A 72089-nucleotide genomic window follows, 5' to 3' on the forward strand; every position below is an offset into this window, starting at 1 on the left:
GGAAGATGTCGCGGTCGCTTTTGAGTGCCACTACAGGGCTCTTTATGGAGCCCACATTCATGCGGAGGACTCCCAGATATGCCATTACCTTCAGAATATTGACATGCCTGCCCTTACACCCGACGAACGAGATAGCCTAGAAGGTGACCTGACACTGGCGGAGGTTATTGAGGCCATAGGTCATCAGAAAGCAGGCAAGACTCCGGGTCCTAGCGGCCTGCTGAGGGAATTCTTTAAATTGAACACCACGCAGCTGGCACCCCATTTCCTAAAGCTGTTCGTGGAATCAAAAGAACAAGGATTTCTCCCCCTAGACCTTCATCTAGCCACAGTGGTGGTCATACATAAAGCTGGGAAACCACCAGAGGACTGCGGGTCCTATCGCCCCATATCACTCCTTAATATTGAATCTAAAATCTTGGCCACGATTCTTGCAAGTCACCTGCTAAACGTGATTCTTTTATTGGTGCACCAAGACCAATCTGGCTTTATGCCCAAACGTGCCACCTGTGTCAATTTGAGCCGTCTAGCTAATTGGATGGATACAGTAAGGGGTTGTGACACTCCCCATTTTCTTCTCTCGCTTGATGCAGAGAAAGCGTTTGACACGATCCACTGGCCCTTCATGTGGCTTACTCTGGAAGCAATGGGCTTCGGCCCGGGTTTTCTAGGGTGGCTGGCGTTATTGTATAATGCATCTAAGGCACGAGTACGGGTCAATGGCACTCTCTCTGCCAGTTGGCCAATACAACACAGCACCAGACAAAGCTGCCCCTCTCTCCTTTCTTATTTGCCCTCATACTGGAATCCCTAGCATGTGTGGTTCATTCCCGACCTGACCTAGGGGGCTTCCTTGGTGCTCCCGGTTCGCTGGAGAAGGAACGCATATGGTTATATGCAGACGATATTCTGCTCTATGTCACGCAGCCTGCTGACACACTGCCCCGTCTTCTCCACATCTTTGGGAAATATGGCAGCTACGCTGGCTACAAGATTAACTGGACTAAGTCCACCCTCTAGCCAGAAAGCGGAGGTCCCGCATCTTACACTTATCCCAGCTGCCTACGGCTGGCCGAGGAGGTTTTTCTTTATTTGGGCCTATATATTACCACGGATACCGTCCTTCGCGTGGAACGCAATATACGACGGGTGTTGCTGACTTTTCAAGCAGATGGGAAACGATGGAGGAAATTACCTCTCACTGTCATGGGCAGAGCCGCCGTGTATAAAATGGTGACTCTCCCTCAGCTCCTTTATTTTCTTCAGAACACTTATCACAAACTACCTGATACGATTTTTGCTTCTCTTGATAGTGAGTTGCGCCTCCTCCTCTGGGATGGAGCTCACCCACAAATAGCTCTGCGGACCCTGCAACGGAAGCCGTGCCAGATCTCAGAGCCTACGATTATAGCGGCTCACCTTATCATTATTAATGAGTGGGTTCATGCACCAAGAGATCATCCGGCATATCGACTGGAACGGCTTCAATTCCATGAACGCTCCCACCTACACTACCTATATGGGTGTGCGGGCACGGCGCGACTCCGTCCCGCTACCCATCGGGTGATAGAGGCCTGGAAACTTGCTGGGAAGTTGATAAGATGGGAAGGGAAACCTATACGGGAGACCTCATTATGGGAGGGAGCTCATCTGCGTGAGATCTGAAAGCCGAAGGGTTTCAAACAATGGGACCTCATTGGCATTTCCAAAATAGGAGACCTCCTGGAGCGAGGCTCCCTGGCCTCCTTCTCTTTCCTTCAATCCAAATACCAAATGCATAATTCCCAAGCCTATGCGTACCTTAGGCTTCGTAATGCGCGGCGAGTGGAGGGGTTGGACAATGGGGCGCTGCCGGAATACGCTCCCCTTGAGGGCAGACTCCTTCAGGAGGAGATCCAGATGGAGGCGATTTCGCTGACATGCAAAACACAGCTCAAGAAAATGCCAGATAATCTCGGCCCAATTCGTGCGAAGTGGGAACTCACCACAGGACCCCTTGAGGATATAGACTGGGAGGTGGCCCTCATACATCCATGTGAGGTGGCGATCAGATTAAGATTGAGGCTCATCTAATATAAGATCCTTCATAGGGTCTATTATGATAGGGAACAATTGCACAGGATGGGAAGGGTGGAGGACCCTGCATGCCTCAGATGCCACAAGGAACATGGTACATACATTCACACCCATTGGGAATGCGCCCACATCCAGCCCTACTGGCATGAAATAGTGGGTGAACAAAATAAAATACTTGGGGCAACAATTGAGATGGATGTGAAATTCCTGCTATTGGGTATTCCCACTGAAGTCTATATTCCACAATATGGGCTCTTACTCGTTAATCTGGGGTTGGTGGTGGCGAAACAGGACATAGCCAGGTACTGGGGTGCACAACACCTTCCTACACTTACAGAATGGAAATCCAATATGGATTTATACATGACTGCTGAAAAAGTGGTTTATAAGGCGAGGAGCTGCCCACATAAATTTAGGAAAATTTGTTCCCCATGGCTAAAGTACTACAAGATCGATTTAGATAGGAACAGCGAGCCCTTACACTATCTCATGCGAAGGCTGGTTCTGGCTCATAAGAATTGCTTTCCCGCCCTGTGTTTGCAAACAGACCTTTTGGCAGAATGGTCCGATGTATTGGTCGGTTTGTCACTGCTGATATTCATGAACGATTTCTTTTGATCAACCCTGCTGCGGGATTCGCCAATCAATGCAGTACCTCCATGCCTAAGGTTGATCATACACCTTGTATTGATGACTTCTTATCCCACCTGTCAGTAGTATTGTTATTAAATTGTATAAAAATAATAATAAAGTTATTAAAAAAAAAAATGCTTTCTCACAGAGAGATAGGCTCCTATGAATGTGTATACCTGTAAAGCACAGCTAGTTTGTTTTCTAACTCTAGAGGAGTTCTATTAGTGAAAATCAATATCTTGCAGAATCTGAGCCACACATGATACATATTCTGAAGAGTAACGTGCTGGATATTAAGGGGCAGATTTTCAAGCCCCTTGTGACACTTTTGTGCCGCTGTTGCATCACTTGTGTGACGCAGCAATGGCATAAAAAATGCGGCCAATTTAGGGAGATTCATCACATTGTAAAGCCCTGCATCACATTATACCTGCCTCAGGTATAATGTATGCAGGGTGGGCTTTCCCATGCAAAACGCCATGTAGAACTGACTCAGTGAAATCTACAAGATTTCACTGCATCGCTCACAACCTTCACTGCTTCAAAAACCCAACACCTGCTCAGATCAGGCATAAGGAATGACGCACAGCTTTTTGAATGGGACTCACCCATGTGTTGTGGCACATTGCTGGAGTTGCTTCACTTTCATGAGGAACTCCAGCATTGCATCACTTTTGTGCCAACAGATGTGTCAGAATTTCTGACACATCTGTTACTCCTTGTGCCATGGAGCACTGTATAGTAAATACAGCACATTCATGGTAGCGCAAGGACATTTGGCACTGGCGCAAGGAAACTAACGCATATATGCAGATACGTAAGAGTTGGGTTTCCGAATAGAAATCTGTGTTTCCTTACAAGTTATTTGTATAGTTGTTGTAGATGTAGCAGGTAGAAGAGATACTTCATTTTTTGATATTCCCAACTGGGAAGTAAAAACTTCAATGGGACTTCCTGTATGTAGTGAGTAGAGACAGGTAACTACTCAGGATCCCACATGGCCTACTTTGTAAAGCCGGCATATGATGTGGTTTTATGATATCTATTGACACAAATCTCTTGTTTTTGCAATCAGCAAGAGGTGGAAGAAGAAGAGTTCTGGTACCTTTAACAGCCTGAATAGGCACAGAAACAAATTATTTCTTGTCCGTAATTTTCTCCCTGACCAGTTCACAAATCTTGGGGGTCCGGCCAGAGGATGCTGGTGTTTCCTTCACTTATCCAGTAGTGATGCATTTTATTTGGATGTTGCTTTAAAGATTCAGTTTCTGTGAAGCAGTCAAGCATACATTGAAATTAAATAGTGCTTTTTCCACCACTGTGCTGAGACTGTTGCGGTCCGGTTCCTACATTTTAACCCCAAAGACGATCTCTTTGAGAGTCTTTCTACCTTGGGATTATCTAGGCAGATTGTTTAGTACTCCTTGGACCCCTTATAGGTGATGGACCCAACTGAGACCTGAGCCTAATACTCTTGCTGTTAAAAACTTCTTTAGGTCTCAATATTCCCTTTCCACTACCATGGTATTTCCTAATATTAACTGATGATGTTTGACATCTTTCCTTTGGATGGGATTGGGCTTGAGTAGCGTGCATAATGACTCAGCTGCTATTTTGTATGCAGGAGTGGGACAATTCTGTCACACGCTAACCTCATGCGAGTGAGAGACCAAATCTGTGCAACAATCTTTCTCCATGATGTACTTTTGTACCATGTTAGTTTTATGGCTATTTAGGGTAGTTTGCACTCAGGCCCCCATAATGTTTAGTTTACATAAGGTATTCATGCCAAATTTACACCCTTGTTTTCCAACATCCTGAGAATTCTGAAGGTACCCAGTGTTCACATATTCTCCAGGAGAGGACCGGGAAATTAGCTGAAATACAGCTACATTTTGTTTTTATGGCAAAATTGGGAAAAAAATGCTGCAGAAGAGTCTGTTGTTTTGTCCTGCAAATGGTATCAGCAAAGGGTGCTGGTGCTAAAGTAAACATCTTCCAAGCTTTCAGGAACAGGCAGACTTTTATCACAAAACCAACATTTTCTACACAGTTTTGACATTTAACTGGGACATATTCTATTTTCTGTGCTTGCAACCTTCTTCCAGTTAGTGGTAGATATGAGTGTGAAACCAATAATTGATACTGGAAAGCTATACAAATCTAAAAGGTAGACACAATTCTGAACTCAGCAAGGTGTCACTTGTGTAGATCCTTTAAGGTTTTCCTATAGAAAAAAAAAGTTGAAATAAATTAAATATTGAAATTGAGTTGAAAAAAAGAGCCATTTGTGCCTACATTTTCACCTTTGAAAGCAATATTATGGTATGTCTGCGGGACCCCTCTGGTTGCGGGGATATGTGAGGCTTATAGGTCCACCAAGAACCCGAGGAACGTAGAGACAATAACTTAGCTGCATCTTGCCATGTTATATTCTTGTGCATCAGGTGTACAGCAATTATTTTGAGTAAATTATAAAGAGTGAAAAATAGGTATCAAGGAAACCTATGTATTTCCAAAATGGAAACAAGATACAGAGTTTGCACATCTCTGGATTTGTGGGTATCCATAGTAGCATGTTAATTAGAGGACATTTTTCTAAATTACTTTTTTTTAAACACTGTCTTATATTTGAAAAGCAGAAATGCATAGAATGACAATTGGTAACAACACTTTTTCAACTATTCGGTATTCAATTTAAACTCCACAAAAAAGGTACCTCACTTGTGTGGGTAGGCCTGGTGCCCACAAAAGTAAATGGGCCAAAATGCAATGTAGACACATCATATTTTTCTACCGAAAACTGACCCTTTTTTTCAAATGTGCCTAGCTGAGGATTTGGGGCAGTAGCTCAGCCAGCATTAAGGGAAACCTAGAAAATATGTACATTTTGAAAACTAGACACCAAGGAAATCCAGGATGGGGTGACTTGTGTGGCTCTCGCCAAGTTATGTTACCCAGAATCACTTGGAAACCTTAAAAGTTGTCAAAAACACATTTTCCTCACATTTCTGTGATGGAACGTTATGTAATCTGTGTGGATCTGCAAACTTTCACCCACCCAGCGTTCCCCCAAGTTTCCTGATAAAAATAGTACCTTACTTCAGTAGGTTTCCCCAGTGCCTGCCACAGTAAGCGTCTCAAATCACAACATGGACACATCACATTTTTCCACTGAATAATGCACCTTTCTTTTTACAGTTTGCCATGCTGTTTATTTTGGGCCCTAAGCTTAGCTGGCATAAAGTTAAACCTAGTAAATCTGAACATGTTTGAAAACTAGACACCCAGGGAAATCCACGATAGGGTGACTTGTGTGGCTTTCACTGGTTTTGTTACCCAAAATTCCCTTACAATCCTGGAATTTCGTAAAAAAAACAACAACATTTTTTTCTTCATTTCTGTGATATAAAGTTCTTGAAACTGCAGGTAGCCAGAAACTTCCATGCTCCCTGCATTTCCCGAAGTCACCCGATAAGCAGAGTACCTTGCTTGTGTGGGTAGGCCTAGTGTGCATGACAGTGAACGGCCAAAAACATATTGCGGAGACATCAAAATTAGCTATCAGAAAGGCCCTTTTTTGCAAGAAGGTCACCAGCATTATTGGACCCAGGCTTGGTGGGAATATGTGGAAATCAACCAAACCCAGATATTTCTGAAACCTAGACACCTGGGGGAGTCCAGGGAGGTGTGGCTAGTGTGGATCCCCCAAAGTTTACTTTCACAGAATCTCCTGCAAACCTCAAATTTAGGTAAATAAAATGAAGTTGTGCCCACATGTCTCCCGATAAAAATTCGGCCTCACTTGTGTGGGTGAGCCAAGTGCCCGCACCAGGGAAGGGACCAAAACGTATTGTGGAGGCATCAAAAAGATAAATCACAAAACGACCTGTGTTTTTGGTCCCGGACTCGGTAACCATCTAAAGAAACATACCAAATCCAGACATTTCTGAAAACTATACACCCCTCAGAGTCAAGGGATGTGTTGCTAGCATGAATCCCCCAATGTTGTTCTACCCAGAATCCCCTGCAAACCTCAAATGTAGTTAATAAAATAAAATTTTCCTCACATTTCTGTGTGGGATCACTGCCCCAGTACAAATCTCCTAACACCCACCATTACCCTCAATCTCCTTAGTAAAATATTACCTCATTTCCCATTGTGGGAGCTTGTATATGGGAGGCCCACAGGGGGATCTCCAGCACTTCCCCCCTGGGCTGGGACAGGTCCTAATGAGTATGTCCTCAGCATGTGAGCGCCATGGCTGAGGATGTAACTGTTATGCCCTTTGGACCCAAGCAATTAAGAACTTTGATACGCTGACACAATTTATAACCAGTCTTCTTTACAGTGTTGTGTTAATTTAATCACTAATAAGGATTGACTTAGGGCTACTTGCACAAACCATTTGTGGAGTTGCAAATGGCCCAATTCACACAATCGGTCTATTTCCAGTCACCAAAATGCTTAGCAAGGGGCATTTTGACTACAAAGTGGAATGCTACATACAAATGTCTTGTGACTGAAATACTCTGACAAAACATTTGCTATTTACAGCTAATTGAAAGCTGGTAGGAATCCATTTGCAAATGTGAAGGTGTTACTAAGAAACCCCTTTTCCCTTTGATAATGGTTGAAAGGGATCACTTCCACTACCTAGATTTTCGCTCCGATCAAAAGAGAGTCAGTGGGACATCGTGTCAAAAGCATGCAGCATTGTGGAGCCTTGCTCAGCCTTGCCTTGCTGGAGGATAGCAGCTTCCAAATAGGGACTAAGTCCAATGGTAAAACCTTGAACCAGGGAAGGGGATACATCTTTCTGCCTGGTGAAGCACTCTCCAGTGGTGCATAATCCAGGTTGGTCCCACTGAGAGCAGATTGCTGACAAAATCAGTTTATCCAGCACATCTTGATGATGTTACATAAAGTTTGAGGGACCCTAATGGACCTTGTTAAGAAGGAAACAAGTTTACCTAGATGGTTTTCCTAGTTTTGTGCTGCTTCAGCATAGCTCTCATTTATTTGAAGTCTGTCGGCTACTTGTGCTATAGCCACCAAGGGTTTAGTGGAGATTCTCTCAGAATGTTGTTTTGATATAACTAAAGTGTTTTTTGTGTTTTGGTATGAGTACCGCTCAAATAGTAACCCCATTTTTAAAAGACATGTTCACAAAGTGGTGATTCCCTACATTGGAACATTGATCAGATTTCGAGTGAATCTAATAGCACTCATATGGTTCTGCTTCAAGTTTTGAGTATTTTTGTGATACTCATAATTTCATTGACAAAAAACTAAAAAGAAAAAGCCCAAAACCAAGAGTGTTCAAAGAATGAATATCAAGAGCATGTTTTTGAAGGACTTTTATAAAAATTCTATTTATTGTATTGGCAGAAATTTCATTGCTGTATCTGTTTCAGTTAAGATGATGGGACATGTGGCAGACCTGACCACATTATGCTTTGCAAACAGTATGCTAAATATGTATAATCTTGACTCAGCTGACAGCGAAGTGGTTTGGAGCAAACGCAAATCAAACCATTCTCTGTTCCTCGATAATTTGCAATTTAGATTACTTTATTATAAAAATAGGTGCACACACAGAAGGGGTAGATCTTGAAACTTCACATTATTGAAAATGGCATCATTTTCTGAGCTGAAAAAGCTCCATGATCGACACTTGGATGCGACTGCGTTGGTGACTGAATATTTTGCAAAGGATTCTGCCTTTGTCGATGATGTGTTAACACGGATATTTCCTTCTTTCAACAAAATCTTCACCTCAGGTCTGTTTTTAATATCTCCTGTCATCCCAGCTGAAGGTGGGGAGAAATATTGCGTTTGACAAATATGTAATCTATGTTTATGCATTGAATTCTTGCTTTTGGTGCCTCAGTTATTTAATCGGTTCTGGTTATTCAAAGACAAAAATGATCAATATATGTAGATGCAAATTGATGTAGCTACTGAAGTCAAAAGGATTAATAGACAAATGACAGAAAGATCAAATAACATTTTTGTGCTTGGGGCAAAAAAGACATTGATAATGAAAAGTACATTGTAATTTATATACGTATTTACCATTCAGCCATAGATTTTTGTTCATTGTGCATTGAAAAGCAAGATGAATGTCAAGAATGTCATTTATTTTGACTCATGTTGCACAAATAATGTAAATTTTGAGACTGGAGAATCAAAATAAAATACAGGAGGCTGTTTCTACAACCCAATATGAAAAATTCACTAGATGGGATCTTAAAATGTTAATGATACTAACATTCTGATGCCTCACGAATGAAATAAGCAAATATATTTCCCTGGTTAATTTAATGAATCTTATGCATCTCCGTATTTCATGATAATGCAATTATGAGCATATGTGCACAGTTTCATATATTCTAGCCTAGATTACATAAACTAGGCTTAAATTCACACCAGGCATAAAATGGAGCCCCTCTTTACCTTTAGTTTGCCCTGAGCATGAATAGTGCACGTTCAAGGGCTGCATTCAAAGGTACTTCTGTCTCCCACATTTATGTAGTCAGCAGTGCTTTCCTATTGCCGCATATTTACATTTCGCATTATATTGGGTTACTCCGGCGTTATTCACAAAGGTAAATCTACTACTAGTAGAATGCACAATGGGTTTTTACTTCTGCGGGTATTAACACAATAGGAGTGTAAAGTCACTCAGGCATTTAGGGCCTAATCACGATTCTGGAAGTCCTTGGACTGCCAGACTTGTGGTAGGACAGTTTTATGACTGCCACATTACAACCCTAGTAGTCCTGCGTCCCTAGGAGCACCGTCTCTGCTAGGGAACCACCGTTCCAGGTCTGTTGGCTCAATGGACTAATGCGTCCTCTGCAGTGGCATGTGTTTGACCTTATGGTCACATGTTCAAATACCAGAAGGCCCACTCAGCCTTTCATCCATCTGAGGTTGATAAAATTAGTACCATTGAGTTGGGTAACAATGAACATCTGTTATTCAGCGCAAAGATACCCCCGCATGAAAGTACGCTTTACAAATACACATTCCCTGGCTGTGGCGCAGAGGGCAGCCGTGGTCCAGGCAAGCATTTTACAAGTTTCTTCTCTATTAGGATTATCATGGTGGTTTCTATTCCTTGAAAACCCTGGTAGAAAGGAAACAAAGGGGGTCCTACAGGGCAACCCTGTGCCTCATACCCTGTAGATGCAGACAGTGGCAAAACATGTGCCCCCCTCAGTGCTGGAACTTTTTTTGATGTTCTGATTGTGGTGCCTATTTTATAGGCAACGCAGTGGGATACCAAAGGAATCACCCGCCAATGACAAAAAAAAGTCATTATGTGTTGGGCGGATCTCACAAAGGTTTGCTGGTGCAGCTGCGAGAAGGTCCCACCAAAGCACCATCAAACTAAATCAGTCACATAGAATTAATTTTCTACACCCCCGGAAAGAGGGGGTAGAGACAAATATATAAGTGGAAAGTTACTACTGCCAAAAACGAACTGTAGTAAGTCCAGCACCATACATGGTCCACCACTGAGACAGAGCACTTTCATGGAAAATGAGGGAGACTGGAGCCTATTCACAGAACTAACTTAAGACAAAATCCTAAACTTACTAACATTTTGGCATTCACAGAAGGCACTTATTCATTTCGGTATTCACAGAAGTAAGGAGTCCTAACTTTAGGACTCCTAAATGCCTTCTGTGAATACCGAAAGTCTTAAAGTTAGGATTTTTCTCAGTTTAGGTGTAGTAAAGTTAGGACTCCTAAATAGAATATAATTGAATTACTTTAAATTAATTCTATACGTAACTTGTCATAAGTAATAATAAAATATACAAAAAACAGAGGCAGATTTACAAGCCCTTTGCAACACTTTTGCACGGCCTTTCATTCACTTATGTGATTCAGCGGCGGTGTAAAAAAGCGGCCAATTTCCAACGTGACTCATCTAGGGAGATGTGTCATGTTGTAAAGCCCTGCGTCACATTATACCTGCGTCAGGAATAATGTATGTAGGGTGAGTGTTCCCACACAGGAAAGCCTTGTGAAAGTCATGCAGTGAAATCTACAAGATTTCATTGTTCCACTTCAAGGACACCACAGCGTCAAAACCTTATTTCTGCTTCAAGCAGAGTGACGCAGTACAATAAGTATAGACCTCAACATGCATTACTGGAGTTGCATCGTGCTTGCGACATGACTCAAGCAATGCGTGACTTTTGGGCCAGCAGATGTGTCAGAATTTCTGATGCATCTGTCAATCCTTGTGCCATGGTGCACCGTATTATAAATATGGTGGTGCAAGGGTGTCACAGGCTGGTGCGGAAACATTGACACATCACTACAGATGTGTCAGTTCCTTGTAAATCTGCCCCACAATATTTTAACTTTATGTAGGATTTTTTTGTCTTCTATACTTCAGAAAAATAATAGTAATTTAATATATTTGACTAGAAGGAGTACCTTTCCAACAAACTGTGTGTCTCTCTACCGATTTTAGTATTTAGTATAGGGAGTGCCACCAGCTTTCTGTCGAAGCTCTCTATTGATGGAGAGCTACCTGTCAAGGCCCGATGGAATAGCAGCTGTCTTAGTAAGCACCTTACACAGCCCACCCTATTAAGAGCATACTGTCTGAGGCCTTTTTTTCTGTTTCCCACTGCCAGGTAAAACCAGGTGGTGGGGCTAGAAAAACAAATATTGACTTCGTACCCAGTGGAAACACTCCCTGGATACACGGTTAAGTATTTGTTTGATTGTTTTTGTTGTGCTCCTGTGACTCACTGTGTGTGATGCTCTGCATGTTCTGGCATGCATGGGACCTGTGGACATTGAGCAATGGTTGAAGGCACCATAAAGACAGCAGACGCACAAAGACACAAAGAATGATGAGAGGACTTCCTGCAGTTTGTCTAACCACCAGCAATCCCTCGGGGTACTATTCTGACCCATTGTTCTTTTGGCCATCATCAGTCCAGTCCTAGCAATATGCAAATTAGTCTTGGTACTGCTTCAATATGAAAAGTCCATCCCAAATTGTCAAGACACGCCCTCTCTGAAATGGAACATGAGAAATGGAAGAAAGGTTTGAGCCTGATTGGGCCTCATCAGTTGGGTACAGGTTGGTTCCAGGTGCATAGTGAGCAAGGGTCACTTCGCCGCTTAGGGTTACATTTGTTAAAACAAAAAATGCATGCAGCTCTGCATAATAGGGAAAGGGTAGCAATGTGCCATATTTAAAGGAATTTCGGCTTCTGTCCTTGTGCTGCACAAAGCAATCCTGTGCGGCAAATTACTCGGAATGCAGCACACATTGAAACAATAAATAAAACTATTTCTCCTCATTATGCCTCCCCTGAGAAGCATTGCCCTCTTACTATAACGTCACTATAACCTTTGTTTTTTAGTGAATTTCCAAGTTTTTTTAAAAGCTATTTATTCAAACCCAGGGCCCAGCAACACATTTAAGGGGAACATGTATCCCCCCTCCCTTGGCCGATGTAAAACCCGGGTACTCTATCTACATGGGTCCAGCTTCATATGTGAAAGGAAGGGGCACTTAGGGTATTCCAATGCAACTGCCGTGGTTTTTGACACATTCAATGATTTACCAACATCTCTGTGTGACTCTGCAGATGAGGTCCTTGGGTTCTGATGTGAACGTGCGACCCTGACTTGTAATGATCGTCTGGAGAGGAAGTAAGCTATCCTTTTGAGTGCTGGGCCTAATATTCCAGCAGTGTGTAGCCTGGTGATGAGTGTGTAGTGGGAGACAGTGTAGAAAGCAGCAGAGCAGCAGAGAGGGCAAGGAGGAAGAGGTCAGAAGTCTGCCCATGGTCCAGGATGGTGCGTATGTCATCTGTGGCAACGATGAGCACTGTTTCGGTGCTGTGGTTGTTTCAGAATCATAATTGTGAGTCATCCAGGAGGTTTTAGGTCCTAATTGGCTAGACAAGGGAACAGAGAGAATGGTCAGTAGTTGCTGAGTACTGCAAGGTTGGCTATAGGTGTTTTTGAAGAGGGCAATGATTTCGTCAAGTTTACAGCTAGGTGTTGATGATGGAAGTGAGTGCAGCATTTATCGTGGCTCTTCCCAGGTTGTAGATATGGTGGAAGCCCCTGAGTGGGCTGTCTTCATATTGCTGCAGTGTAATTGATAGATGGAGGGTTATCATGCTATCAGTTGGCAATCGTTGGTTGATGAGCTTAGCAGGCTGGAACGATTCACAGAGGTGACTCGGGTTTAAAGTTGCTGCAGATCTTGGTGGTATTTTCATGGAAGAAGTTGGAGAGGTCGTTATACATGTTATGTTATGTTATGTTATTTCCACTTGTAACGCGCTCGGCTACTCGAACCAAAGGGGAAGTGAGGAGACAATCAAACAAAGAGATGTGTTTTTAGCTTTCTTTTAAAGACTGTGAACTCCTGTGTGAGACGAAGATTGAGGGGGAGAGCATTCCAGGCCCGGCTGGCTTTGACCACCAGAGAACTGCCCCCCGCCCTCTGGAGTTTATAGCGTGGGACCGAGGCCAGACGCAAAAACGACGAGCGTAGGGCACGCGTGGGAACATAGAAAGAGAAGCGCCTCTGAAGATAGAGGGGGCCCAGACCGTGAAGAGCACGATGGGCCATGACCAAGGATTTAAACTTGATCCTGGCCACCACAGGTAGCCAATGAAGAGAGTGCAGGTTAGAAGTAACACTCTTCCTGGATGAAATACCCAGAAGCAGTCTGGCCGCCGTATTCTGGACCACCTGCAATTTCTTAATCAAATACCCAGGAGACCCCACCAAGAGAGAGTTGGCATAGTCTAGCCGAGAGAGAATCAACGCACAGGTGACTGTAACTCTGGCTGCCTGCGGAAGTAAAGGAAAAAAATTCCTAAGAGTTTTGATAAGACCAAAGCAGCAGCCAGCAGTCTTCCTGATATGAGTAGAAAAAGAGAGATTCTCCTCGAACCAGATGCCCAAGTTCTTGACGGGCTGACCCTCAGAGATGGGAAGAGGAAGCTCCTGTGGCCACAACTGTTCGCGGAAATCGGTAGGGAAGGTGCCAAACAGCAAGATCTCTGATTTCTGCTCATTACACTTGAGCTGGGCATCCGCCAGCCAAGTGAAGATGGAGCGAAGGCACTGTTGGGCCGCCAGGACCGAACTGGACGCCTTATCCCAAGTGAAGAGCAACTGGGTGTCGTCAGCATAGGCCAAAACCTTAGCCCCAAGCGCTTCAGCCAGATGGATCAGAGGCGTAACATAAATGTTAAAAAGCAGAGGGCTAAGGGAAGAGCCCTGCGGGACACCCGTGGTGACCGGGTGGAAAGAGGAATAAAAGGGAGGAAGCCAGATCTGCTCAACTCTTTCCTCAAGAAAGGATCTAAGCCAGCCCCAAACGGCCCCTGACACACCAATCTCCGCAAGGCGGGATAACAGAAGGACGTGCTGGACCGTATCGAAGGCTGCCGAGAGGTCGAGCAAAATCAGGACAGCCCTACCCCCGGCATCCAGGCACATCCGAATGGCCTCCACAACCTCAACCAAGACCGTCTCGGTGCAGTGATCCGCCCGAAACCCTGATTGAGCTGAGTGTAAGAGAGCCTCAGTCTCCACAAAATCTGACAATTGCTTGTGCACCACCTTCTCACAAACCTTGGCGATAGCTGGCAGGAGAGAGATGGGGCCATAATTGCCAGGATTGAGTGGGTCCAAGGATGGCTTTTTCAGCAAGGGGAGAATCTTAGCCTGCTTCCAGTCCTGGGGTACCACCATTGACTGTAAGGAGAGATTAATAATCAAGTTAACTTCAAGATGGATGCTCTCCGCTACATCGGTCAGAAGCCTGGCCGGGCAGGCATCTGCCGGAGACCCCGATTTAAGCCCTCTAAGAATTTTAAGAGTTTCCATCGGGTGAACTGGACTGAAAGTAGACAACAAAGCAAGGGGGGTCACTGCGAGACAAGTCAGCCTCCATACCAGGGCACCCTTGTCTGAGGAGAAAGAGGCCTGAATGGCCGTGATTTTATCTCTGAAAAACCCAGACAAGGTAATGCACCAGTCAAACGAAGAAGGAGTCACAATTGCTTGGGCCAGCGGAGAAGTAAAGCTCGGGACAATAGAAAACATTTCTTTAGAATTATTCCTGGCCGCGTCAATACGGGCCGCGTAGAAAGGACCCTTAGCTGAAGCAATGGCGGCATAATAGGTTCTCTGCCTTGCTCTAAGTCTGGATTTAGCCACGAGACAGTAGTCGCTCCTACGCCACGCCCGCTCCAAAATTTTACAATCGTGCTTGATTACTTTGAGAGCGGGTGTGAACCAGGGTTTGGAGGGAGTAGCTCTGGCCGGTCTGATGGGGTGACGGGAGGTGATCGAGCTCACTGCTCTAGACACCCACCCCGTGAACCCCAGCAAACACTCCTCCAAACCCCCAGACAAGACAGGTCTGGCTAGGTCCAGAGCATGCGCAAGTTCCAGGTGATCCACTTTCCCCAGAGCAGGCTTCCGGAAGCTAATCGCCCGAGTCATCACCCTAGAGACGGACCAAGAGAAGTAGGATATGTAGTGATCTGACCATGTCACTGGGAGAGGATCCTTAACAAAAATAGGAAAATTGGAACAAATCGGGTCCAATATATGTCCGGCCCAATGAGTGGGAAGGCCAACGTGCTGGGTAAGTTGAGCCATATGAAGAGTATCCAGCAAGTCATTCACGTCCCTGTCCTCAGGAACATCCATATGAAGGTTCAGATCGCCCAACACCAAATAGTGGGAGAACCTGACAGCCCTAGATGTGATGGCATCACCCCAAGCCTGAAGAAAAGAACCAGCCGGTCCAGGTGGCCGATAAATCAGGGAGACCCCCAGAGTAAAATGGGCTGACAATCTGGCGCTAAAATCGAGCACCTCACAGCCTGCCCAAATCCCGGAGTCACCCAAACAAAGATCCCATAGATCTTTATAAATGACCGCAATACCACCACCCCTTGACCCCTGGCGATCAACTCTCATGATCCTGTAGCCTACCGGGATAGTCAAAGCCACTATAGGGGCAGAGGAGGAGTCAAGCCAGGTCTCTGTAAGAAACAGCATATCTAATGAACCGTCCTCCAACAGCCCATGGACGTCCACATGATGTTTTTTTAGAGAGCGGACATTAATTAACGCTGCTAAGAGCTGCACGGGTATAGACTGCTCATTAGAGCTAGGGGTCATGATCAGAGGAGCAACACTACCTTCCCCTAGCTGAAAATCGTAAAAACTGCAGATCGCTAAGGGCCGCACTGCCACATCCAAAGAGTGCGGATGCCGGCAGGCTGTCACATCCAGACCCCTAAGGGCAGCACTGGAATAGCTGACAAATACAGTGGGATTTTGGGATTCTTGAGGCGGCAGACAAGCTTCTCTGGCGCTGGACGCTTTCGGGACGCGGACGGGCGCAGACGGGCTTGCCTTAGGCGCGCCTTTGGCGCGCCAGCGGCACACCCGCCGCGCGCGTCCGCTGCGTGTCCGTTCTGCGTGTATTAAATGCGCCCTGGAGCCGAAAAAGCTGGAGCGCTAACCTGCGCTGACCGGCAAGATGGCGTCGCGCTTGGCGGAACTACCCTCCAGCCCCCGCCGGACTTGCTACAACAGTGAGGTAGAGAATGAAGAAATGAGAATGTGCAAATCAGCAAAGATGCTCTAATTCTTAATATTTTTAGAGTGCGGGTATGAGGGTGGGATCGGCGAAAGAAGCAGCAAGCAAACAGTACAATAAATCAGGTTAAAAGCCATGGATGTATGCGTGTAAATGGGCATAGACCACCTATTGAATGTATACCTCCCTGACAACTTATGTAACAGAGATCAATCATCTGCCATGCTTAACATGTTGTTATAAAGCCATCCAAGGCCACACAAATCAGGCCTTGTGTGTATTACTAGTAGTAGTAGTAGTAACTGATTTATTTCCATAAAACATACATTCCATACAATATTTTATTCTATGAAATAATCCAACACTCAATACAGCATTAAAATCAAGTTCAATTGAATAAGTGCATCATGCATGTAAAATAATAGTTTCCTTGTCCAATCAGCCCGCCTCTTTTAAGTCGTAATAGTTTTTGTAAAGTCAATAATACGAGGAAATAAAACACAAAAACAATTTCTACCTTTTGATGCTTTGTTACGTTCACTGAGGCTACTATTCAGCTAACCTATTCCTACAGACTAGTTGTAGACACTTGCTAAGATTAAAATTCAATTTAGTTTCAGTAAAAAATGTAAAAAAGGATAATGACCTTGAAACTTACCCGTACACTAGTCATACTAGGGGACACAAGTACTAGTGATGGTCAGTGTGCTGTTCAACTATGCTCCTCTGCCACCCCTAGAACTTCTGCTATTTCCCTCACCGTATCAGCCCTACGGCAAAGAGATATTTACCTACAGTGGCCAATGTGAACACAGAGAACCTTAAAGCCTCTGTATGTCTCATAATGCTTAAGTAATTACACAGCGGGTGAATCCATTTGCCTCTAGGCTTGTTATATTTGGCGCAAAAAGCAAGACATGGCTTAAGCTTTCATGGGCTGACATTGGGCACATTGTACAGAGATCACCATGACCATCACTTCTGGCAGCATTCCACATAGATGTAAACGTCCTTATTTCAAGTGTATCATAGCAAAACTTTGGGTACAAGGTTTTTGGCACTGGCTGCTGTCTAAAAAGTCTTTTTGCCAGTCTATCAGAAGGAGGAATTGATTTGTCAGTCTACCTAGAGGTGTGAAGAAGACTAGCCTGGATATACTTCCAATAACAAGTTTTTAACTGATTCTTTGAGGGAAATGTCAAGGTGGTACAGTCTGTCCGAAATATGTGAAGCATGTGGGCTGGCATGAGCACAGTCTCAAGGGCAATGGGCAGTATCTAAGTTGCTTTTTACTATGTATCAATGAAGCCTTTGTGTACTATTTGCGTGGCCTTGCATGGTGCAAGCTAAATGCAAATGGATACTAAACTGGTGGCCGTAGAGTTTGCATAATGCATGGGCATTAAAAGCAAGATCAGTTCATATCAGACTATCACAATCATATTCAAATTCAATGCCTCTGAGTGGTTGAATACACTCAGTTACTCTACACTGCACACATCAAAGCATAGCCTCACACAGCAGACATTGTGCAACAAATGGCTGAAGTATGGATTTTCCCATGCAAACACCCATAATAGATTCCCATGTATTAAGGTGTTGTGACAAATTCATAGCTGTCATTCTTGGCCCTCACATACACAGTTGTCAAGAGCAGGAACATATATATGGCAGATACCTTACCCTATTTTCCAAGTGTCCACCTTTTTATTTAATTTTTTTGAGTTTTATATAGGTCTGGCTAGACCCGGAGGTATCAGAGTGCTTTACATGAGGATCAGAGTTACAGGTTACAAGTTACATTTGTTCCAAGAGTAAAAATCAAACATGGGAAAAAAGAAAGCAAAGTTACGGAAATTCGTCAGGGGAGGGGGAGGGATGGGAGAAAAACCGGGAGACGGGGAGAAACTGTGCCCAATGTCTGGCTGGGTAGGTTACTGCCATTGGGATGAACCAGGGCCGATCTCCTCTATAGCTGAATCGAGCAGCTCCACCAGGAATCGTACAAAGTGCTCGGACTCCGCTGTCAGGATAATGATCAGGTGCAATCAGAGAATGCATTAATAAAGCTGGGGACTTGGAGAGATGAGATACCGCAGTCCGAACAAAATCCAGATGCCATCTTGAGGTTAGGAATATTTTGGCTGAGAATAAAGTGTGTAGAGGCACCCCAGGCACCTCCATAGTGATGCCGCTCCACCACTTCCCCGGAGGTGTTCCTACTTCTTCAAAAGAAACAATCCTGTGCCTCTCCCCAACACTGGGGACCAAGTTCAGCACCTGTAAAATCCAAAGCCAGCACCCATTTCCACCATTGGGGGTGTAGAACTCAAAGCTCCCACTTGCCGCTGGTCAACAACTCCGAGCAGACCTGTATGAAGATTCCCAGTGTGGCAGTCAGTCTTAATCCTGCATTCTGCCTCCCTATGTGGCGGGCACCATGTTAAGGTCAGGCAAGTCCTGTCTGAGTGTCATATTGAAGTCAGTCAAGTCCCTCCCAGGCTCGTCCGGTACAGTTCTCAGTCCCCCAGGCCACCACACTTCACCTAGGAATGTTCTGCCCCCAAGGCTGACCTCCTCACTGCAAGGAGGTCGCTCATGCTGGCAGAGTAAGACTCCAGATGGCCGTGGCCATGAGGCCCCAAGTGGGCACCCGCAGTCGTGCTGTCACCACACCTCCTGCTCTCACTGCATGATTGATTCCTCCCGCTGCTCCCCTCTGCCACTCCTGCTCATCAGTGGTGGAGCGCTCTCCCCGTTACCTCTTCTCAGCGCTTGGTTCTTCACCCTTGGGCAGGTCTTGCCAGCAGGTGCAGGACGTGCCGCTCCTCAGCATCTTCCGCCTTACCATCCTGCACCATTGCCATCTTTGGAGCAATGTGTATCCTGCGTCTGCTCCTCGCTCCCGCACCTCCAGATGGCAGCCCTCAACTCTGCGAGTGCTGGACCATGCTTCATTCAGGCAGTCGACACCAGTGTGCACAGCTGGATTCATTGAAGGGGCTCACTCCGACATCAGCTACGCGTCTCAGGGAGCAACACCAGGTATCAGCCGCAGCGCGGCCCAATGCAGACTCTGTCGCAACACCACAATCAGCTGGGCCTGTCCCAGCACTCAGCTGCTGCAGCATATATCAGCTATTTTCCCTGGAGAGCGGGACTACTACCCGATCGTCTAGGGGGCTTCTCCAGTGGTCAGTCTAGTCCGTCAGGGCAGCTTGACTTCCAGTCCAGTCATAGGCGATTTCACGGTATTCAGGTGCCATTTTGTGTGCCGTGCCTCGGGGATCCCGGCAACCAATAATAGACTTTCAAAGGCCATTAGAGCCTCTCTTTTCAACCCTGCTGTTGGTCCGAGTAGTCCGATCACGGAATCATATCTTTTTGTAAGGGTTGGATGCGACCAAGTGACGCTCTGTGGTATTCGTCTGGGTTTTTCCTGCTCATGCGTTTTTTCTGCTGGTTACGTGTCACCACATCCATGATATGTCAATCAGTTGCCTCAGGCCTAGGCCTAGGTCACTGAGTCTGCCTGATCACGTATTTCTGACTCGGTGTTGATGAAGAGGTTGTATTGTGTGTTCTGATTTCATTTTTGTTCACACATGTATCATTGTATTAATTTCCACGTCTTGACGCTCCATTCACTTGGGTGAAGCAGACGGACGCAGACGGACGCTGGCAGTACTGGTACCAATCTGAATGCCCGTATTGGCTCCTTTCCCTATTCTCCAACTGTGGTCGTCTCTCTACTTGGGAATCTAATATTTTAGCTTATACATGCTGCTCAAATGGGACGACAGGGATAGATAACCTTTGGCACTCATGAATTTGAAACATTGAGGAAGTACACTGCTGTGGGTTTTCTCTAGGACCGATATTGTGATACTTCCATTTGGCAAATCTCTCTCATTTACAATCATATTTTCCCTGAAGAAGTCCATTTACATGGATGAAATGTGTTGCCTGTCTTCACTGCATACATAGTATGCTCTGTAAAAACAATAAAATAAAAAAAAAACAACAATCATATCCATGCTTTGTGCTATTGTTGTGGTGCATCTCTACATCTCATACTATTATTTGTAACCTATTCAGTGTATGCACCTTTGCAACAGGTGCCTGTAGTGTGTGTGCACAAATTGCATACATATGTATAAAACTGTACTTTCAGACAATGGGCTAGGAGCAGACTTTATGGTCTGCTGCTCTTTGCTCGACTGAAATATGTGTCATTGCATACATTGACATCATTATTAAAAGCCATGTGTACCTTTAATTTTGACTTGTGAAATATAGTTGTTTTGTCTAAGAATGGGATTGCACATGTAGAGACCCACAACAGATATGATTATGAGTCCAGTACATTTTTTGGCCTGACTTCAAGTGATACATATACAACATCCACATTGTGCTGTGCTGATACAGAAAGAGTGTGTCACCTTCATCCGGTAGATTGACGATGACACATCAAGCTTTTGCTTCCCGCATCTCAACTCCGTTGATGACACGACTAAGGTATTTTGCAGCTGGCCAAGCCTGGTCCCAGTATCTGGCCAAGGCTCCATCATGGTTGCCCTGAACTTTTGTATTTGTCCCGTTCAATCGTGACCAAATAGCCCTGTTGTGCAGTTTATGTTTCTGACCAATACGTTTCAGTTTATTCTTTAATAATGAATAACCCAAGGTCAACTTATTGGATTATTGACATTGTGGTAGTGTTTTGTTCATTTAATTAAGCTCTAGTTGTCACACCAGGTATGTTACACGTTGCCTCTAAAGTTAAGCCTTACTGCTCTGTGCCGAGCTACCCAGGGGTGTGCAGAGGTTGATTTAGTTTAATTACTTCAAAAACATAATCAATAATCCATTTCTGTATATTTTTCTCACCAGGTGCTGTCAAAGGGGAGCTCCTGATTGAGCTGTCCTTTGCTCCTTTCTTCCAATGGACCTTTCCAGCCTGTGACTACTTTACAGACATCATTCTTGGTGGCTCAAATGATCAATGTGTTGCAGTGATTGAGAAGTGGCGGAGAAATGAGCCCGGAGCTTTGGACTGGAGTCATGTAGCAAAGGCACTTTGTGAGCTTCAGGGCAAAAGGTATGTATTCTGCACCTGATGATGTATTTCAAATGCCTACCTATGCTTACCTTGCCAGCAGTCCCAGCACCAAGGGCTACAGGATTACTTTCTTGAAATTAGCTTCAACTTTCCAGAGCTGAGCAGCAGGTTCATGCCATTTTTCTATTGTTGATACTAGAAATTTGTAGGGCACTCATAAAACAGTTTTCCAACTTTGAACCTGTAAGTGAGCAAGCATGAACTGTCTCTCACGTTTGCTTGAAATGCATCACATCAAATGGTGTGCAAAGTGGTTTGCAATTCGGTAAATATGTATTAGATAGGACAGATGTTTACCAACTCATTCTGAATCACAAATGGGAGAAGTCGTGATTGGCATCCCCTCTTTTTCTTATGATTATCAATGAGATGTATCACTGGTTTGTGACTGCAATTGTGGTAATATAAGTTTAAAAAGTTACCCATTTAGGAATTGTATAGGTGTGCCTGCTCCTGTAAATGATATTCCCAAATGGGATTGTGTTTACAACAGTAGCAGAGCTTTGAAAAACAAACCTCATTTTGGAATTCAACTAAAGGGATGGTGGTATTTTGTTCCCCATAAACGGTCATCCTTGTGTTCGGAGCCAGTCACTGGGAGTCACAAAATGTGCCCTACCTATTTACTAAACTTTAGGCAGCTTTTTACCGACCCGATGTAACTAACAATTCTGCAATGTAACTATATTAGTACAAAGGTTTTATTGCAGCTAGTTCAAGAGAACTTGGTGTACAACCCCGACCGCTATTTATGACCTATCAGTTTGTACAACATTCTCTCAGCTTATCAGCAAATATAAAAGATGAAATCTCAACATTTTGACAAATATAAACTTGCGATTGAGGATAGAAAAGTTGAGATGAGAAGCATGTGAAGATCTGGAGAGTTGACATATTTGTTTTTTACTGAAGAAGTGAGGCAGATAGACTTTTTTTGTCACATGATTGGGTATCTCACTTTTCTGGTATCTTTAATCCATTCGGTAAAAAGGTAGAAAATTCTCCAATGGATTGGCCTTAAGATCTCTCTGTAGCCACCCAAGTTAGTCTATTTATCACTGTATCCAAGGTGGAGGAGGCGATGGCACAGGGAATTTGCTTGAATGCGCCAGGCCCAGATGGTGTGCCCTTTGAGCTTTTTGCAAGCAACCCTAAAATGTGGGCACCACTGTTGATTAATGTTTTTAAGTCAGATTTGAAGGCAAGGAAGGGTTCAATCCACTTGTCCTTCATGGATTTGTCCAGTGTCTTCGACACAGTTATCCGGGATACATTGTGGGCCATGATGAGAGGTATGGGTGTAGAGGATGCACTAGTATCCCTTCTCCAGAGGTTTCACCTTAACACTACGGTCGCCATAAAATATGGCACCCGAGGAGAAAAAACTGTGTCAATCGCAAAGGTTGACTGGATCTCAGACCGACAAGCCTACACACCGGTGCCTGACTTCCGGTTGTTGGGGTTGCTGCGGCTGCAAGGAGAGGCAGGGAAGTGGCAGGAAAGCAGCATTGAATGGCCCCATAGGGGGGCCATAGGGGAGCCCACAAGAGCCCGCAAGAGACTGTGCCACTGCCGTTTGTGAGGCCGTTGAGAGGCAATTGTGGGGCCGTTGCGGAGGCTGCGGCATCTCTGCGGCTTGGACAATGGATTGGCAGCGAGATTGGCCATGAGACAGGGGTGAGTCCAGGCTACACTTAGGCTCATGCAACACTGCTCGCTAGAGCTTGGACAGAGCTTGTGCCCCCTTGGGAGTGCCCGGCCCAATTTTAGACGCCTCCCGTTGAGGCAAAAAGCACCAAACAAGCACTAAATAAACCTGAGCATCAGTCTCAGCATCAGCACAACCCAGCAATGTGAGCTGAGCATAATCTCAATTAACATAGAGCAGCACCAGCAGGGGGTGGCATCAGTTTTTGTCAGAGACTCTCGCTCTGCCAGCGCCGCCTCTGCCTGGACTGTCCTTACCGCTGCCCAGGCATCGGCTGCTACGTTTTAGCTTTGTCAGCTTGGTTAGCTGGTGTACCCCCTCTCTCACAGCAACACCTTTCCCCCACCACGCTGCTACCCGGTACCTGGGCTCTTGATACTCCTGACACCTGTCGGCATCCCCAGACCCTGCTGAGGCTACAATAACAGACAAGGCAAGGCGGGGAAGAGAAGAGGGGATCATGGGGGGAGGGGTGCCCAAGCGGCAATGGTAGTAGCTACCAGTTGCCGAGTGCGATCCCAGTTCATAGCAGAAGCGGTCCAGCTAGGCCTTGGTGCGTCTTGCAGGGCATCTGGTGTGTTCCCGCTTGGGACCTGGACTCACCCACAATCCCCAGCCCAGCTCAGAACCAGGAACCAGGAAATGGGAGCTGCTACAAAAGCTGCTAGAGCTACAAAAGCAAGTCAAGCCTGCGATAAGATGAGCCAGTGACTGTTATCTTCTGGGGGGGGGGTCAAAGTTGGGGGTTCACTGCAGGGACTTTCTGGCTTCTGCAAAATACCCCTGGAGGATAGGGGAGCAAAGATGCAGAGTGACGCACAGAGGGCAGAGGGCTGGTGGTATCATTTTGACAGGCGGTGATGCATTTGCTATTGAAGCCTGCCTGCCTGCTGACTCCTGCTGCCTCCTGCTGTTGACTGCTATTCGCGGCCTGCAGTCTTGCGCATTGGCTGTTAGCTGATGGACACGGGGGTCTGGTGTCACCATTTGGAGGATTACTTAAAGAACTTAAAGGACTTAAACTTTTTTATGAATAAATATACAATTTATACAAATTTACAAATATAAAAAAGGGGTGCGAGCGAACTGCAAAGCCACGAAGCCAAAAAACCCACCAAAAATTAAAAGACAGTCACAGCACTGCAAAACTTGAGGTCAGGACGTGTGCGTGGAGGGACTACAGATAACATCACTGAGCGCAAAAGGAAGCTGAAATCATCTGCTGGCACAGTGGACAAACCGCAGGCAAAAATTAGACCTGCTATACAGAAACCTGACACTATAATTGAATTAATTTCAGATATTAAAAGGACAAGCAATATAAACAACATAACTCCAGAAAACAAAATCTTAAAACATTGCCTTTACCAGCCAAAAATAGAGCTCCCCCAGTGCCTTTTAAACGTGCAGATAAACCTGCACACCGACACTTGGGTTCAGATTAAACTGGGCGATGGATCATTCCTGTCGAGACGCATATTAACAGACAAAGGGCTTAAACAAGAATGCGTTTTAGCACCTACACTCTTTAACTTGTTTATAATTGATAATTGATCATGTACCGATATTAAATGCCGCTAACTCACATGCTCCAAAATTGGGAGACATCTTATTGCCATGTCTCCTATATGCAGACGATATAGTACTGATTAGCTAAAAGAAAGTAGGCCTTCAACATCTTATAAATGCTACACAGGACTATTACAAAGCAAATGGCCTAACAATAAATCTGGAAAAAACAAGAACCATGTCCATCTCTAAAAAAAGGGAAATATTTGCAGTGTGGTTCAGAGGGGAGACCCGAATTAAGGACACTTCGAAAAATAAATATCTTGGCATGAAGATAGACAAAGGCTTGGCACTGGCAATGCCTTTAAAAGCTTTGAACTCTAAACTAAACGGCCCATCGATTCTACCTATAGTGCACGTGGTTTGTGCAAAGCTACTACCAACAATCCCTTATGGCAGTGAGGCGCAGAAAGGAAGAGATGCCAAAATACTTGACTCCACAGTATGAACTACATATAGGATCATATTTGGGGGGCCTAAATATACTTTACCCCTGCAAATCAGACTCGAGTTTGGCATACAGAAGCAATCTATCGCAACACAAGGGGCATACATCATTACCTGGGATAAAGTACGTAAAGCCCCTCCAGGAACTTTAAATGAACAGCTATGGAAGGAGGTAGAGCACCATCCCACTTCACTTGCAGCGAGTTGTCTTAAAAATGGCTTACTAAAATTGGGATTGAACCAACTCTGGGAAACACCTACAAATACCAGCGTACTCAAGCAACTGGTTTGGAAAACAGTCAAATATCTTTCATGGATGCAGGATAAAGCCTCACTCTCAAAAAGGGCTCACGGATGGATGACTCTGAATACGTACCAGGAGCCAGTCGCTCAAAAGTACTTACATTTGATCTATGCCAAGTTTATAAAAATTAGCTTTATGAAGTATAGACTTGGTCTGCTACCCTGCATACAGCATCTCCCACCCTGGTTAAAGGAGAAGGCGGGCCCTATGTGCCGCTTATGCGGTTCTGCACCAGAAGATCTGCTGCATCTATGTTCCTGTAAAGAACTTTTACAAGAATGGAAACAACTACTGAAAGGTAAACGAGTGGTCCGAACCAGGAGGCAGGCAGTTCTGGCACCTAGGGACCTACAACTGAACTGTTCCTTGAGGATTTGGGAAAAGAAAATGCTGGAAACATAGTTATTGAAAAATTAAACCGCATACTCAACTCAGCCTATTGATGGCTCTGAATAGTGCTTCCAACCGCCAATGTCATCAGGAACCGGGTCTAGAGTTTGTAGAGGATCACATATATAGTGCTCCCTTGTTTCTATGGGCACAAATATGGCTCTCAGAAGCGTTAACGTTCTCTTTTGAAGTAACAAAAAACAAAAGAATGGGTGTCAAGGGAAAGAACGCGCAACCAGCAAAATTTCACACCAATAATAATGTTAATCCACAATTATCTTAATGCGGTGCTTTCAACTTGAGGATAGGCACCCTAATCCTCAAAACAACAATCCAAAAATTGATTCATGTATTTTCTCGTGTCGAAGCACTCGCAAATTAACCAACAACGTTTCCTGCTACTGTCACAAAACTAAATACACATTGTAGTGGGCTTCTCTTCTTCCTTTATTTTCATTTGAATCTCCAAACTTCTTATTATTCATAACATTCTTCCACTCCCAACGCGTTTCGTCGATAGGGATTAACCCATGCGACTTCCTCAGGGCTGGAAGCAATAAATAATATACATTGGAGTATAGAAACTCACTTGTTTCATATCCCATAGCCCACATTACTACATGTGCAAAGGAAAAACATGCTGTGTGACAACACACTAATATTAGAATCACAAAATATATATAAAATTAATTCATTAAGGAATTAAACCTATCAATTGAATATTCACTCTAAAAGATCATCCACCATTGTAACAGTGAAACAATAAACACATTCGTGATGGCACCATTCTCCCAACAGTAAACCACACCACATATTCATGCCTCCAAATAAAGCCAATAGGTACCTTAATCTTGTGTGACTGTCTCCTAAATTCCAAAAACGTACAAAAAAGTACAAAAAACACCTAGTCAAACACACTGCGGAATACATGAGGCAAGGATGGCGAGGATAAACACCAAATATTCTTATTATTATCACATACCTTAAAGCACTTTGAATTCAAATATATCCGTATCTCCTTCCTAATGGTCGTTTTAGTTATCCACCAACACCTAAAATACAAATTTAACTCTAATTGACCCTGCACTAAAAATTATTATGTCAGCCAGGCCACATGTCTTAATTAGACTCAAATATAGTCTCACCTGATTTCAGTGCACACTGTATGTGACCATTAGCGCATTTGTTTGGGCAGTATTTCTCCAATATGTAAACCAAGTCTCTGAAGTACGGAGACCTATGAATAACGATAAACACCAGAATTTAATAAGAAGCCTAACCTTACTACATGGCATCCCCCCATAATCATTTATAAATCTCTCATCTTACTTACTTATTGCAATAACACCGTCCCCGGATAAGGAACCGTCTTCGTGTCTAATCGCGTCGCGTTACCTAACCCTGTTTATCCCTACAAGCAACATAAATGAGGTGACTACTTCGTAATTTAATGAGCGCCATTTTGGATAGGTTTCATTATTACCAAGGGACACCAGACATGCTTTACTCGGGCGCCATTTAGGAAATGTTTATCCCTAAGAGCAACATAAACGAGGTGACTAATCCGTAATTTACTGAGCGCCATTATGGATAGGTTTCAATATTATCAAGGGAGACCAGAACGCATTACTCGGGCGCCATTTAGGAAATGTATCGAACATATAATTGAAACAAATTCAGAACTCTTTTGTAATTCGGATAAATATTATTTTAAGTTATACCCCGCCATACCTATAATTTAAGTTTCTAAATTCCCCATAAACGCATACCATAATATGGTCTGAAAAATAAGGCCTGTCTTAACTAAGCAATCTTAAAACATTACCGCAGTAGATAGTTTCTGTTGTTATAGCAACAGATAAATAAAGTGGTGTCTCCAAATACTAAATGAAATCAATCCATTTTTCCAGACTATCATACATTAAGTGCCAACTCCACCGTCATCACAGATTAAATATAACAAGAGCATCTTACTTTTTTTAAAATTCTTATTTTCCAAATTCCTAATACAGTATAACATCGAATATGTGCCTATGCAGAAAACACTAGGAACTGCATGACACATACAGCTAGAAAATAGCTACCAACCTCTTTTGAAGTAAGTACAGATTGCAAAAATGTGGCTCATGCCGAAAAAATACCATGGCTTCTCTTTGTGAAGGATACTTATCATGAGATAGGACTGGGGCATTTAATGATAACCCAGGGAGCATTCCATTAAATGCTAAAGCCATTATTTTTCTAGGGCAAATTCGTGCAATCTTGTACATGGGCCGACTACAGTTGCCCCTTACCCGGCTGCCATACTATTTAACTTTTACTACCAATTTACAAACCAGACTTTATTTAATTAGATTTTGTTTATGCACTGTGCACTTTTTATTGGCATTTCCATGCCAAAGTGGGTGGGCTGATAAGTTTGTACCTTGTCCGGGTGACAACTTAACGGGCCAAAGCACTATGCACTTCATCTTTTTTTGCACTTCGTCTGAAATGCAGAGGAGAACAGTTTTATTTCCATTATGAAGGAAAAATCGCCTGTGCGCTTTTGCACATATGTTGATGGTTTTAATTTTTTGCACTCACTGGCTGCACCTGACATTTGTATTATGGTAGCCAATTGAACAAAGTTTCTTTGGCTAGCAGAAAATGCTGCATAATGATTGGTTCTTATAGTACGCTGCCTGAAATTGACTATTATAGATCAAGAACTTTTATGAACTTGTATGATCCATATACTACTATGTTGTTTTAATGTAATTATTGTATGTAAAGATTTTTTTTGTGGTATTTTATGAATTATTCTTTTAATTTATTGGTTGCACTAGTTGCACTAGTTAAGTCCATTGTCCAAATCCTATTTTAAACTTGTATGGTTCAGATGAACCGAATAAAGCTGTTCTTGACTGACTGACTTTCAAAGAGAACATTAAAAAATGGAACCGGTAAGTATATGTTTCACCTGTCATTGTACAGTAGCAGCCATATCGAATCAAGGGTAGAATTTTAAGCTACCAAACCAAATTAAATATTCAGGGGCCTATTCACAAAATGCATTAGTAAGATGTTTAGTTCTACTACAATAGTACTACTATCATAATACAAACTGCTGTTCACACACCTATGTGTAGTGGTTCCACCTTTGCCTCCCATATCTTTCTTTGTGCAGAGATCTTCACCCCTGCTATAGATAAGTATACATTTTACTTGCAAATATGAGAGGCACAGGGAGGCACAGGGAGGAATTGCTGCAATGGGGAATACTAACTGCGGAAGGGGAGTGGTTAAGGAAGAAGTATAGAGGAGTTAAGGAAGGGTTAGATAGGGGTTTAGATAGGGATATTTACCCATCCACAAAAGAGAAACACCATTACTTTACACAAACTGCTACCTCTTAGGCATTTAGATTGGGAAAGACAACAATAGTGAGCCTGCAATACGCGGACGATATTGTGCTGTTCTCCCAAACTCCACTGGGATTGCAGTGACTTATTGCACAACTAGCGCTATATATTTCAAAAGAACAACTGATAATTAATCTAAAAAAATCTAATGTCTTATGCTTCTCTAGCACCCATAAAAAATGCCAGATTTTCATCTGTGGGTTAAATTCCAGAATCCTCTTGCAGGTGGATACATATAAATATTTGGGGGTCCTTATAGACTGTCAACTAAGCTAGAAACAACATCAAGACCATTGTCAAACTACAATAAAACCATTATTATTTGCCTTTAAAACTCTGCAGAAAAACCTAAGCAGCAGCACAACAAACCATCTACTAAAGTTTGTAGCAGCCAAATCTTTGCCATCTATTATGTACATCTGTGAATTGTTAAACACTAAGGACTCCTCAACCCTAAATTTAGCCCAGTCGAGACTATCCAAGAAACTGTTCATTATCCCACGTCATATCTCTCAGGCACAGATATGTCTGGAATACGGATTAAAAAATCAGATACCAGCCACACAAGGAGCCATGGTCAAGTACTACTGGAGAATGAGGGCAGCCAAATCCAACATGCTGGCCCACCACTGCTGGGAGGAGGTTGAAAAACAATAAAGGCAGCACCTGTCCATAGTTCTAATTTTAAAACAAGCTCTTTTAACATTGAACCTTGAGGAAGCTGGCACATGCTAATGCCATACTCCGCATTCCAAAAAATGACCAATAAAGAGATCAAACAAACATCATTGCAAACAGATAAAGCTCTATTGGCCGGCAAAAGACACGCATGGATGGAGATGCCAACCTAGAAACAGTTGAAACCGCCACCATATCTACAAGAAGGCTCCTGAGATCACTACAAGCGGAAACTAACTTTCCTAAGACTGGGGTCCCTCACGATAAAAGATCTCACTCCAAAATGGCCACGGATCTGGTCAACTTCGGATTGCCACCTCTGTGGTAAGGGAGCAGAGTCTCTATCACACATACTATGCATCTGCCCGGCTTTACACAATGAAAGGAAGATCCTCTTATGACCAGCCTTAACGGAAACTTAAATAGCAACTCATAAAATGCTTGAGTGGCTCCTCTGTCCAACTGTCTTGTAAGACTATTACATTCTTGAATTGAGCAGCGCAAGAAATCCAAAACAAGGATTCAAGGTCAAAAGAATTTGGAAAGAAGAATAAATGACTGGTATTTGATCATGAAGATGGGCAGAGTCCTTTCCAGAACTTCTATATTGCACTTTCCTTCACTCCCCTCCCACTCTTAAGCACAAGCACTTTACTTGAAGCTGGAAGCATAGATATGTCCATTCTTGAAACTAGCAGCTTGGAAACAAGGACTCTATGATCAAAGAACTCAGAAAGAGGGACAGATGACCGGCACTCCATCAACTAGTCGGGCTGAGTCCCTTCTAGAATTTTATCTTGCACTTTCTCTCTTTCCTTTTTCCCTGTTAGCACAAGCACGTTACTCGAAATAAGAGGGACAATCATGTTTACAACTAATTATATAAATCTTGTGGTCGAAATAAATCTCAACATATTCTTGGCCTTGGGAATGAATTAGACTATGTGTGGGGCATAAATACAAAATTGTTTTATTGAAGTTTTTGATCCAGTACACTCATGTCACATTGTACATCTTATGGTGGTATGTTCCATCTTTTTATGAATTTAGGAAATCAAATAAATGTATATTATCTCTTTATGACACCTTATCGGTGTTTTGGGTTAGGCCCTCAAATATCAGTAGGAGTACGTTATTTTGTTGTTCCCTACCTATATTCACTTTATTAATGTGGTAATAGGCAGGGAAATGTATTTTTTTCTGCAATTTTTTTAAAACTGTGTTTTCGGAGAACAGCTCAAGTACGTATGTGGTTTTTTAAACTAACTTTTTTTATAGTTGTAAGTAGTGCAGAAATGTCTTGGTATTTCAGCAGAACTCTGTTCAATATATTTTTGAAAGGATTGAATATTTAGAAAATTGTAGTACACTTTATTAGTGTATTACATTGTTTTTTATTTGTTCTACATATTACATTTTTTGGTACTTCATACGTAGTTCTCTGTGAATTTTTCAGAAATAATTAGAAGATATATAGAAACTTTATATAATTTTCCTTATCTATTGCCACTTTAATAAAAGTATAGGTAGGGAGAAAATATAAAACCTAATACTTACCTATATCTAAGCCCCTAACTCAGAACACACCCCAAAAATTACCATTGCCACAGATATCTCTAAGTTAAAATGACTTATGAGCAATTTTCCCTCTAATTGTTTTCCTCTGTGTGAGGCAGTGTGCGGTCTGTGTGCACTATACCCACAGCACTGTGTGCCAAGAACCTGAACGCGTGTGTGGGTGAAGTGACAGGGGTTCTGCCTCGGGTTTCCTGCTTGATTGTGCAGATAACTGACCTAGGTACTGGAACGGAAGAAGCCTGCTAAATTGGGCAGGCAGGGCCGGACTGGGAACCCAAAGAAGCGCTGGCAATTTTGATACACCGGCTCCCACGTGAGGGAGGGGGAGTGTCAAGCAGGACTGCTTAAAACCGGTCCCCAGCACTGGCGCTTTTGTTACTGAGAGCCGATATTGCAGCATTGCTGCAAAGCCCCCCAGTAACAAAACTGTCCCCCACTGCTCCAAAACTGACCCCCACCCTTTCAGCCTCCCAGGCAAATGCCAGATGCCTGCTAAGGCCAGTCCAGCCAGGGGGGTAGCCTTCATATTGGTGACTGGCATACAATGGTTGTGTCATGTTCGAAACGAGAAAGCGCAGTGCAGAGCATCTTCAACCTCGACAAATCTACACTAACATATATTAGGAAACCCGGGAACCGGCGTCATTCCACAGCACCAGTGAACCTCTGCTCTCGGAACTAACTACACAGCAGCGGCTCAGGGACATCTTAAGGATTTTAAGGGCCCTCAGCCAAACACATTTTTGGAGCCTCTTTGCGGATCAACTTTGAATTTACTATCCAGTTTCAGCTTTCTTGTGTCCTTTCGGCCAGATCACAAACAGTGCACAGACACACTGGTTCAAATTCCAAATGTGTTTTTAGTTAATATTCAGGAATAGTGATGTATTTTTCCAATATTGTAACACACTAGAAACTCACTGATACAACTTCAAATAATCACTGCGACATCCTCCCATTTCTCATATCTGAGATCCTGTTTGGATCTAAAAGAAACATTTTTTATGGATGTAGAATGAAACAAAACACATTTGTCATAAAATGTCGTTATACACTCTCACACATTACACAGATTAAAAATAAATGTAAGGAAAATGCTATTCTTAATAATCTGTTTAAGGATTATTCAAGGTCATCAGGGCAAGATGGGGGTTACTCCACTCTTTAAAACTGATAATCATGAGTTCACTTATCAGCTTTGAAGATGGTTTCCTGGCTACACAGGGGGAATGTACACCATGTGTGCTTTCAGAGTCACTATAATTTGTTAGTGATTCTGAAAGCACATGTGGTGTTTTAGGCTTGCTCAGGGCTTTAAGTGGGATGAAAAAACTGGGGGTTCTCTCAAAGGGGCGTGCCTAATGTAATTAAGGGTGTGGCTTAAAAACACTTAAGCTAAAAATCTGTGCTCAACATATTGTGCCGTTCTGAATTTTGCTGTTTCTTTCATTGCATTCAGATATATGCCACAACAAGTAACATTATACCTACAACAAGACAGGACTATTGGCTTTGTCAAAGGTTGTTAGTTGCAATATGTTTAGGCTAGCTGCATTCCTTTTGTTATTGGAGGGCATCAGATTGCGTGTCTTTTTGAAAGTTTTCATGTTGATTGCAGAGCCCGACATACTAATGCACGGGCTGCATTTAACATTAACACTTTCAAAAAGGCTCACAATCTGATGCCCTCCAATAACTAAAGGAATGCAGCTAGCCTAAACATATTCCGTGTGCTTTTACAATTACTAATATATGTTACTGATTCTGAAAGCACACGTCCTGCTTCTGCAATTAACATGTATACTTTCAAAATGCACACAATCTGCCGGGAGCCACGCTCTATGAACAAAAAGCATGGGCGAAGATGGCTGCTTGCAGCGCCCGTCATGGTTCTACAGGGATCTGTGATTAACATGAATACTTGTCTCTCAGGGATGTGCTGTGTGTGTGTGCTTTAAAGAAGACAAGGCACGCTCAAGGGTGACATGGGTATGCGCATGTGTGCATACCATACAGGGATCAGTGGGTCTGGCCTACAAGTGCTATCCTTAAACTCCTGGACCTGTGGCTGGATTCAGAGTGTATTACTCCCTGCTTGTTGGAAATTGAGTTGTGGTTGAGTGGGGTGAAACCCTACTCAAACAGCAACCACATTCTGTCAGGATGAAAAACAAGCAAATCCCAAATTAACCTGTGCTTAACCCTCTGGTATCATGGCAAAAACAGTAAACCGTAAAAATAATTTGACACCAACATGACAAATATCTAATCGGTGGTACCAGAGATATGCAAGTTTAAAGATTTAAGTAAAAACAGAGCCTTTAAGCCCTAAGCGCCAAATATAGATATCTAGGCACGTCAGACTGGGAAAAAGTCACAGGTTCAGGCCAACCGCGACGCAGCACTGGTCAGATACAGGGACCCAGTTAGACCCGCTGAACAAGAGTACCTTAAAGCGTGGTTGTAAAGCGTAGTGAGATCCCACGCCAAGGATCAGTCGTGTAGTGGAGGAGATGTGAGGTTCTGATGTGGAGATGCATCACTCAGCAGTGGTTCCTGTAAGCTGCAATGCTGCACAGCAAGGACCAGCATCGTCATCGAGGATGCAGCCAACGAGGGGCTTGTGATGGGAAGTCCCGCATCGGAGATGTGTAACATACCGGCTGGTTTCAAGGACATTGCAGGGATTGTGATGAGGAGTCCTGCATTGTTGTCGAGGACACCATCGACAAGGGGCTTGCAGTGAGAAGCCTGTGTTGATGGTACGTCGCACAGCGGTGGTTCCGATGAGGCCGCTGGCTGGGATGTGAAGTCTTTTGTAGATGTGTCATGTAGCAATTCTGATGCAGACTTTTGTGAGGTGATTGAATTATATTTCACAAAGTTACTGTTCGTAATGGCCAGTCTCCGAAATACCTCTAGGTCACGGGTACTCATAATACGGCCCGCGGGCCGCCAGCGGCCCGGAAAGCCTTCCTTGGCGGCCCGCGGACCTTGCAGGCAACATACCTCTGTGTTTTTTTATATCGCCGGTTGCAGCAGCGCGGAGCTATGGGGGCCGGGTGATTCTTTTAAACACCATTCACTTGTTAATAAGGCTTTGTTCTATTTCACCTCTTCTTAGCGCCCCTGTCTGCATCTCCACTCTGATTAAGAGGAGATGCAGGGGCGCTTTTGAGTGGAGATGCAGGGGTGCTAAGAAGAGGTGAAATTCAACAAAGCCTCATTAACAAGTGAATGGTCTTTAAAAGACCTGTGAAGTACTTGGGTGCGGCGGCTGTGTGTGTTCCAGGAAAGCTGTCTTAGCGCGGGGTGAGGTGACAGGGACAGCAGGGTGAGGTGAGGGGGGGGGGCAGCAGCTAGTGAGAGCAGCGGGTGAGTTTACAGCGGAAGGGAGACAGAGTGCTACAGAGGGAGGGAGAGAGAGAGGGAGAGGGGGAAGACAGAGAGCAGGAGACAGAGAGGGAGAGACAGAGAGAGAGGGAGACATACAAGGAGACAGAGGGAGAGGAAGGAAGAGGGAGGGAGACAGAGGGAGTGGGAAGGAGGGAGACAGAGGGAGAACAGAGGGAGAGGGAGGGAGGGAGACACAGAGAGAGGGAGACAAACAGAGTGAGTGGGACAGAGGGAGACATAGAGAGAGAGAGAGACAGAGAGGGAGGGAGACAGAGAGGGACGGAGACAGAGAGAAAGGGAGACAAACTGATAGAGAGAGATAGAGAGAGGGAGGAAGACGGAAAGAGGGAGGGAGACAGAGAGGGGGAGGGAGAGAGAGAGAGGGAGGGAGGGAGACACAGAGTGAGTGAGACAGAGGGAGACAGAGACAGAGGGAGGGAGACAGAGAGAGAGAGGGAGGGAGGGAGAGAGAAAGGGATACAGAGCGAGGGAGACAGAGAGAGAGAGACAGAAAGAGAGAGACAGAGAGAGGGAGATTGATGGAGAGAGTGAGAGAGAGTGATAGAGGGAGGGAGGGAGGGAGACAAAGCGAGATAGATAGATAGATAGATAGATAGATAGATAGATAGATAGATAGATAGATAGATAGATAGATAGATAGATAGATAGATAGATAGATAGATAGATAGATAGATAGATGGATAGATAGATGGATGGATGGATAGATAGATAGATAGATAGATAGATAGATAGATAGATAGATAGATAGATAGATAGATAGATAGATAGATAGATAGATAGATAGATAGATAGATAGATAGATAGATAGATAGATAGATAGATAGATAGATAGATAGATAGATAGATAGATAGATAGATAGATAGATAGATAGATAGATAGATAGATAGATAGATAGATAGATAGATAGATAGATAGATAGATAGATAGAGATGTGGGAATGCCGGGTCTGGTGGCTCATTGGACGAAGGCGTCCGCTGCAGGGGCCTATGTTCAACCTCATGGTCACAGTTTTTTTTTGCTCTAGCCCCACCCCCGCCCCCACCGGTGCGGCCCTCTGCCACAAACCACACTGTAAATTTGGCCCATGAGAGAAAGTTTGTGAGTACTCATGCTCTAGGTTGTCTCTTATGCAGCACAGAAGAAAGTGCTTGGAATGTCTGATGATAGGCATGACACGGGCACGGTAATAGGAACCAGACCAGCTTTGAGCAGCCACACATAAGCCCCATGAGCAGAAATAATAGGCTCTAGACTGACTAGCAGAGATATTGAGACTGAACGTGGTGCTTTTGGACTTACTACATTTCTTCTCTTGAAGGAGCAAGGCTGCGGGATGATTGTGGGCCATTGTGAAAATATTTATGTTAATTGCAGCGCATGACGGTGCTGCAATTAACAAATATTTTCACACAGGCCCACAAACAGCCTTCAGCCACGCTTCATTAAGAAGGAAATCAGCTAGAGCAGGATCCCCTGCAACCATGAAATTACAATTTTTTGCGCCTCTTCATTGTAAAAGCTGCGGCGTGAATGTTCTCTCGGGATGTGCTGTGGGTGTGCGCTACTCACACAAGACTGCGTGCTCGGGGGAAACAGATGCACGCGCGTGCAACTTACTAGAAACACAGTTTTAAAATACTTACCCTAGTTACCTCCTCTACCAAAAAGGTTATTCTGAACAACATAATATAAAAGCATGTTAAATTTCACCAAAATCCGTTCAGCCATTTTAACTAGTATCCACAATACACATTTCTATGTAAAATGCAAAAGAGTAAAAACTCGCTTTGGGTCACTCCTTTTTATTTGCACCCCGTTGACCAATCACCACAAAACCTTGTATCCTCTCTCGGCGTAGTAAAAGCAACGGGCATGCAAAGTTTTGAAGAAATTCATCAAATTGGAACAAAGCTATTAACGGACAAACATCAGAGGTATTACCGGTTCTGGAAATCCTAAGTACAAATAATACATATAAATATGTGGCAAATGTTATGACTTCATTGCGATAATTCTCTATAAGGGAATTTTGTCACTCCAACTTCCAGACTGTAAGTAAGCAGGTAGAGTCCAGTTACTACAAGAGAGAAGAGTTTGGAAAATATATTGATCACTGAAAAATTGTATATTGATTACTGTGATCAAGAGGGGGAAGTGGCAGTTCTTAAGGTGGTGATTGGGAATCTCTTAAAGCTGTGCAACAAGTTGAAAGGGAGGTGAGAATTCTCTGAGCATAACACTCAGATATATTGTCCAGGTGTCTAAATACAATCTAAAAGAAATGGTGGAGGAGGGCAGTAATGCAGTTATGAACTGATATATTGATCACAGGAAGCCTGGAAAATAATGTATTAGTAATCACAAACATCATTCAGAATGCTTGTGTATATGCACAAATGTATGTGGTTCATCTGTATGTGTTTGTGTCTGTCTCCATGGAGCATTTTCTATCAAGACTGGACCAGTCACAATTTTGTTTAATGTCTGTGTCATACAAACCCCATATGGGTGAGAGGCACGTGCACTATAGGGACAGAACCTCCTACAGTATTATATGTTTGAAATTATTTTAAAGGGTGTTTTTCAAATGCTTTAATCTTGAAACATCCACTTTATTCCTCAGCACAATCAATCAATCAATCAGTTAATTTGTAAAGTGCACTACTTACCCGTAAGGGTTTCAAGGCGCTGGGGGGGGTGCTGCTGCTACTGGTCGAAAAGCCAGGTCTTGAGTTGTCTCCTGAAGGTCAGCAGGTCTTCAGTTTGTCGTAGGTAGAGGGGGACGGTGTTCCAGGTCTTGGCGGCGCGGTGGGAGAAGGACCTGCCTCCGGAAGTGGTTCTACAGATGCGCGGGATCGTGGCCAGGGCGTGGTCAGTGGAGCAGAGTATCCTGTTGGGTACGTAGAAGGAGACTCGACTGTTGAGGTAGCCTGGGCCGGTTTTGTGGAGTGCCTTGTGTGCGTGGATCAGGAGCTTGAAGGAGATCCTTCTGTAGATGGGGAGGCAGTGCAGGTTCCTCAGGTGGGGGTGATGTGGTCGCGGCACGGGACATCGAGGATCATGCGGGCCAAGGCATTCCGGATTATTTGTAGTCTGTTGATGAGCTTGGACGAGGCTCCGGCGTAGAGGGCGTTTCCGTAGTCGAGTTTGCTGCTGACTAGGGCCTGGGTGACTGTTTTCCTTGTGTTTGTCAGGATCCATCTGTAGATCTTGCGGAGCATGTGGAGGGTGCTGAAGCAGGTGGAGGAGACTGTGTTGACTTGTTTGGTCATGGTGAGTTTCGAGTCGAGGATGACTCCCAGGTTGTGTGCGTGGTCGGTAGGGGCCGGGGGGGTCTCCGGTGATGAGGGCCACCAGCAGTCGTCCCATTCTGAGGGGTTGGACCCGAGGATGAGGATCTCCATCTTGTCTGAGTTCAGCTTAAGTCGGCTTTCCTTCATCCAGTCGGCGATGGTCTTCATTCCCTGGTGGAGGTTGGATTTGGCGGTGAGAGGGTCCTTGATGAGGGAGAGGATCAGCTGCGTGTCGTCGGCGTATGAGATTATGTTGAGGTTGTGCTGTCGGGCGATGCGTGCTAGTGGTGCCATGTAGACGTTGAACAGCGTCGGGCTGAGAGAGGATCCCTGTGGGATGCCGCAGATGATCTCAGAGACCTCGGACCAGAATGGGAGGAGGCGGACTCTCTGAGTTCTGCCGGAGAGGAAGGAGGTGGTCCAGTCCAAGGCCTTCTCCCATATCCCTGCGTCTTGGAGGCACATGCGTAATGTGTGGTGGCAGACGGTGTCGAAGGCGGCAGAGAGATCCAGGAGGATGAGGGCCGCCGTCTCGCCATTGTCTAGAAGGATCCTGATGTCATCAGTGGCGGCTATGAGGGCGGTCTCGGTGCTGTGGTTGCTGCGGAATCCTGATTGGGAGGGGTCCAGGATATTGCTGTCTTCGAGGTGATGGGTGATCTGGATGTTAACTATCTTCTCGATGACCTGTGCTGGGAATGGAAGCAGGGAGATGGGCTGGAAGTTCTTGAGGTCGCTCGGATCCACCTTGGGTTTCTTCAGTAGGGCGTTGATCTCTGCGTGCTTCCAGTTCTCAGGGAACGTAGCGGTCTCGAAGGAGAAGTTGATGATGTTGCACAGGTGGGGTGTGATAGAATTGACGGCTTTGATGTGGTGTGGGAGAGGGTCAGATGGGGATCCGGAGTGGATTGTGTCCTCGATGCTCACGCTGGCCCAGGTTGTCAGGGAGTCTTGGACGGTGGGGTGCGGTGGCGAGGCCCGCAGGGGTTGTCCAGGGATTGAAACTGTCATGGATGTCAGTGATTTTTCAGTGAAAGAAGGTGGTGGGGGAGTCGCACAGGGCTTGCGATGGCGGGATGTCGTTGGAGCTGGAGCTGGGGTTGGAGAGTTGAGTGCGAGGCTTGTCTGTAGTTGTTCTTCAGTGACTTTGCCCCAGCAGCGGCGGGGGATCTGTCTGGTGCGGTGGTGTGTGGGGGGTTTTTGGAAGGAGAACAAGGATGCAGCGGTGGTCTGTCCAGGGGAGTTCGGAGGCGTGGCTGAAGGTGACATGGGGGCCTGAGGAGAAGATGGCATCAAGTGTGTGACCGGCAATGTGGGTCGGCGTCGTGACAAGCTGTTTTAGTCCGAGGTTGGCGAGGTTGTCAATCATGGTGGAGGAGTTGTTGTCATTGTTGTTCTCCAGATGATAGTTCAGGTATCCGAGGAGGATGTAGTCGGTGGAGGTCAGGGCGTGCATTCTGATGAGGTCGGCGGTGGAGTCGCAGAATTGAGGCCGGGGTCCTGGCGGTCTGTAGACGAGGGTGCCTCTTAGGGTGGTCCTGGGGTCCGTGTGGATCTGGAAGTGCATATGTTCAGTGGTGCTGAGGGTGTCGTTGGTGTTTGTTGAAACCCTGATGGTGTTTTTGTGGAAGATGGTGATTCCTCCTCCGGCCCCGTTGCTGCGGTCTCTGCGGGTGATCTTGTACCCATTGGGGATGGCTATGGCGATGTCTGGCGAGGAGGCTTCATTCATCCAGGTCTCGGTCAGGAAGGCGTCGTCCGGGGATGCAGTGTCGAGTAGGTCCCAGAGCTCGACGGCATGTTTCCGTACGGAGCAGGTGTTGATCAGGATGCATCTAAGCTGGTTGGGTTCCGTCGTGGCGGGTGTCTCAGCACCTTAGAGGCAGGAGAAGCTGCAGTTCAGGCAGGTGAAGGGACCGTGGGTGCGCTTCGGAGCAGCCTTGCAGCAGGTGTGGGTCCTTCCTGGGTTGAGAGCGACGAGGGTGTTGGCGTCGTAGTGGAGGCGGTCTTCGTGGCTGGTGCGGGAGGCAGGGGTTCTGGTGCTGGGCGCGGTCCAGGCGCGGACGGGCGCAGACGGGCTTGCCTTAGGCATGCCAGCGGCTGCCATATATGGGGAGGTGGGGAGGGAGGAGCAGCTGGGAGGCGGGAGGTGTGTTGCAGGGGCAGCGAATGGGTGCGGAGGGGGCGGGGCCACAGGGGAAGCAGCGGCGGGGATGCGGGCAGGGAAGCGGAGCAGAGTGGAGTGACCGCGGGAAGGAGACAGGCAAGGGGCAAGGATCAAGAGAGCACAGAAGTCAGCAAGAGGGGCCCAGAATCAAGAGGGGGCACAGCAGACAGAAAAACGGGACACAGAATTAAAAAAGGGGGCAAAAGCAGACAGAAAAACAGGGCACAGAATCAATAGAGGGGTCAACAGCAGTCAGAGAAACAGGGCACAGAATCAAAAAAGGGGGCAACAGCAGTCAGAGAAACGGGGCACAGAATCAAAAAAGGGGGCAACAGCAGTAAGAAAAACGGGGCACAGAATCAAAAAAGGGGGCACAGAACAAAACGGCAAGCGGGGGCAGGGTGGCACAGAAGAGGAGTGGAAAGACAGAGATATGGCACAGCAGAGTGGATACGAACCTAAGGTCACCACTTGCCAACTGTGATGAGGTGCAGGTGGAAGCCTGCAGGTGGTGGAGGGCCTCGACTTCGGCGGCGATCAGTACCCCTCAGCGGGGGTGCAGGCGGAGCTGCAGCGGTGAGGAGCGACCTACCAGGAAGGTCAAGGGTCGCTCTTCTCACCGCGCAGCGGCTGCCATATATGGGGATGTGTGGAGGGAGGAGCAGCTGGGAGGCGGGAGGTGTGTTGCAGGGGTAGTGAATGGGCGCGGAGGGGGCGAGCCGTAGGGGAAGCAGCAGCTGGGACAGGGCAGGGAAGTGGAGCGGAGCTACTGTGGGAAGGAGACAGGCAAGGGGCAAGGATCAAGAGGGCACAGAAGTCAGCAAGAGGGGCACAGAATCAAGAGGGGACACAGGAGACCAAAAAACGGGGCACAGAATCAAAAGGGGGCAACAGCAGACAGAAAACCGGGGCACAGAATCAAAAGAGGGGGCAACAGCAGTCAGAAAAACGGGGCATAGAATCAAAAAAGGGGGCACCTGCGGGTGGTGGAGGGCCCGACTTCGGCGGCGATCAGTACACCTCAGCGGGAATGCAGGCAGAGCTGCAGCGGGGGGGAGATACCTACCAGGAAGGTCAAGGGTCGCACAACATACCACAGTGTCAAAGTGGATGTGGAGTTAATATTATAAATGTGCACTTTGTGCAAATTGATGGCTAGTGTATATATATATATATATAGCCCCTTTGCAAACATATAGTTTATATTCATACAAACTGGTTTTGAAAAATGTACATAACTTGTGAGAAAAGATCACGTTTTAATCAATAATAAAATCAAACTAAAATGTTTGAATTTTATTTTCAGAGACGCGGGGGCTGAGAAGCAAAATCTAATAAGAAAAATGAAGCACGTTTTCAAATATGACGCCAGCAAGAGTAACCCCTTATCTCCCACCATCCTGCCTCAAGCTGACTGTCTGATTTTGCCTCATTGTTTGGAGGTCCACACGAAAGATGAAGAAGGGTTCTGCATTGCTTTAAGAAATGTCTCATCACTGTTAAAAAATGGAGGGCATTTAATAATGATAGCATGCCTTGAGACCACTTATTACATGATTGGGAGCTTTAAGTTTCCCCATCTATGTATGGATGAGAGTTTTATAAGGAAAGCGTTAGGGGATGCTGACTATGTCATTGAGGAGCTGCAGGTGTTTCCCAGGACAGTTAATCAATTGTATGACGTTATGGATTACAGTGGTCTAATACTTGTTCATGCTCGAAAAGAAATACCTGTTTAATATACTTATGGATCCTAATTTATAGACATAATATTGAAAGGATTAGCTTGTACCTGTCCTGCATCAAATTTCTTCTTTCACTGCCTTTGTTGACCCTATTGATGCTGAAGCCAGTGGTACTCTGCTCTCTGCCTCTCCTCACTGCTTGACAACTGGACATTGCTTTTGCTGGGACCGCCTTCCCTTGTCTCTGCCAGGTTCTATCTCAGTCAATATCCCCTTGTCCTTTACTGCTAGGTGAAATGGAGTCAATAACTTCCTGTAGAAGTAATGATTGATCTTGCATTTGAATTGCAGCTAAAAAGGTTGTTTCAATCTTACAATAAAATGATGGTCCATTCTCTCAAACAATTGAAATCTTGCGTATTTTGTTCTGCAATGTTCTAAGTCTGTGTGTGTGTCCATTACTGCCCATGCATAGATGGTTCAGCTATCCAGTGGATATTGTTCATTGGAGAACAGTATATAGCACTCTTTTCACTATTTATGATTTCCAAATGTGCATTTTATATTTAAATACAGCTATAAAAAAACGAATTGTACTCATTTTAGGGTTAAATCATTTTTTAATAAACAAAACAAGGACAGTCCACCCCACTTTATTCTTTCAAGCACCCTTCCCTTCCTCTGAACGCCGAACCTTTTACCCACTGCCCCCCTAGCCACCTATACCTTTTTAGTGCCTGAAGTCAACCTATGAACCACATCTGTTCAGTAATGTATTGACATCTCACAATTGTCAAAGAATTTGCAATCTGCGGGCCTGACTTCAATCTTGGCATTATCTCCATCCACCCTTCATGATGGAGGTTTCAATCTGCTCATCCTGTTGGTGGAGGTTTTCCTGCCTAATTTATATATGCAGAGGAAAGACTCCATCAGCCTTATCATCTGTCCAGCAGGTCTCCTCCGTCCCCAGCACACATCTGTCTGTCCTTCAGATCTGCAGCCTTGCAAGAGTGTAGCGGGAGATTGATCATGTTGTGGTCTTGGGTTCTCCTTGCCATATCCAACAGTCTTCAAAATCACCTGAGATGAATGTGCAAAGAGATCACACCTGCAGACCTCTTTGTAAAGCACACCTATTTTCAGGCCATGACATTTTACCTTTCTCTTTTAGAAGATGCAGAAATCAGAGTGTATTTCTTACCTTATCCTTCTTCTTTATTGTTTTTTTGGAGTTACCTCAACTAATCTTGATATTTGTAAAATTATATTTTTGCTTGCCTCATGTCTGGGAAAAAGAACCTCATATTTTCAGATACAAAATGAACTGTTATGCTAGAGGAGATGATAAGGATTGAGCTACAGTAGTTGGTGTCCTTGTGCAACTATTACCCATGCAAATGTGAGAGAGAATTGTCACAAGAGTGAATGCTGTATCTCACAACAGGCACTCGCAGGAGGATGCATTGGAATGATCTGCAAGGGAGAGTGCACTCCCTGGCCTCGAAATCCCACCTAGAGCCCCAGCAGAAGGGGGGTTCTTCTCTCAGCCCCAAGAACCTCTTGCCTGGGAGAAGAAGGTGTAGGGAATCTTCCACATTGGAGGTTTTGCAAGAATCCTTGCAGGGCCGGCTTTAGTGCTGGTGGCATCCTGTGCGACAATGTTTGTTGGTGCCCCCCCAATGACCACCTCCACTACGGGTATCTCTCACTAGCACCCATTAACAGTGACCAAGTCTCCATAACCACACCCTCTCAGTTGCATTGAATTAGTTATATAGTGCCACTCATACCAGTCTATGGTGTCCGAGCACTTTGCATCACACGCACATTACACAGAGACAATCAATCATACTTGTGTTAATCAGTGTATAGGAAATGTTACATAAGCAAAAGGACTAAAAGTGTAGGACTCACATGTCATCCATACTGGTAGGCAGTATAATTTAAGAGTGCTTGGTGTGGAGAAGCTCAAACTCAGAGTCGAAAAAGAAACAGCATGGTTGGGAGTTTTCTTTAAAAATAAGAATCAATTTCTAGCCAAATTAACCCTTTTTGCAATATTAATCAATTCTCTAATAATGTATACTTTGCAGTGTGTACGTTATTCTAGGATGAAAGTTGATAGCTCCCTATTCTATATTAGGACTTTAAGTTGTTTTGCAAGTAACAAAAGGATGTCTCTTTTGAAAGCAGTAACCTGCTGATCTGTTTACATCATACGCACTCTGTAATCTACTTGGTACACGTTCTTTGCAGCAGGCATATTAACCCTCTGCACTAAGTTCACCTAAAAGTCAAAACCTCAACTATAAAAAATGCTCATCTCTCTCCAGGACGATAATTAATCGCACAGGCTATCGCGACATTTATGTGAGGCCTGGTAATTGCCGGGGGAAAGAAACGCTGCAGCAGGTGCTTCAAAAGCATAATAAACTTTAAAACACGGCACCCCCAGGAAGCCAGCACCCGGTGCGGTGGCACCGGTCGCACCACCCTAAAGCCGGCCCTGAATCCTTGGTGAATTTCAGACTGTATGTCATTAAGCGCTATGAGCTCATGTGTTTAAAGTTCCATATTTAGAAATATGCTCTATGTTTTTATTTTTTAAGATGCATTTTTACTCAAAGAAGGGCATCATTTAATTTTAAGTGAATTTTAATATAGTTATTAATCTTATTTGTTACCGTGTATATCATCTCTTCATTCTCAATGAATAATCTCTACAGCTATTCATACTCATGTATATTTGCTCTAGACTGCTGACAAGCACCATTTCTTTTTGTCTTCCCAGCATCTTAATTATTTGTAACTTAACACATGTTGTATGTTTGTGTTTATGAGAACCACAAGGAGTAAATCACTTACAGGTGACCGAAAGGAATCACCGCAAGACGCTGCATAAAAGGGCTCGATAAGGCACTTTCTGAGGAAAAAGGATAGCTCCAACACTAACCATGACCAGGGGTTCCCCCCTGGCACTCTACCCCATGGCCTAAGTATGGCACAAGACAGCAGTCTCAAAGAGCTTGGTAGATCACCCCCGTAGCATACTTGCAGAGAGGGACTATTCCTGAGCAATGAACCTAGTGGACAGAAGAAAAGGAAGGGTGCGGTCCGAGGCCTCCCCGACCTAACGCAGCCTAAAGGTCTAACCATGTGCCCATCTCCTCCTCAAATCTCAGCCATGGGGGGAGACGTTACACCAAACATGACACATGAATCAGTTCCAATTAAGGACGTACCAACTTTAATGACGAAAGCGCAAATTCATCGGGCCACATACTACGGTCAAGACTCCCAGAGCATGGAAACTGAAGCAAACCACACAAGCACATGGCCACACTCAGTCACCGAGGAACCAGACTCCCCAGTGGGAGGGGATCTAACAGCTTCATTTCTCCACAATCTGGGCCAGAAGATTGAAAGAAACCTTGAACTAACCCCAAATTTGCTGATGCCTCTGACACCCCCATGGGGCGTTAATGTAAAAACTGGCAAAAAACCTTGCATCATAAGTATTGATGCTGACTTGGAGAAAACTCCACCGACACAGATGAGCTTCATCACTAACAAAGCCCTGCTATGGCAGTCATCCAAAATGGAAGTTTAAATAGACCTCCTTTAAGCAATCGACTGCACCTGCTGTTGCTCAACCCTCATGGAGAAATGGGCCTCCATCCCTGAGATCCTAACGAATATAGTAGAAACAGTCAAAGGATGCCGGGAGACATTTAGTACATCCACCACAGATGACATGGCGCTAACAAACCACAACCACCTGGAGGCAAGACAACAAGTAGGATGGCGAGTGGGCCCGGATTCAAAGATTCCAGACGACCAGGGCAGCTCCAAAAGGGCCAAAGGGACATCCAGCGTAATCAAGGGGCACAGCGGAGGGGATGATGCTCTGGCACTAGACTCGCAGGAACACATCCCCAGTACAGTGTAAGCACAAGATACCACCCTATCGAGGCAAGCAAAAAAGAAGCTGAGGAAACAACGGAAAAAAACGAAGACAAGAGGGAGACAACAGCAGTTGAGGAAGAGTACAACCCCGCCTCCGCAAAGGAATACCAATCCACCTCAGCCTTACCCAATTTTCATTGCCAAAACCAAAAACTGTAGCAAAAAGTAGTCCCAGGCCTGCCAACTTCTGGTGGAAGAGCAAAAACAACCTACTTCCCCTTCCTCCCGCACTGGGATGGCCCAAAAACCCTTAACAAGGCGCAACCAGCCCAGCGGCCACGATTCAACAGTCAGACTAAGCTTGGCAGTATGAGGCAAGCCCCCAAGCAGAGACACCCACAACAGCGCTGGAACAGATGGATCCATCCCCACTTCAACCAGAATCTGGAAAAGAGTCTGACACTGGGGTCAACCAAGGCCTTAACAAGTGGTCCCAAGCAAGACAGCCTAGGATCAAATTAGGAAGGCAAAGCACAGGGTCAAGGCTGGCAGAGCCCCTACCTCACATGGGCAGAGTGGCTCCAATCCATGGCCCACCAACAGTGGTCCATGAGGCACTCCTCATCCCAAGGTATCACAGCAATGGACAGCACGACATCTTGAACAGGAGCAATAAACTCAGCCTCTTTAAACACCTGGTCACCCTAGAACAAATACAAACAGGCGATATAGAATGGGTGACATTTCTGAGTACAAAGAGGGACACACATGGCGACTCATCAGTGGTGGGATTAAACCACATAAAAATACAACAAGCCATCGTGCACAACTCCACACAACTTGCAGAGTGGGGCATCGATGTTCAGATGGTGCCACATCCAAAATACCCATACATCCTGACAACAGACAACAGGGAAATGACCCCTTGGTCAATCCTGCATGGGACAAATAGTCCGGATTGCTCGGGCATTATTCGCACCGCACTAAGGTTCACAATGGACATCAGGATTTTGGGCCAAAACAATTATCGGGTCATTAGTGCAGGACCCTTTTCTTCAATTCCATCAGGAATTCCAAATGGGGGGCACCAGCATCCCTAACGGCAGAGAATTCCAACTAGCCAGGGGAGTGACAAGGCGAAGAGCAGCCCACAAACAGCAACTAACCATAATTTCCTGGAATATAGCAGGGATAAGTAAAATCAGGGGCAGTGAAATTTTGAAGCAGTTTCTGGAAACAGGCGATATACTCTGCCTCCAAGAGATGTGGGCCTCGTCCAGCACTCCACTGGTAGGGTACTACGAACACTTCATGCCAGCCATAAAAAAGAATCTATTTGGCCGACCAGCCGGCGGTCCTTCAGTTTTTATAAAGCACAAAAGCACCCTGGAAGCTACAGCAATTGACTTAAACACACCTGGACTGCAAGCCTTACACATCAGAGGCCTGTACCTTAATTCATGTCCAATATCTCTTTTAATAATTAACTGTTACATCAACCCGGCACAGCCTGCCATGAAAGAGAAGCTGAAGGGACTGCTGGGGAAACTTGAAGACCTCCGGTGCAAATACAAGAAACACCAGGTTATGCTAGAGGGGGATTTCAACCTGAGAGATCTGGACACAAACAAACCCCCTACCCTGAGATCTGGTAGGCCAGCCCCCCTGTCCAATTTCATTAGCAACCATAAACTGACCTCCACTCATGCACTGAAAAAGACCCACTCGATCACATGGGATCCTCTCCCCACCTTCAGAGACATCTCAAGAATTTACTACATCATGGTCAGCGAGGCACTGGTGGCCAGACTAGATGACTTTGAAGTAGAAGATAGGTCGGGAAGCGACCACAGGCCATTTAGAGTGGTCTTCCAGATGACAGTTGCATCTGCTCTCTATCACCAAACCATCGGAGCATCAAGAGGGGATGAAAAATAAAGCGCTCTCAGGAGGATCAAATGGTCGGACAATACAGGCAACACGCTACAAACTTAGCTTGAAGAAAAACAGGAAGGCTTTTTGTCTTCATCGCTCTCACCCATAAAGGCCTGGGAAGACATCGTGAAAAACCTACAAGCTGGTGGTGTTGGGACTTGCATGGGAGGGATTCCTGTGCCTTGGCTTGTTTTATGTCAGATTTCTTTAACGGGCTAAGGCGCTTTTATGATTTCTTTAACGAGCATGCCATGCTGATCTTCTGCCCAACCTCCGTTTTACACTCATATCACCAGCATTATTTTGACTGTAAAAAGGCGGGCTCCACGGAGCTCGTTAAAGAAATCATAAAAGCGCCTTATCATGATTTCATTGGTCACTTTGAACTTGGCTTATCATATAAAACGCCAAGTTCAAAGTGACCAATAAAATGTGCTGCATTATGCCACATTGTTTAGCTTTTCTTGCTGTATTTTAGTCAACCCTGCTGCATAATTCCGCCCTTCCCTGTCGCATAATTCCAGTGGCCCTGATTAAAATTAAATTCACTTGCTATAAATATCTTCAATAGCGGTACAAAATGGCTCCCATCACCAGGGAGCTTTTAATAAATTAAAAATGAATGAACAAATGAACATACTCTAGTTGACTTCTGATAAAATGAGGGCCACTGAGGGTGGTACCAGAAGGCATGAAACCCACTGTGAATTAAGCTGGGCGCCTGCACACTGTGTGACGCTTGCTGCCATTCGAAAACCTGCAGCTAATGTATGTTGCACACACACAAAAGGATGCTGACGGAGGACTCACACTGACAACACAAAGCTACAGCAGTCCACACACTGATAACACATTTGACGGGGGCTGGATGATGACAAGATAATGCCCCACACTGATTATAGAAAGCTTATTGCTTTGTCTGTCGTTTCTTTCATGAACTCTTATTACATTTTTGTGATAATTGTGAAGTGTCTCTGAAAGGGGCAGGTGCACAATCAGTTCGCTAAGAAGTCAAAAATGTCCCCTGGCGTGACTTCACAAATACGGCCACTTGTTTGTGGGACAATGGCACCCATCCAGAACACGCTGTAAACCAGGGTGCGATATTTGCAAATGTTGTGTGTTGTGAAGCAGCTCGTGTTATGACGCAATCGAACTGGTGAACACCATAAAGAGAGTTAATGGTTAGCTCGTGCATGATACTGCAGTTTCCTCACTGGGGCCGGCGGTATTTCAGCATGGTGCAGCTGAACATTAGAAAGAGAACTAGAAAACAGACTGAGGGGGCATATTATCAAGGTCCGGTGTTAAAATTATCGCCGCTTTGTTGAAGTACTGGGAATTTTAAGCCCAGCGGTGCAGGGGAACACACCCTATGACTTCCGGTTCTTCCTGTTTCAGACCTACAGAAACACAGAGTCTTCTGGGTGAAGTCAAAGATCAGTTTATTGGCTGCAGACCAATTACAGGTATCCTAGAAGTACAACAGCGTGTATGTTCTCAGGAGACTGCTAAAAATCACAGAAACGGCTTCTCCTTAAATACAAAATATCATGCTTCAGGCACACATTCCTTGGTTTACGATATGGTCATATAAAGTATACATTACAAACGAAAAGGCAGAGTCATGATGACCATCCCACTTTCCAGTTAAGCCAGCCCGCAATTATTTACCCAGCAAGGCTCAGATCCCACATCAGATATCGATAGGCCCCAATAAACATGAGCATCTCCTGTTTGGAAAACTAGCCATAAAGCAGGAACAGTCAGGTGCGAAAGAGATTAGCTGGAGGCTCGTGTTTAATGTAAAGGCTTTATGGTGTGTCAAGCCCTGATGCTAATCACAGGTGGCCGGAGGACGGGGAGCTCGTGAGACCGGACTGACCTGGGGCAGCGAAGCCAAGCTGCCCAGGTCACAGAAAAGTCAAAGAAAGGCACATGTGCTCTAAAAGGCCCGTATTTGCCTCATGCTATGTAGCCTATGTGAGGGCAACCATAAGATGGCCACCGCTCTAAAATGGAACCCACGTAGTGATGTATAATAGCGTATACACAGTGCATTCATAGCTAAAACGTTACACAAAGCACTTGTACATACCGCATTAACCATTCGCGGTTCGCTAATACCGGGATAGACAGGGGTAGGGCCCTGCCTCCTACGCGGTCCCAAATTCTAAAGTACGACAGACCCTCCTTATGCCCTTACATAGGCAATAACTATACTCATTTCAATCCGAGTCTAGGTCAATATTCTCGAAGTCATGGAGATGTTGCTGTAGCATCATCCTATTACTTAGCTCGTCCCTCGATACAGGTTTCCTTACACATAATGTAGCACAGAGGCCACATATCGCAGGAGCACACTGCATGCACAGACAGAACAGGAAAAGGATGGCTAAGATCATTCCAATGACCATCAGAACTTTCCAACCCCAGGCAGATATCAGTTCCCAGAACCACCCCACCAGTGACCAATCTCCTTTATCCACGTGTATGGACTCAGATATTTTATGTAGTTTGGAGATGGCTTGATAAACTGTTGGAGCGTTATCTGGTATGAAAATGCAACAACTAGATTGGATATCCTTACATACCCCACCGCGGTCTGCAAGTATAACGTCTAGAACCATGCGGTTCTGCAAAGTCATGAGGCGATCCGCTTGGAGCTCAGCTGTCAAATTACCAAGGGCACCAGCCGTAACATTAACAGTGGATTCAACCACACGAGTCAGTTGTCTCAGGTTCCTACTATTAACCATAGGTCCCCAAAACGGCAGGAAACCCAAAAAGAAATCTCCCGCTTCCTGACCGGCAGTATCCTCCTTACTAATCACGCCTCTCACAACTCTGTTCTTGTGATAGTCAGAGGCGGCAGTAAATGTTGGCGGTAGCAGATTTGCAATATAACATGTGCCCGAGAAATCAGGGGGCAACCATGTATATGCTCGGTCATTGCAGATAAAATATGTACCCTTGGCAGCCAAAAACGCAGGGGAAAACTGTGACGGAAAAGTGTACGTTTCAGTACAGTCACTTCTTCCCAGTTGAGCTATAGGATTCTGACCACTACCTTGTAAACAGAACCGACCTATGTGGGGTACGACCCAGATTGGGGATGAGATTTTTCGCTGTCTTTCACCCAGACTAATACTATACCTCGTCGCGTTCCACCCTAGATAAGCTCTCAACTCTTCTTTGGGAATAGATGAGTATGCGTCGATATCTCTGCTCATATCGGCAACTCCTTTCATTAAAGCTTTGTTATTGGTGCTAGGTCTGATGGAACGCGGTTGTCGTGGGGAGTAGGCATCTAATGCAAAGAGAAACATGGTCTGGAATGCCCATGACGATCCATTGTAACTAAACGGCAGCACTAGATAGGGAATACCCTTATTAATGGTATGTGGCATTAAACCACACACCCAACAATTGGTTGTATTCATGACTAGTTGTTGCTGGTGCAGGAGCTGAATAAACGAGTTGTTTACAAACTCAGACCGTCTAGCTTGTTCATGTTCAGGCAGAGGGTGAAAAGAGTGTGAGGAGACAGTAGGAGGAGGTATAGGCTGTACAGTGGGTGCAATGGGCTCTTGAGAGGAGAAGAATACAAATCCTACAGTAAACACTACCATACTACATAATACAAACAGGCATAAAAATACAAAACGTTTGCTCTTCATTATTTTACACATTCTTGCTTTAAAGTTCATTTCCTCAGTGGGTCTCTCCATCTTGAAAAAAACTCCATCCTCTAATCGTGCCGCTCGCGGCGGGTGAGTATCTTCTGCTAAGGAGTATGCCTGTCAGTCCAGGGAACGCCCCAGACCAACCAGAACCGTTGACCTAACGTCTTCGGCCTGTACCCCAAAGTCTTGGCACCGCGACCCTGCGGCTGAACCCGCATGGGGGTTCGAAAAACAAAATTCAAGAAAGTCCTTCAGATGGGAGAGCTCTGGTATCAAAAACAAAAGGGTAAGGAAAAAGAATAGTTATTTGTCCATAGGCCTTGGTCTTAGATTATAATGAAAACGGCCAGGTACTGTCTGATCTTGAAACAAGAGTTCAGGCTCTGTAGTGTCCAATCGAATTGACGGTGGCACAGCTTCTTGCAAAATATCGTCACTCTGTTGTGCTGAAGTTGTGCCTTTTATGCGTGCATCACTGAATGGCACAAAACGAGGTACAGTGTCTGTTTCAGAGTCTGCGATGCCCTCCTGGACCCACTGGTCATACGGCAGAGGCAAAGGGATCCTTTTCACGTGGGCGCCGTGGATCCAGTTCTTCTTCCCCTTTACACGAACAGCTGATCTTGTAGACAGAAGTACGAGATGAGGGCCGATCCAACGAGGCTCATTGTTGCTTTTGCGCTGGAAATTTTTTACCAAAACCCACGTGCCAGGGTCGATAGGGTGTCCTGGAGCCTCAGAGGCCTGGGGAAGAGTATCGTGCACCTGTTGGTGTAAAACACGTAATTTAGCCGTCAATTCATACAAGTAATCAAGCAGTACTGGATGTTCGATTTCACTGAATTTTGTCGGTCTTGGCACACCCCATACATTGGCCGGGCGGCCAAAAACGACCTCGTAGGGACTAAGTCCCACTCGTGAATGCACGGTCATTCTGGTGGACAGGAGTGCTAGAGGCAGAGCGTCAGGCCATTTAAGACCTGAGCTCGCCTGGATTTTGGCCAGTTTGAGTTTTAGAGCGCCATTGTAGCGCTCTACTAATCCAGCTGATTGGGGGTGATTTGCAGCGTGGAATTTCTGTTTTATCCCTACTCCCTCACACACATTCTTCATCACTTGACCCACAAACTCACTCCCATTATCACTCCACACCATTCTTGGCATTCCAAACCTAGGGAAAAATTCCTTCACAAAGGCTTTGGCTCTGGATAGAGCAGTGTTGTGTTTTAGGGGATAGGCCTCTATCCATTTTGAAAAAGCGCAGACAACCACCAACACATATTTCAGGTTGTTGCACCTTTCCATGTAGATAAAATCTAGCTGCAAAACTTCAAATGGATATGATGGAGGCGCAAAATGACCAGCAGGAGTTGGGGTTCCCCTACCAGGGTTGTACTTCAAGCATACCATACAATTCTTGACCACATTCTCTGCACACTTAGGAATCCCAGCATTCTGCCATACTGGAGCCAACAACTTACAGATTCCTTTCGTACTGATATGTGCCATTCCATGTGCCATAGTAACCACTGGAAGCACATATGCATCAGGTAACAACCATCGCCTATGTTCTGACAAATCAATCCAACAACCATTCTCATCCAACTTACCCATACTTTCTCTCCACTTGCTCAACTCTTTCTCTGTGGCTTCAGCTTGAAGGGACTTTACACTTTCTATTGTGTTTTCACACATTCCAACATCACCAACCCATCTGGCAGGGCCTGCAACATACATTCGAGTCTTCACATCTTTTGCCTTTTCTTTCGCGACTTCATCAGCAAATGCATTACCACGACCAACATCATCAGTGATTTTCTTGTGCGCACTGCATTTCATATTCGCAACTTGCAACGGTAGGGTCAGCGACTCAAGGAGATCATTCACCAACTTGCCATTCTGAATCTTAGCTCCATGCGAAGTCAGGAGCCCACGTTCTTTCCACAATCGCCCAAAACTATGAGCCACGCCAAAGGCGTACTGGCTATCCGTATATATGTTCACTCTCATTCCTTCAGACAACACGCATGCTCTCGTCAAGGGCAATCAGTTCTGCTGCTTGAGCCGAATTCTGTGGCACACGCGCAGTTTCCACAATCGTGTGCAAAGTCGTGATAGCATATGCAGCAGTCGTATCACCATTTGGAAGCTTGAAACACGAACCATCCACCCATAAGGTACCATCACACTCAGTCAGGGGAGTATCTTTAAGATCTACTCTTCCTTTCGTCTCTTCTTCGGTTCTGAACAGGCAATCATGTTGCTCAATCTCATCTAGGTCTGCTGGAATTGGTAATAGTGTAGCTGGATTCAACGTGTTGCATCTCTTTATGTGTATATGATTTGCTAACAGTGTCAGCTCATAACCAGATAATTGCGCACTAGTTAAGTGTTGTGTCTTGGTCCTGTTTAACAATGTGTCCACAGCATGTGGAACCATAACAATCAATGTATGATCCATTACTAGGCCAGCAGACTGTCGAATAGACATAGCTGCGGCGGCTGTGGCTCTCAGACAACTTGGCAATGCCCTCGCTACCGGGTCCAAGGTTGACGAAAAATACGCGCATGGACGCGGTCTGTCACCAAAAGGTTGTGTTAACACTGATAATGCGCAACCATCTTTCTCATGAACATACAATGTAAAAGGCTTGCTGTAGTCAGGGGTACCCAACACAGGAGCTGAACACAATGCATTGCGCAATTCCACAAAACTTTTCTGACACTCTTCAGATCATGGGATAGGATTCGGTGTGTCTTTGCATGTTAATGCTAACAAAGCTTTTGCCAACAAGGAACAATTGGGAATCCAATGCCTACAGTATGAAGTAATGCCCAAGAAAGCACGCACTTCTCTCTGTGTTCTTGGCACACTCAACTGTGCAATGGCTTGAAATCTTTCTGGGGTCAGTTTCCTTCCCTCCTTCGATAAGAGATGACCTAAGTAGGTCACTTCTTGTCGACAATATTGCAGCTTTGAGAGAGACACTTTGTGATGGAATGCAGACAAATGACGCAACAATGACAAGGTAGCGTTTTTGCAAATCTTTTCAGTATCCGCGGCGATTAGTAAATCGTCGACGTACTGAATAAGGATAGCGCCACTCGGTAAAACAAGTGCATCAAGCTGCGCTTTTAAAGCCTGACTGTATATTGATGGACTTTCACAGTTGCCCTGGGGAGCGCGTTTAAAGCGGAAGCTGCGACCTCCTAAACTAAAGCCAAAAATGTCTCTGCTCTCCTCTGCAATTGGGATGCTAAAGAAAGCATTCTTTAAATCGATCACTGAGAACCGTGCAGCGGAGGCTGGAATCATGGTTAACAAGGCAGTTATATCAGGGACAAGTGGAAACTGTGGCACAACAATCTTATTAACCTCTCTAAGATCAATCACAAATCTGTAAACAGGTGGCTGTGAAGGGTCCGTTCGTTTTAAGACAGGTAAAACAGGACTATTGCAAACGGTGCCTCTTGTCTCTTCAATTACATCCTTTTTAATCAAATCACTGACAATTGCTAACAACGCTTTCTGACCTTCATTGGAGATCTTGTACTGGGGAATACGTGGCAATCTGACATTGGCTTTTAAAGTGACCACATATGGCGGTATTCCCAAAAGACCCACATCATTGGGACCAGTAGCCCAAAGGACATCCGGAAGGGATGACAATTCAGGTGGCAATGCATTCTTAGACAAATACATCGGGGAAATCACTTTCTTGCCTAATGTAAGTTGTACTCCTGAGGGAGAACAATATAACGTTGCATGCAATCTTTTTAGCAAATCTAATCCTAGCAAATTTTCACCACAACCTGTCGTTAGGATGAGGGGTGCTTTTAGCTCACAAGGTCCAACAGAAAGTGACATAGGACTAGAAATCGGGTTCCTAACTGGGGCGCCAGAAAAACCTACTGAAACATTCATTTCACCAGACAAAGGCACGCCAGGGAGTTTTGAATGCATAATTGAACTCTTTGCAGCACCAGTATCCAGCAGAAAGGGCTCCGTTACATTTGCTGTAGTTACTTTAACATAAGGTCCACTCTGATCCACTGGCACTGAAACAACTCCCTCTCTCTGTCTACGGCTGTCCTAGTAATCGTTATCTTCTACATTGTCATCTTCTGCATAATAATCATTATTGTAATACTGAGCTGTATTACCAGTTGCATTGGCTTGCTGATCAAAGCTATTTATGGTATTTTGAGGCGGAAGAGGACGTGCGTTCTGTGGAACATTTCCACGCCCTCTGCCTCTAGGAGCTTGCTGACCACCTCTACCTCTTGCGCCATACGCATTACTGTTACGCTGCATTAATTTAGGGCAACTATATTTAAAATGACCTTCCTCCTTGCAGTATGAACATTGGTTGGGACCTACAGGGATTCGTGGTTGATAATACCCATTAATTTGCTGACTATTCTGAAATTGTTGGGGCTGCGGATAGATACCTTGTGTTTGCCTATAATTATTCTGTCCTCCACGTGGTGAATAAGCCTGCTGCAAGAGGACCTTTGTTTTTAGTTCTTTCGTTTTCTTATCTGTTCTATCCTTCTCATCTTTGTCTCTATTCTCATAATACTGTGCAGTAGCCAGTATTTGCGCTGAAGAGGAAACAGCCCAGGAACTTTCGGAGTCTTTTAATTTCTTACACAACTCGGGAAGTCGATTCTGCACAAATTTATCAACAAATAACCGTTGGCCACCTTCAGTGCTCATGTCTTGACCACTGTGGTCGATAAACGTTTCTTCAAACCTGGTAAAGAAATCAGACACTGTCTCATCTTTCTTCTGCTTACATGCGGATAGTTTATCCCAATTTACGCACATCGCTGGCATTATAGTTTTCATGTATGTGATAATTCTTCCAGGGAGTTCTGCTACCAAAGGATCAGGCTTTGCGCCACCAACCTGTCTAGCATCTGCAGCAATGATATTAGCCCATGTGTTACCCAATTCTGCAGCGTGATCTACATTATGAATGGATCCCCATAAAGGCTGTGGAACAACATTCCCAAACAACATGTCTATGTCAGCCAGATTCATTACACATGATTCTGCAGTTTGTGATAACTCCTTATAATAACCTGTAGGGTTTTTACGGGGGTCAGGCAATGTCTGCTTAAGCGCTAACACCTCAGATCTCTTCCATGGGACATGCACCCAAACACGCTGAAAATGTGCTAAGACAGGTGGATTAGCATTTGGATCAGCAGGTCTCCAAACTGGGGGAACCTCACGCATCGGGTATTGGCGCGCTTTTACCTTTTTCCCCACAGGGAGTTCCTGTTCGAACAATGATTGCTGGCAATCACCATTTCTGAGGGACAGTAAAGTCGCAACTGCTTTATCTACATTGGGGCCCACAATTATACCTGTTTCAAAATCAAATCGCACTCGACACAATTCCTGTGGGTTTGGGTTTGCACCATTATCCTCCAATTCCTCACAGAGGAATCAACACATTTTATCAAAGACATACCTCTGTTTTGGGGCATCCCATTGGTGAAAAACGTTAACAACTGATTCCACATCATAGAGTGAAGGGAAACCAATCCACCTACGCGCCAGGTGATCTAACACCTCTTTCTCGTCGGGACCAGGCAGCTGACTGCGCAATTGCTTACGCTGTAAGCCAGGAGTCGCACTAGATGACCCAAAGAGAGGCGACATTAAACTAGTAACTACATTAGCTAGTCGTTGTCGTGCTGAAGGAGAAGTTGAGGCAAAAACGGGGGGATAGACAGAGGGAAGAAAAACAGATTCAGATACAGGTACGTGGGTAGTGTAAGAAGGAGCGCCAGGGGAAGCCGCTGGCGTGCTAGGCAAAGTCGCAGGAAGCGCGGGGGTAACAGGTAGCAAAACTGGCAGCCCTTGAGAGGGCTGCACTGCAGGGATAGGAGCCAGCTGAAGAGGAGCTGGCAGCTGCGGGAAGGCTTGCGGCATATTTACTGGAGGCTGCACATTTACAAGCTGTGGAGGTGCGGTGGCATTTTGCGCATACGGGGGTGGCGAACTTAACAAATGGGACATTAGGGAATCTTTCTCTTTCTCTTTTGTCTCATCTTGCACAAGGGGTGACAAAACAAGGTAACATTTATCAATCCCTAGTTTGCACTGTTGAGGTTCTGGACTTTTAAGAGTCCAGAGGTGTCAGGGAAACAACACCCAAAGACCCCTGAGTTCCTCCTGTCTCGGTGCACAAATAAACAGAGACACGGGCTTCTCGATGGCGGCGTCAAAGACCAAGGTTTATTTACTGCAGGGACACAGAAATCATAGGAACCACACAGAGGCAGAATCTACGAGACTGTTCGAATTGTATTAAGTGGGTCACTCTTTAAATACACGCAAATTGTCTTTAGGCAACATTACACGAATATTTCTCATGCCCAACCCGGTATCCCAAACAAACAGTAAATTTGACATCAAACAATAATTAGTCGTAGGTTTTCAGTATTCGATCAGATCCCCTCGACAGTTCTCCATTCTTCGCCCGATCCTCCCCATCATAAAAATCGTAACCTCCCCATTGTAAAAGCCCAGAAGGAAAGGAGCAGAGCCAGGTGCAAAGGATTGAAATGTAGGATAAGAGGTGTTTATGGATCATAAACGGGCATGGCTACCGTCTTCGGCCTTTCAGTCAGGGCAACGGACACGAGAACCAGTATAGCAGGACTGGCCTCAGGCAAGGGAGGCAGCTTGATTCTGCCTAGTCATGCAGCGTCAGCCTTTCTCGGGCTCGAGCTTACGTGTCCTTAACAAGGTGACTCTGCCGGGGTCATCGTTCGTTCATTGACTATGTGAGGGCAAGAAACAAGATGGATGCCGTAACTAAAATGGATGCCATGACTTTTACGACAGAATGCCCTATTCTTCAGTGAATTCAAGCTCGTTGCGCAGCAAAAACACTGTCATGTATACAATGGATCATTTGCGGTTCATTGGTACCGAAATCGTGTCAGTACTACGATACCGAATTCACGGGTTCGGATCGCTTGTTCTGCATTCTGTCCATCAATTGTTGTTTTGCATTTGTCACCCCGAGTGGGAAGGGTATGCTCAGACGTGAGTCCCTTGCTCTCCATGCCACTGGAATCAAGCTATCCTGGCTGACGAGGGCTGAAAGCCCGAAACCGGTCCTAGGATGCTTGTTTCCAGTCCAGGGAGGACCTGGCTTGGCAGTTCTGGCTGGACTGTTCCCATGGGGCACAGGGTCAAGACTGATTTGCACATGGCTGGGTTCAAACTGGAATGGCATGGTGAGCAAAAAAACGATGGATTTAGGCCCAGATCTCTGTACTGGGGTGAATGTATGACATTGTTCTGCATTCTGTCCATCAATTGTTGTTTTGCATTTGTCACCCCGAGTGGGAAGGGTATGCTCAGACGTGAGTCCCTTGCTCTCCATGCCACTGGAATCAAGCTATCCTGGCTGACGAGGGCTGAAAGCCCGAAACCGGTCCTAGGATGCTTGTTTCCAGTCCAGGGAGGACCTGGCTTGGCAGTTCGGGCTGAACTGTTCCCATGGGGCACAGGGTCAAGACTGATTTGCATATGGCTGGGTTCAAACTGGAATGGCATGGTGAGCAAAAAAACGATGGATTTAGGCCCAGATCTCTGTACTGGGGTGAATGCATGACATTGTTCTGCATTCTGTCCATCAATTGTTGTTTTGCATTTGTCAAGTTACTAAGGGCACCCGCAGTTTCAGTGATGGTGGATTCAACTACCCGTGTTAGTTGACGTAAGTTTCTACTGTTGGCCATAGGCCCCCAGAATGGGAGGAAACCCTTGAAAAAGTCTCCTGCCTCTTGGCCAGCAGTATCTTCTTTACTGAAAACACCTCTCACAACTCTAGTTTTGTGATAATCCGGTGCAGCAGTATATGTCGGAGGTAACAGTTGAGCGATATAACATGAGCCTGAGAAATCAGCAGGCAGCCATGTATATGCTCTGTCTTGGCAAACAAAATAGGTACCCTTAGCAGCTAAAAATGCAGGGGAAGACTGTGACGGGAAAACATATGTTTCGATACAGTCACTTTTCCCTAGTCGAGCTTTCGGATTCCTCCCATTTCCTTGCAAACAGACTTGACCTTGGTGGGGTACGACCCAGATTGGAGTTGAGCTCTTACGTTTGTTCTCACCCAGAGTAATGCCGTATTCCGTAACATTCCAACCCATGTAAACTCGTAATTCATCCTTGGGAATGTACGGAGTATTATTGACATCTCTCACCATGTCAGTGATTCCTTTTACCAAGGCTCTATTAGCAGAGTTATACCGGGTGGAACGCGGAGGTCGTGGGGGATAGGTCTCTAGGGCATAAGCGAACATGGTCTGAAATGCCCAGAATGATCCATTATAACTAAAAGGCAGAACCAAATAAGGGATGCCCTTGTCCATGGTATGTGGTATCAAGCCACATACCCAGCAGTTAGTTGTGTTGACCACTAGTTGATGTTGGTGCAAGAGCTGAATGAAAGTGTTATTTATAAACTCAGAGCGTCGAGCTTGCTCGTGGGCAGGAAAAGGATGGAAAGAATGAAGAGAAACAACAGTCAGAGAAACAGGAGCATGGGGAGATACTGTAGATCCAACAGGTGTAAAGATCAACTGAATACCAAAAATAATTCCGCCTACCAAGGTTATTAAGACAATCAGAAGTGTCAGAGTACATTGCATTAGGAAACATTTACTGTACAATATGTCATATAATTTTATCTTTTGCACATTTATGACATTAACCCGTCGTAATTCAGGAAGCTCCATCTTCTACAACCGTTCGCAACGGATGGTTTGTACCTGTTAAAAACTTACCTCTGTTTATCCTGGGAGTTCCCAAGACAAACAGAAGAAACCGACCTAGTGTCTGATCCCCTGCAAATTAAAACAAGGCACACGTTACGACCCTACGGTAACCCAGATGGTAAGGTGAGAGAAACAGAAAAAAATAAAAAGATAAAAATTCTAGCAAACTTCCTGACTGAATGGAATGCAATACGATCAAAACAGTTTTACAGTTTTCAAACAGAAAGGTAATAATGCAATGTCATTAGTTCATAACATGAGAACGTAGATTATATCTGTACTTTCCGGGTCTTGTCTGGTCTTGGAATAGTTGGTCTACAGGTGTGGAAATGTTCAACTCCACAGGTGACAAGTGATCACTTTGTACAATACTCGGTTCAGGATTCAAAGGAGCGGTTCCTTTTGAGGCGTCAAAGTTCTGTGTTTCTGTTCGTGGGTGGTCCGTTAGGTACTCTGCATCACTGAAAGGGATGTGCCTAGGAACAGGTTCTGTCTCGGATACACCAATTCCCTGTCTAACCCAGTTGTCATAGGGGAGTGGAAGAGGGACACGCTTCGTATGGCTGGCGTGCACCCAATTTTTTCTGCCAGCTAGGCGTACTGCAGTTCTGGTTACGAGGAGGACCTGAAACGGGCCCACGAATCTTAGCTGAAGGTTCCGAGTACGTTCAAAGTTCCGAACTACCACCTGGTTGCCGGGTTTCAACGTGTGGCCTGGACTCTCCGGCAGTTTAGGCAAGGATTCGAATACCTGTTGATGAATAAGGCTCAATTTAGCAGTCAGATCATGAAGGTAATCAATCAACATTGGGTATTCAATCTGTTTAAATTCCTTTGGCCTAGGGACTCCCCAAACATTAGCAGGGCGGCCGAACACAATCTCATATGGGCTAAGCCCTACTCGAGAGTGTACAGTCGCTCTGGTGGACAGTAAAGCTAAAGGCAGTGCGTCTGGCCAAGAGTGACCAGTGGAAGCTTGAATTTTCGCAAGTTTCAGCTTCAGGGTGCCATTGTACCCTTCAACCAAACCCGCTGACTGTGGATGATTCGCACTGTGGAATTTCTGAGAAATGCCCAGGCCCGCACACACACTCTTCATAACTTTCCCTACAAACTCACTTCCATTGTCCGACCAAACAATCCGTGGCATACCATACCTAGGGAAGTATTCTTTGAGGAGGATTTTGGCAGTGGACATAGCAGTGTTATCCTTTAACGGATATGCCTCAATCCATCTTGAGAAGGCACAGACTACCACTAGGACGTATTTGAGATTGTTACACCTGTCCATGTGGATAAATCCAACTGAATCACTTCAAAGGGACAAGAAGGGGGAGCAAAATGGCCAGATGGGGTTGGGGTTCCCTTGCCAGGATTATGCATCAGGCATACCATGCAATTTTTTACCACTCTTTCTGCACACTTAGTAATTCCGTCGTTCTTCCATACTGGAGCTAACATTTTTACAGATCCCTTTCGAACTTATGTGCGCCGCTCCATGCGCCATCGTGACTACTGCAAGTACATACGCATCAGGTAACATCCAACGCTGCTGTTCAGACAAATCGACCGAACATCCACTTGAATCCATTTTACCCGTTTTCTCCTTCCATTCATTCTTCTCGTTTTCAGTTGCTTCATTCTGGATTGCTTTCACACTTTCAATCGTATTCTCACACATTCCTGATTCCGCAATCCATCTTGCAGACGTTGCAACGTACATTCGGCTCGTCATGTTCTTGGCCGTTTCTTTAGCGACCTCATCAGCAAACGCATTCCCACGGCCAACATCATCCGTAATCTTCCGATGTGCACCTCACTTCACAATTGCAACTTCATTCGGTAGGGTCAGGGATTCCAATAGATCGCTGACTAACTGTCCATGTTGGATCTTAGTCCCATGTGACGTGAGAAAACCTCTTTCTCTCCAGAGACGCCCAAAATTGTGTGCAACGCCGAAGGCGTACTGGCTATCAGTAAACACATTCACTCTCTTTCCCTCAGCTAAAACACACGCTCTTGTTAATGCAATTAATTCTGCGGCTTGGGCAGAATTTTGACTCACTCTTGCAGTCTCAACAATCGTACTCAAAGTCGAAACTGCATACGCGGCCGTCACATCACCATTCTGTAGTTTGAAACATGACCCATCGACATATAAAGTGCCGTCTGGGTCTAGTAACGGAGTGTCTTTTAAATCAATCCTACCTTTTGTCTCTTCCTCAGTTCTAAAACAACAATCATGGGGCTCTGAATCACTCGACTCCTGAGTAGTCGGCAACAGTGTTGCTGGATTCAATATGTTGCATCGCTTGATCTGAATGTGACTCGCCAAAAGCGTCAGCTCATAGCCTGATAGTCTGGCACTGGTGAGGTGCTGAGTTTTCGTTCGATTCATGAGTGTATCCACAGCATGTGGAACCATGACTACTAACATGTTGTTCATGACTAGTCCAGCAGACTGTCGAATAGACACTGCAGCTGCTTCTGTAGCTCTCAAACAACTTGGCAATGCTCTGGCTACCGGATCTAATGTGGATGAGAAATATGCACAAGGTCGCTGTTTGTCACCAAATTGTTGCGTTAATACACTCAACGCACAACCTTCTCTTTCATGGACATATAGAGTAAACGGCTTACTGTAGTCAGGAGTACCCAACACAGGAGCTGAACACAGCGCATCACGTAAGTCGGAGAAGCTTTGTTGACATTCATCAGACCATGGCAAAGGGCTCGGAACACCTTTTCCAGTCAGGGCTACCAATGGTTTCGCCATGAGAGAAAAATTTGGGATCCATTGCCTACAGTATGACGTAATACCCAAAAACGCACGCACTTCTCTCTGTGTACTTGGTACAGTCATCTGCGAAATTGCTTTGATTCTCTCTGGGGTCAACCTTCTCCCCTCCTTTGACAAAAGATGACCTAAGTAGGTCACTTCTTGGCAACAATATTGCAGTTTAGAAGGTGACACCTTGTGATGTAAGTCTGACAAATGACGTAATAAAGAAATTGTAGCTGCTTTGCAAGTTTCCTTGTCATCAGCGGCTAGTAAAAGATCGTCTACGTATTGGATCAGAGCAACACCATGAGGAAGTACAAGGGCATCTAATTGACTCTTCAATGCTTGACTGTAAATTGAAGGGCTCTCACAATAACCTTGTGGAGCGCGTTTGAATCTGAAACTGCGACCTCCTAAAGAGAAACCAAAAATGTCTCTACTTTCTTCGGCTATGGGAATGCTGAAAAAGGCATTTTTCAAGTCAATCACTGTAAACCATGAAGCTGAGGCAGGAATCAACGTCAGTAATGCAGTGATATCTGGTACCACAGGAAACTGTGGAATCACTATTTTGTTGACCTCTCTGAGGTCAATCACAAATCTGTAAATTGGAGGTTTGGAAGGGTCAGTACATTTTAAAATCGGCAGAACAGGACTATTGCAGACGTTTCCTCTAGTTTCCTCAATCGCATCTTTCTGTATTAAGTCTTTCACAATCAGCAAGAGTGCTCGTTCACCCTCATTCGAAATCCGATACTGTGGGATTCGTGGAAATTTAACATTAGCTTTCAGACTTACCACATAAGGGGGAATTTCCAAGAGGCCTATATCGTTAGGACCAGTTGCCCAAAGAGTATCAGGGAGAGAACGCAGCTCTGGTGGGAGCTTATCCATCGACATATACATTGGAGAGATGACTCGTTTGCCTAATGTGAGCTGTACTCCCGAAGGAGAACAGTACAATGTCGCATGCAGGCGTTTCAACAGATCTAAACCAAGCAGATTCTCATTACAACCGGTTGTTAGGATAAAGGGTGCTTCTAGTTCACATGGCCCAACAGAAATTGACAAAGGACTAGAAACAGGATTGTGAACAGGGGCGCCTGAGAAACCTACTGAAGTGTTCGTTAAGCCAGACAAAGGTGCGCCAGGGAGTTTCGCATGCATAATTGAACTTTTTGCCACACCAGTATCCAACAGAAACGGTTCGACCACGCCTGAGGTAACTACTGCGACATAAGGTCCACTCTGATCAACTGGAACTGATACTACTCCCTCTCTCTGCCTGCGGCTGTCCTATTGTTCGCTTCTTTGGATCTCTTCATTATGATCATAGTAATCTTCAACATGATACTGTGGAGATCTACCTGGTTGCGTAGGTTGTATATTTCGCTGATCGAAATAATTCGATTGGCGTTCAGTCTGTGGTGTCATCGTACCACGCCCTCTACCTCTAGGAGCTTGCATAAACCCAACATTACCTCTCTGAGCTGGGACACCACTAGTTTGTGGGTGCAGAACTGGACACTCATTCTTATAATGACCCTCCTTTTTACAATAAGCACACTGATTCCATGCTAACTGTTGCCGGGGAAAATTATAATTAAACCTTTGGGCCGTCCCTTGCTGGAATTGTGGCTGCTGCTGAAACTGGGGTCGCTGCTGTGAATCTGACTGATTTGAACGAGGCGGATACGCCTGTTGCAAAAGAACTTTGGTCTTTAAATCTTTCGTTTTCTTTTCTGATTTTTCCTTCTCTTCTTTCTCTCTATTCTCGTAATACTGAGCAGTTGCAAGTATCTGTGCTGTCGTCGACACTGCCCATGCACTTTCAGAATCCTTTAACTTGTTACTAAGCTCAGGTAATAAATTAAACACGAACTTGTCGACAAACAATCTCTGGCCTCCCTCAGTACTCATATCTTGCCCACTGTGATCTACGAAGGTCTCTTCAGATCTAGTGAAGAAGTCAGAGACGCTTTCGTCCTTCTTTTGCTTGCATGCCGATAATTTATCCCAATTAAGGTAAGGCAGCAATCAGAGGTTCAGGTTTAGCACCGCCAACTTGTTGCGCATCTGCCGCTATAATAGCTGGCCAATCACCTCCTAAGGCGACTGGGTGATTCTCTTGCCGAATTTTGGCCCATATAGGCTGTGGCACCACATTACCAAACAACATTTCACGGGATTTTCGGAGGGGAGAGCAAGGACCCTGATCACATCACAGAAACGTGCACAGTGTCCTTATCAAGGTGGCACTGTCAGCGCAATCAGGACTGTTCACCTGAATACATACTTCATTGCTCACGGCTCTTCGCGAGACGGATATTTGTCTACATACACTTCGGTTTTCCATTGGATTGCACTTGCCTTTCAACTTATGCCCTGACGAAGTTCAATGTGAACGAAACGCGTTGGCTGAGGCTTTGTTTGGATAATCAATTTAATTTAAAATAAAGACTTTTTGAACCACCAACTACTGACCACTTGGTGTAATATATTGATAAGCCAATTGGTGGTGCACCGCCCCAAACCCCTTCCGAAACAACATTTCAATGTCTGCCAAATTCATGATATACGCTTGAACTGTCTGCGTTAACTCTTTGTAATAACCAGCAGGATTTTTACGTGGGTCTGGTAATGCTTGTTTTACTGCTAATACTTCAGCCCGTTTCCAAGGGATGTGTATCCACACTCTCTGGAAATGTGCCGGAGCAGCTAAAATACCCAAGTTCCCATCAGCTTGAACTGCATCACGCCATATCGGTGGAACTTCCCTCATTGGATATTGTCCTTGTCGTTTCCTAGTAGTAATCGGTGAACCATCAGGGTCTCTTGTCGCTCGAAGAGGGGACTCATCCCTATAAGCTAAAATCAGTTCTATTGCTCCCCTTACTTCTGGACCTATCACCATTCCTGCGGCAAATTTCTGTTGAATATTTATCAGGTCAGTGGGGACGGAGTCTAAATCATCATCTTCCCATTCCTCACGCACAAGAGAACACATCACGTCAAAAACATAACGTTGAGTCAGTTCATTCCATTGCATAAATGTCTCTAACACTCTTCGTGCATCATACTTCGCAGCTTTCGACATCCACCTAAGAGCTGTCGAATCTAAATTGTCTCGTTCTTGGGAACCAGGAAGCTGGCTACGTCTCTGTATAGAGTCAGAAACGGGGGTCCCAATTAAAGACCTGTAGAGAGGAGTTAAGATATTAGTTACTGAGTCGGTTATTTTCCGACGAACGGAAAGCGGAGTCAGAATGTTCACAGGGTTCGGGGACAAGGTAGCTGGAGCAGATGAAATAGCAAGGGTGGGAGTAGCAGGTAAAGCAGTTTGCGAAACTACAGGCAAAGGCGGAACGGGCAACCCAGGAAGAGGGGGTGCCGAAGGAACATTAACCACGGGAAGGATAGGAGCTGCAATCAAGGGAAGTGGAGCAGCTATTCCAAGCTGACCAGCAGCTGGCTGTACAACAGGTACTGTAATACCCTGTGCATACAGTGGCGGTGAATTCAACAGATAAGACAACAGAGGATCCTTTTCATGATCCTCCATCGGCTTAGCAGGACATGGTGGCAATACAGGGTAACATTTATCAATTGCCAAATTATATTTTCTATTCGCCATCTCCATTGCTTTCTCAGTCTCGTTGACATGCAACTGCCTAGCAGACTCCATTAAAGTCAACCCTTTCTCTTTCTGTTCTTTCTTCGTTTTCCTAATTTCTCTCTGTTTGGCTTCTTTGCGCCATACGCGAAAATATTCAAACATTGCCGGCCGGGCTTTTCTCTTGAATAACTTCATTTCTAAATTATCTAGTATTTCCGTTTCGAAGCTACCATGCGGTGGCCAACTAAGGACACCATCTTTTTTGGTATAACGGACCCATACTTCATTATACGTAATAGGACCCACACCATGTTTACAATAGAGCTCATACGTAGGAGTTCCAATCGGAGGAACCGAACATGAATCCTCCAACCGGGAATCCCCGTTGCAACGTAACCAGGACAAGAAACAATTACTACTGGTAGTCATGACAACAAAAACAAATTCCAACAACTATGCGCAGAGAACTTAGGCCTACCAAAATGAACCAATACCAAAACAAAGATTATCTAAACAAGAGCAACCAATGATAATCTACGAATCAAACCAGAGCAACAAGGAACAACCAGATCGAGCGTAACTATATACTTAACTGAAATGTGGAAGACGTCACCAAGGAGAACCCGTCTACGTCTCGCCGTACTAAGGTCTGCACCTCGGGTCCAAGACAGGGCGACAGTCAGGGCAGCGGTCCTCTGTAGCCGTCTGGGAACGGGAACCCTCGTGGAAGAGATCGTCGGGCCACTTTTACGACATGCAGGGATCGATGAAGCGGGGTACCTCCCTCCGGAATCTTCACATGAAACTTCTCGAACTTTTCAGGCTTTGGACTGGTACCGGATGACGTCGCCCCACGTTGGGTGCCAAATTGAGATTCTGGACTTTTAAGAGTCCAGAGGTGTCAGGGACACAACACCCAAAGAACCCTGAGTTCCTCCAGTCTCGGTGCACAAATAAACAGAGACACGGGCTTCTCGATGGCGGCGTCAAAGACCAAGGTTAATTTACTGCAGGGACACAGAAATCATAGGAACCACACAGAGGCAGAATCTACGAGACTGTTCGAATTGTATTAAGTGGGTCACTCTTTAAATACACGCAAATTGTCTTTAGGCAACATTACACGAATATTTCTCATGCCCAACCCGGTATCCCAAACAAACAGTAAATTTGACATTAAACAATAATTAGTTGTAGGTTTTCGGTATTCGATCAGGTCCTCTCGACAGTTTTCCATTCTTCGCCCGATCCTCCCCATCATAAAAATCGTAACCTCCCCATTGTAAAAGCCCAGAAGGAAAGGAGCAGAGCCAGGTGCAAAGGATTGAAATGTAGGTAGGATAAGAGGTGTTTATGGATCATAAACGGGCATGGCTACCGTCTTCGGCCTTTCAGTCAGGACAACGGACACGAGAACCAGTATAGCAGGACTGGCCTCAGGCAAGGGAGGCAGCTTAATTCTGCCTAGTCATGCAGCGTCAGCCTTTCTCGGGCTCGAGCTTACGTGTCCTTAACAAGGTGACTCTGCCGGGGTCATCGTTCATTCATTGACTATGTAAGGCAAGAAACAAGATGGATGCCGTAACTAAAATGGATGCCATGACTTTTACGACAGAATGCCCTATTTTCCAGTGAATTCATGCTAGTTGCGCAGCGAAAACACTGTCATGTATACAATGGATCATTTGCGCTTCATTGGTACCGAAATCGTGTCAGTACTACGATACCGAATTCACGGGTTCGGATCGCTACAGAACCTCACTGTCTACGTAACTGTTCCTTCATTTGTTCCTCCTCATTATCTTTAAATTGCACAGCTGCTTGCATCACTGACATACCTCTTTTTCTCTTATTCCTTTTTGCTAGCTTAATTTCCTTCTGTTTGGCTTCCTTTCGCCATAGGCGGAAAGAATCAAACATCGCCGGCCGGGCTTTCTTTTTAAACAATTTTACTTCCAAATTATCTAAGATATCTGTATCGAAACTACCATTTTGGGGCCATTTTAAAACACCGTCCTTTCTGGTGTATCAGATCCATACTTCATTATATGCAATGGGGCCCACGCCATGTTTTACATAAAGCTCATAAGTTGGAGTTCCAATTGGAGGAACCGGACATAAATCCTCTAACTGGAAATCCCTTCTACAACTTAAACAAAACCAATTACCAAATACACTAGCACCAGGCATCTTCGCTCACTAGTCTAGTTCCCAACTTCAAAGGATTATCGATTACGATAGTCTTGAGTCCTCTGGCTTTGGGGTTTGCAAACTCCAAATCAAAATTATCCCGAAGGATACCAAACAGATTGGGAGACGCTCCACTTATACTTAACTGAATATCGATGATCAATGGCGTCACCAGAAGACTCTCTCGATTGTTTCGCTCTACCAAAATCGTCAACGGTCCAAAACAGGGCGATTAATCAGGGCAGCAGTCCTTCGTAGCCGTCGGGACGCGGAGAACCTCGCAGAAAAGACTTTTGGACCACGTCGACATGCAGGGGTCGATAAAGTGGCGGCCTTCCTCCAGAATTTCCACACGAAGCTCCTCACGAACCTCTGGCTTGGCCCGGTACCGCTGAAATCGCCCCACATTGGGCGCCAACTGAAGTACTGGGAATTTTAAGCCCAGCGGTGCAGGGGAACACACCCTATGACTTCGGGTTCTTCCTGTTTCAGACTTACAGAAACACAGAGTCTTCTGGGTGAAGTCAAAGATCAGTTTATTGGCTGCAGACCAATTACAGGTATCCTAGAAGTACAACAGCGTGTATGTTCTCAGGAGACTGCTAAAAATCACAGAAACGGCTTCTCCTTAAATACAAAATATCATGCTTCAGGCACACATTCCTTGGTTTACGATATGGCCATATAAAGTATACATTACAAACGAAAAGGCAGAGTCATGATGACCATCCCACATTCCAGTTAAGCCAGCCCGCAATTATTTACCCAGCAAGGCTCAGATCCCACATCAGATATCGATAGGCCCCAATAAACATGAGCATCTCCTGTTTGGAAAACAAGCCATAAAGCAGGAACAGTCAGGTGCGAAAGAGATTAGCTGGAGGCTCGTGTTTAATGTAAAGGCTTTATGGTGTGTCAAGCCCTGATGCTAATCACAGGTGGCCGGAGGACGGGGAGCTCGTGAGACCGGACTGACCTGGGGCAGCGGAGCCAAGCTGCCCAGGTCAAAGAAAAGTCAAAGAAAGGCACATGTGCTCTAAAAGGCCCTTATTTGCCTCATGCTATGTAGCCTATGTGAGGGCAACCATAAGATGGCCACCGCTCTAAAATGGAACCCACGTAGTGATGTATAATAGCGTATACACAGTGCATTCATAGCTAAAACGTTACACAAAGCACTTGTACATACCGCATTAACCATTCGCGGTTCGCTAATACCGGGATAGACAGGGGTAGGGCCCTGACTCCTACGCGGTCCCAAATTCTAAAGTACGACATTGTCGGAAGAAAACTGCCGCTAAAGCTGCGAGAATGGACTTGATAATATGCCGCAGAGAATTCCCATAGAAGTCCATGTTCACACAAGAAGAGATCTCTACGGCCTTAATTTCACTTTAACGGAACAGTTTTGCACAGTATAATGCAAAATAGGCACAATACTGTTTTAAAAATGTGAGTACGGGGAAGTAGGCAGTGTTTAACACTGGCTTAATAGAAGCCCATGTTGACATCAGAACATGGGCTTTTATGGGAATTCTCTGCGGCATATTATCAAGCCCATTATCGCCGCTTTAGCTGCAGTTTTCTGCCAATAAAGCGGCGATAATTTTAACGCCGGAACTTGATAATATGCCCCTTAGCTCGGAAGACAATTTGTTTTTAAAAAATCTGAAGGTCAGAGGGGATATTATCAAGCATGGCATTAAAATTATCGCCGCTTTAGTGGCAGGAAACTCCACCTAAAGTGGCGATAATGGGCTTGATAATATGCCTGTGAGAATTCCAACAGAAGCCCATGTTGACATCAGAACTTGGGCTTCTACTGGAATTTTCAAAGGCATATTATCAAGCCCATTATCGCCGCTTTAGCAGCAGTTTTATGCCGCTAAAGCAGCGATAATTTTAACACCGTTTCTTGATAATATGCCCCACAGTTCGGAAAATGGGTCAAAAAAGTTTGGGAACCACTGCCCTACACTGTTAATAATTTATTTTTCTACATTATATTTTGTATTGCGGTAAAAAAAAGAAAGAATTGCACACTTTTCTCAACGATACGGCATTTGGTGTATCGACCTTGTAAAGATGAACAGCCGGCGTATCCGCAGCTCTAATATCAAGGGCCAGTAGAATTATGCAATTGAGCAAGTAAGGTTTTCCCTAAATTTATGGCTTTGCGAATTGCCAGATAATCCATCATCACCGGCATAATATATTTTTACAACAAAAAAAAAGTATTCTAGTCCTTCTAGCGCAAACTGATGAAAAGTTACTAAAAACATGGCCACCCATTTTCTTGCACAGTGGAACGGCCATTCCCAAACGATTACTGGTCATCTTTTAGCTGTTTATTGCTGCTGTATTTGGGTGCTAAATTGGCTCCAGTGAAGTAAAATCGTTTACTTGACAGTATTACCACGTGTAAAGATGAAAAGTGATAATGTCACAAAATGTGCAGCATTACGTCGCATAATTTTTTTTTCCTTGCTGCATTGTTTAATCATCCACACAGCATAATTTGGTCATCTCCCTACCCCAAAATTCCAGTGGCCCGGTCTAGTGTTTAGTTTGCACACAGACCTCACACTATGACCTTTAAAAAGTGCCTCTCCATGGTGGGTGACATAAACAAAGGGTATATTCTACTTAATTTGCTTCGAAATTTGCCCGAACAAGCAAACCGCTCCATACCACCGTGTCTCAACTTATTAAACAAATGCACGTCACCCCCACGTGCACGCATCTTTTAAGTGCGCAAGGAAAATTCACAGACCCGACTGAAATAGAGCGAACTGTGCCTCTGGTAGAAGGCTGTGATTATCGTGTTTAAATTAAGACAACATCTGAATGGGAGGTCTGCAGGAGAGAAGGAACAGCAGAAAACTATTTTTATTGCAGGAAGGTACACTCTACAGGAGACGGCAATCCAATCGAAAGCTATGATTATACCCTCCCAGAGTTGCCTACAAATCCAGGCAGGGCGTGTTGGTCTTGCGTCCGCCTTCTTCCCCGTCAGTTTCTGAGGAGAAGAAAGGTCTGGACATAGTTGCTGT

At 45.0% G+C, this 72089-nt stretch overlaps 1 protein-coding gene across 1 annotated transcript; it reads left to right on the forward strand.

The window, feature by feature from the left end:
• Positions 1 to 8318: 8318 nt before the first annotated feature.
• Positions 8319 to 42503, forward strand: LOC146829810 (nicotinamide N-methyltransferase-like). Its single transcript, XM_085608509.1, has 3 exons — positions 8319 to 8493; positions 21235 to 21442; positions 41726 to 42503. Exons 1-3 carry the CDS (start codon positions 8346 to 8348, stop codon positions 42156 to 42158), a joined length of 789 nt encoding a protein of 262 aa, XP_085464635.1. The 5' UTR covers positions 8319 to 8345; the 3' UTR covers positions 42159 to 42503.
• The last annotated feature ends 29586 nt before the right edge of the window (positions 42504 to 72089 follow it).

The sequence above is a fragment of the Triturus cristatus genome, chromosome 5_2, assembly GCF_964204655.1.
Source record: "Triturus cristatus chromosome 5_2, aTriCri1.1, whole genome shotgun sequence".
In the NCBI taxonomy this organism is placed as follows: Eukaryota; Metazoa; Chordata; class Amphibia; order Caudata; family Salamandridae; genus Triturus; species Triturus cristatus.

Coding starts and splice junctions, on each gene's coding strand:
- LOC146829810 (XM_085608509.1), top strand. CDS start 8,346: ATGGCATCATTTTCTGAGCTGAAAAAGCTCCATGATCGACACTTGGAT. Junction 8,494..21,234: donor CAACAAAATCTTCACCTCAG/GTCTGTTTTTAA, acceptor TTTTCTCACCAG/GTGCTGTCAAAGGGGAGCTC. Junction 21,443..41,725: donor TGTGAGCTTCAGGGCAAAAG/GTATGTATTCTG, acceptor TTTTATTTTCAG/AGACGCGGGGGCTGAGAAGC.